The sequence below is a fragment of the Nuphar pumila genome, chromosome 17 (genome assembly GCF_984573655.1).
Source record: "Nuphar pumila chromosome 17, dmNupPumi1.hap1.1, whole genome shotgun sequence".
NCBI classification, from domain to species: domain Eukaryota; kingdom Viridiplantae; phylum Streptophyta; class Magnoliopsida; order Nymphaeales; family Nymphaeaceae; genus Nuphar; species Nuphar pumila.
In genome coordinates, this window is record NC_143265.1 from 68291034 (window position 1) to 68363122 (window position 72089).

The 72089-nt window shown below is 38.0% G+C and overlaps 1 protein-coding gene across 1 annotated transcript; it reads right to left on the reverse strand.

Annotated features, from left to right (window-relative positions):
• Positions 1-14979: 14979 nt before the first annotated feature.
• On the reverse strand, positions 14980-57499 carry LOC149812115 (serine/threonine-protein kinase GRIK2-like). The gene is made up of 12 exons (XM_089993682.1): positions 57476-57499; positions 56919-57137; positions 54459-54533; positions 54339-54383; positions 49728-49802; positions 33252-33339; positions 32951-33075; positions 30546-30641; positions 15982-16048; positions 15734-15849; positions 15550-15628; positions 14980-15443 (listed from the first exon to the last, which is right to left on the reverse strand). The coding sequence occupies exons 2-12, from the start codon at positions 57120-57122 to the stop codon at positions 15328-15330; spliced, it is 1086 nt and encodes a 361-aa protein (XP_089849808.1). The 5' UTR covers positions 57123-57137; positions 57476-57499; the 3' UTR covers positions 14980-15327.
• Positions 57500-72089: the final 14590 nt, after the last annotated feature.

A 72089-nucleotide genomic window follows, 5' to 3' on the forward strand; every position in this document is an offset into this window, starting at 1 on the left:
TTTTGTATCTATCATCATCATCAGAGCCGATTCTTTCATACCTAGGCAAACTCTTCTAACTGGGGCATTTTTATAGCCCAAATTTGGTGTGTTTTTCTTTGCCACTAAGCTCAGCTTTCAATCGGCTTAGTAGCAAAGAGGGGCATATGTAAATACCCCAAAATTTTCAGGTCCATTCTGGACACCCCTTCTCACAGATGCCAACCTCTCTGTAGATCAGTGTAGGAGTCTAACCCAAGGTCCATTCCAGTTTAGGTGTCATTTTACCCACCTTTTTATCAGTAAAATTACCATTTTACCCCTAGGTTACCTTAGACCCTCGTCAATTAGACCTAACCAAGCTCATTTTAGGTTTAGAACAGTTAGAATGTCAGTCATTTCTAGCTCCTCTGAGCTCATGATGAGTAAATCTATTCATTTCTGCTCATTTCAGCTCATTTCAATTGAATTTGGTTCATTTCTAGCAAAATGAGCTCATATCTGGCTCCAATCTCAGCCAATTATTCCAGAATCAGTCAATTCTAGTCAATCATGTTCCCGTGAGTCTAACTTGAGCTCACCAAAAGTTCAAGTAGCCTGGTTTCAGTTCAAATCTGCTTTCCACAGTCTTGGAGTTTATTTCAGCATATTTCAGCTGAAATTGAGCTAAGTCTTGTCAATTTAGCTAGTGTTTAAGCTTCATATTTAGTTCATCTTAGTATTTCTGACCTTTATTTCAGCTCAAACCCAATACATTTTTGTGATTCATCACACTCCAGTGTTTATTTCTCACCATTTCTCTCAGAATGATATCATTTCTTGATCATCCAGTCTAGGAGTTTAGTTGAGTCAATGTCTTTTTAGTTCATCTGAGTTTAGAAACCCTAAAACTCAGTTCAATCCAGTTTAAATCAGTTCAATCCTCATTTTTTCAGTGTTGCTCTTTGCCCTGCAGGGAAAAAATCAATTCTCAGGTTATTTTATCCAAAGCATCAATTCTATCATTTTTCCAAGCTAGTACAAGTACTAATTTGGACTCGAATCAATTCTTTTTCTGAAATTTTAGCTATATTCGAGATTCAATTCATATTTGAATCAGACCCAATATCGGATCTGATATCCAATACCCAATTTCTATCCTCAGACAGGAATTTTCAATTCCTTGTCTCTGCCAGGGGTCTGGAACTTCAAATTCCTCATCCAGGGTTTGCATTTTGCATGTTATCGCATGTTATTTCATGTCATTTTATAGCATTTCATGTCATTGCATATCATTTTCGAGATCCAACACACTTATTTTCAAAATATCAAATCCGGACTCGCTTTTAAGCCTTTATTTCAAAAACCTGGGTTTTAAAACCAATTTTCGCCATTTGGCCAACCTTAAGGGCTTTATATCCCCTTATTTTAAAGTATTTTCCTTAGAAAAATGATCTAAATTCATTTTAAACTTGATTTTAAAATCAATTTCCAGTTTTCAATAATTTTCTTTAAGTGGGGCCCACCCTACAAGGGCGCCAACCCTAATTTCTCCACCTTTATTTAATTTCATTTTATTCCATGTTTTATTTATTTCAAAAATACAAAGATTTTTACAAATCTAGGTGTCTTTTAAAGCATCTTGAAATTCTTGTTTTTAACCCCTTTATTTTACCTTTTTAAAATTGCTTTTGAAAAACCAAATGGGGCCCACATGGGTGGCGCCACATTTGAGGTTGTTTGAGTTCATTTAGGTTTGGTTAGTGTTTTAATTATGTTAAAGTTTAAAAAGTCAAAACCAAGCCCATTAGGAGTTCTTTAGAAACCCCTCGCTTTTATTGTTTATCTCTTTTAAATAAGAGAGTTCTGACTAGATCTGAACTCTCTAAACCTAAGCCAATTTTTTTTATAAATATAGACCTATAGGGTGGTCGACCCACATGCTCTCTCCCTCAAGTCCTCATTGCCCCAGCAACTCCTCCTCTTCCTCCATTGCAGCCCCAAGGTGAGCTTCCTCTTCTTCTTTTGTAATTTTATTTATTTTTCATTATTTTCCATTGAATCTTCCATTGTCGCCCCCTTGTTGCAAGCTTTTTCTTCATTGTTACTTCAAAAAATCGTGTGAGAGCTTCAAGAAGATGATCAGGTCAGCCTTGATCAACCTTTAATAATTTTATTTCATAGATCATGCTTATATTTTGTTAATGCCCGGATAAAGGAGGTGATTCGACCCCTATATGGATAGAATCCCTCTTTTAATAGCAAAATTAAATTTCAATCCATGCTTCCCGATATTTTGTTGTATTCATATTTATTTTTAGTTATTTATGCATTCAATCATGATTAATAGCCTTAGTTACGCATTTTATAGCTTTATCATGCTTAATTAGATTTATTTTGTTCTAGGATTTTAGATTCCATAGTTTTGAATTTTGACTGTTTGTTTATGCTATTATTTTACCAGTTTATATTCGTTGTTTAAATCTTAATTTTTTTATGGTAGAATCATGTATTTTTCTATGGTTTCCAAAAAAACTCAGATTTTTTTGAGTTCTATAACCCTGTTTTCAAAAATCCAAATCGGAACCTGTTTTCTGCACCGTTAAAACGTTATCCAGAATCAGGTGATACTTGTTGGGGTCATATCTCCCTCACCAGAGATCGTATTTTAAATACGTAAAAAGCGGTGTGAGCATCTGCATATCTACTTTGTTATGTGAAATTTTTATAATTTTATATGATCGTTTACTATTCTATTTTTATCTGACACCCGAACTTATGTTTCTTAAACCAATAGGCACGGTTCAGAGCCAGGTTCATCTTGCCGGAACAATATCTCCCTAATTGAAAATTGTATTGCCAATCCGTGAAAAATAACTAATCCATATGTGTGTCAACTTTCTGTGGTATGATTTTTATAAATTTTAGCTGTAGTTTCCTATTTTCTTGAAGTCTGAAATCGGAGTTTGTGTTTCTTGAATTGTCAGGCATGATTAAAACTCTGGGTCATCTTGCCAGAACGATTTCTCTCTCACCGAAGATCGTATTTCTGATCCGTAAATAGGGTTTTTCTCATCATTATATCTAGTTTATCTCTGAAAAAATTATGAATTTTGATGACTATTTTCTATTTTTCCTTAAACCCGAAACTAGATCTATCTTTCTTGCATCGTTATGCATGGGCCAAAATCAAAGGCATTTTGTCAGAGTTGTATCTCTCTAACCGAAGATTGTATTTATGATCTGTAAAAAGGGTTATTTTCATTGATTTATCTAGTTTTTTCTTGTTAAATTTTATAAATTTTTATATCTATTTGATATGTCATTCTGGTCTAACACCATGATAGGCACGAAACCATAGGTAAAATAACATATTTTCCCCTTTTTTATTTAATACTTATTGCTTAAATTAGCATACATTTTTTTCAGTTGCATATTATTTTTAGGGTTATTAGCAATGTCCATGTAGATTTTTGTGATTTTTGGAAATCATTTGATGTGTTATTTAGTTACTTCATAAAAATAGGATGTCCGCGGAGTTCTGATTCAGCTGAAGCACGGACAAAAATCAATCTTTTTCTATTATTTCATCTTTTTTATAAAAAGTTTTATATTTTTAAAATGTTATCATGTTAATAATCATATCAGGGTGGTCTCCACCCGATTTGGCATTGTTTTGAATCTGTTTGGTCTTCCAATTAAGCGTATTATAAAGATCTTTTCTGAAAAACCTTGTTTTTAACCCTATTTTATAAATAATATCAAATTTTAAGGGTATTTTGGTTATTTTTCACTTAATTCCAAATTTATAATTTATTTATTTTTATTATTCATTTAGTCATGCATCATCCTTTATTTGATTTATTTTATAGAAGCATGGGAAAAATATTCCTCAATTTCCAGATATTGTTGGATAAATCCTGAAAAGCCTATATATTTCTACTAACATGTTTGCTAATTTTGCAGGAAAGCTCAAGATTAGATTTTCTTTTATTCTCCCTTGTATTTTTCTTATTTTATTTTAGTTATTGATGTAAATTATAATTGTAATATTGGAATAAGAAATTTTCCTTTCTACATAGATTAGGGTTGCATTTGCATATAGTTTATTTTTAAGAATTAACTATTATGGATGATGATTCATATGCATATTTTAAATTCTACAATGGTCAACATGAATGACATGTGCACCTGCTTTTAAGGAGTTGATAAACTCAGTGGATTTCGTATTTATGGCCATAGTCGGAATACAAATAAAACTCAGATTTATCATCTTCTTTTAAGTCACAAACAACCTACACTCTTAGGCAATCTTTAAAAAATCATTGCATATTTTCAAAAGCTCTTCTCTTTTAGAATCAAATGAGATATATTCAATACATATTCATGGTCATAGTCAAGGAATGTGGTGAATCTATCTTATTTAAATTCTATAAGGCACATAAAACCCTTTTATACAAAATCGATTTCTCAAAGATTTTTCGAGTTTCCTTTTTCCAAATATGATTTCATAAAACCATAGTTTATTCATCATATAGGTTAGTCAACATCATTTTCTAAGCCTTTTTTTCCTCAAAATTTCTTTTCTAAGTTTTCCTTTCTTCAAAAGTGTTTTCCAAGTTTGGCTCATAATTTTCAAATCAAATATTCGAAGCACATATCATGTTTTCAATCTGCATTTTTCTAAGTCATAGCACATGCCTGCTTCTTTGTGCATCTAGGAAATAGAATAACGATTTAGACAGTTGAGCAAAATAAAGCACATGATTGATCCTTGGTTCGATTACCCCTTGGTTATGGCGCCAGGAACGGTTGAACCTCGTACCGACAAGCGAGTCTCATTCTATGGAATTTGTCCGCATTTCAAAAATAGAGGTGAGTTTTTTTTAAATCCTTTTCAAAGGTCAGTTTAAATACGAAAGTAAAATTTTGCAATGGTAACAGGTGCTTGGGTGAACAAGGGGAAACCAAGAGGTAGGGAGAAGAGAGGGTGGCGATGGTGGTCGGCATCGTCCGACGGGTGGGGTGTGGCTTCGGGTAGTGGCCGGTGGAACGTGGTACATCGAGTGAAGGGGAAGAGAGGGTTCAAGAGAAATAAGTGTGAAGAAAGAAAGAGAGACATAAAAAAGGGGAAAAAGAGTCAGTGAGAGAGATAGGAAAGATAGAGGGGGGGTATGGGAAGAGAGGAGAGAGAAAATAAGAGATAAGGGAGACAGGGAGAGGTTGCCACATGGTGCCTCCCCTTAGGGTAACGGTAATTTTGTTGGGAAATAACCCTTTTACTCCTCCTTATCCTCATATATCCTTCCCTCTTTGCATTTCTTTTCCAAGACTATTCCTGACCTTGCACCTTTCCTTCATAAATGCCTCTCATGGCTCAGGTCATTTGAATCTCGATCCAAATCCCTTATATGTGCCAGACCCGCTTTGATCAAACGGGTCTTTTGGATTTTTGGTCGACCTGAATCCTGCACGAATTGATCCTATGGAGTCTATATTGCTCCATCTTCGGTTCAGATCGGATATCAGATTTTGTTTGTTTCAACCTGCATCGAACCTGAACTCAACAAGTTTGGGTCACTCTCATATCCGAACTTACGTAATCTTATGAAAAAATCTCAAATTTATCATTAAAAATTTTAGAGTATTACACATTTGAACGTTGAGGGCTCAACGAATGTGAACCTTGAGGTTAGTCTCCAGATGGCGCAAGTGGAGAAACAATTTATGCTTCTATTGTTGGGGAATATGGATCGGTCACAAGAGAGGAGGGAAGTAGTCGAACAAGAACAAGTGTATGATAGAGCTCATGATAAAGAGATGGTGGGGGTCACTAGAGAAATCTGTGGAGCTTCTGAGATTGAAAAAACATTGATTAGTGTCTCTATTCAACAAGAGAAAACTTCAATGTGCACAAGTGCACAAAAAGTTAGAAAAATTGAAAAAAAGCCTTCTGGTTCAAAGAAGAGTGTTCATGGAGAGGAACCATAAGCATTGATACATTTGTTCTATTGGACTAGTGTCCATAATTGGTACCAAAATCTGACTGAGAATCAAAAAATTTGATTAGATGTCATGTTGTTCGGATAATTTTTAAAAGTTAAGCCATGGAGGATCGCCAATCCTCTTGTAGATGTCATTGCACTTCTCTGAAATCCAGCCATGAACACCTTCAGTTTTCCTAGATTTAATCTCACCCTTATTTTGGAGGATGTTGCACATATAACAGGATTAAAGTGTCACGAGAAGCCTATGAATACATCAAGGTTTGGTAATTTTTAACATTTATGTCATATTATGTTGAAAACAACCGATGTTGCATTTGAGGGTGATAGGATCAAGTTGGCGTGGTTGAGAGAGAAATATGACATTTTGAGAAGTGAAGAAAAGGGTACAGCCACAATGAAGAAACCAGTAATTGAATGTGGTATAAGCGAAGAAATTGAGTTGAGGGCATTCTTGCTCTATTTTTGGGAAAATTGTATGTTCATATGGCAAGATGATTAATATGTCATATATCAGATTTTTGGTTAATTTGAACATAGTTGGTGACTATTCTTGGGATGCAGTTGGGCTTGTATACTTATATATAAGCCTCTCCCAATTAAAGACTAAAGGCAAGAAGATTGACAGAGTTGTTGGTGTTGCAAGTATGATAGGTATGATTGAATTTTTGTTTTGTTTATATGGTCCTTAAACTTTTTGTTAACTTCTATGAGTAAGTGATAGCCTATGTTGGCAATTCATCGACTTAACAGGTTTGGATATGGAAGTACCTTCTCATCATGAGACCATGCAAATGTCATAAAATGCATAGATTTTCATGCATGGCAACGTGGGTAATATCACCTATGGAGGAGGAGGTGGTAGAGGAGGAGGAGAAAGGTACATCCTATCACAAGAAAGGTAAATGGCAAGCTGTGTGGTCCGATAGTTGGGGATGGGTCGGCTAGCACCCTCCATGTGTGAGCTGAACATGTAGCTATATTATAAAAGACCAATCAAAGGGTTTTTCCATTGCTTTTAAGAAATAATTATAAAATTGGAGGCATGGTGAAGATAAGATCAAATACAGCAAATGAATTGGGTTCGCATCGGAGAACAAAGAAGATATCAAGCAATAGTTCACTATTAATTTCAAAAGGCAATAGAGAGTGAAATGATAATGCATCATATTCACTTTGTAAAGTCATTGAAAATGTGGTTTTCTTCATATGAAATTTGGATTGAACATGTTACATTATAAGAGACGGACCAATAGAGAACTGACTTGGGAGTTGCATCAATTGACTTGCAAGTACAGCTGGCAATTGCTAAAGCAGAGATCCGAGAGGTTAAAGCATAGTGCTAAGAGTTGAGAGCAGCTCTAGAGGCAAAAGTGAAAGTACTCATAAAGAACAAAGATGTGTTGTCTACCTAGAAGTGCCTCATAGATGTGCTTATATGAGTCACAACAATGCATGTGATTTTTTTTCAGTCACTTTCCATTTTTTAAACAATGTCATCAACATGAGATGAAGTCTTTCTATCACAAAAATTAGTGGTTTGTCATGCAAGGGTAGAATCCATGCATTGAAGGGCTCTAATGCATTGGATGTTAAGCAATCATATCTTTCTTTTTCTTGAGAAATATGAGTTCACTCAATACTTTGGTTCCACGTCTATGGCAATGTAATCATATGCGGCTTGATCTTGTTCCCGTACCTTCTTAAGAAAGTATTTGCATTATTCTTTTGTCACTTCTAGTAGCTCTAACATAGTGTAGTTATAGGTGAACAAAACTTTTTACTGAAGTTATCTCTCAGGTGATTCATGCAATTTCCAATGTGATATGTACCTTGCCACATAGCGAGAACAACATATGATAGCTTTGGATGTCTGTCTAAGATCATTGTCAGCTATTTTTTTTCCTGAAAAGAATCAAAGTGGTAAGTTCTTTCACACCAGTCAGAAACAATTTTCATGAATCTTTTGACTCCTTATCTACCACTGCAAAGGCTATGAAAAAAACTCACCACAAGGATGTTTAGCAATCATAGAATGCTCCCATGTATTTTGCTTTTGGGAACGTTCCATTTACCATAAGAATAGGACACCCTTATAAAAAATCATTAATGCATGGACAGAAATATAAGAAAAGGTACTTAAATTTTTTGTGTTTGTCCCTCTCAATGGCCCCTATAGTTCCATAGTTCACTCTCATCAAGTGATCTAAATAAGCATAAAACTTCATGAAGGATTCTTCGAATATAACATACAATGCTTCATTTGCACGTTTCTTTCATGTTGTGTCTGTTTGTAAGTAACATGTACACCTTTATCACGATTGATGTCATTAATGATTTGTCTCAGAGTCATGTCTAGATTATCATGCAACTTATCGCGAATGACACTTGAGATCCACATGAAAGGGTTGTTCTTTGCTCAAAGGTTGTCTAGCGAACTATCGTAAGTATGATCGCTTATATATGTTTTTATTTGAAAGAAAGAAGATTTGTGAACCTTGGTGTAATGGATCATCCATGTGCAATCGTCACTTTGTTGTTTTTTTCTTGTGCATATAACAATCATTCTCTTGTTTGCTCTTCATGTATTTTGTTTTGTAGTTATTTTTTACCATGTGTTTTTTTTAATTCACGATAATGATGCACATCATTAAACCTTTGACCAACATTGATGTCTGCATCATTAGAGTGTGTTGTTAATCATTCGTTCTCAATTCTTCGTTCATTTAGTTTGCAATCATTTAAACAATTTGCAAGCTTTTGCATCTATGATTTTCAACTCCTCTTTATTGTAGGAAAAGTTGGTGAAGAACTTATGCAAACAAATGCATAAAATAATGTTAGAAGTCAAGTTTCATGTCACATAACTACTCATAGACCTTAACATACCATGGACCCGACTTTTCAACTACTAGAGTTGAGTTATCTTCTTCTAACACTATAAAAAAATAATCATCCATGCCTTCTAAATGTCTTGTTGTTTCATAGTCTTCCTCATCCTCGACTACATAGTCACCATCATTTTTATCCTTATTTTATGAATCACAACTACATTAGGTGGTTGTTACATGCCCAAATCATATTATTCAACATAGTGTTTAACTTGTTTGGTTGCAGGATTCTCATTATACATGTGTTTTCATTGTAGAACACTAATAGATTAAGAATTCAACTCATGGTTCAAACAAGTATACCTCATGCTTTATGCATCTACAACTGAATCACAGGTTGTACTATGAATGTTCTCCATGATTTGCACATGATTGCACCTAATATCTATGCCACTAAAATTTTGAGACAATTGTGCATTCTCCTCTTGCTTGAGCTAATTATCTACAATAGTGATTGACTAAAAACTAAAAAATATGCACATCATGGGCATTTCTCAGCCCTACATCACTAAAATCTTGAGAAAAATGCATGTTATCTACATTCGTGTTGTCTACAGCACTAACATTCTGAGAGATATGAACATTTGCATGAGGACTACTCCTATGTGCGATATTCTTTATTGTTTGAGATAACTTCACATTATGTGGATGAATACAATGATAATCTATTGGAAGTACATCTGCTCTTCATAGTACCCAGTTTTGTGAGACATTATTGTCACAAATTCACTAAACTTGGTGTTTGGGGGTATCATTATAGACCTTCATGCAAGTGCATTCTCAAAACGGTAGTATACTTTAACCCTTTCAGAGCCCATCATTAATTTCCTACACCGGCCACACAAACACTTCACACACTCACTTCTGAAATCTTTCATAACCCCCTTCATCCAAATGATTTATAATTTATTGCACTCATTTAGCACAAAAGAAAACAAAACAAAAAAATAAAGAACATGTCATACATGTCCAAATAATCAAAAGAACCAACAAATAAAGAATCAACTACGCACAAAAAATCAAAAGAGTCAATAAATAAATAAATGCAACATAACAGAAGGACTCACCTTTTATATTGAATTTCTAGGGACAAAGTAATGGTAGTAGGGTTGTTGTAGAGCAAAGTAATGGCCACTAGGGTATCAAAGCATAGGCAAATTTTGGCCTAATGTTTTATGCATCCAAAGTTCTTGCATTGTCACCTGAAAAAGGAATACTCACCCGTGAAGGGCTGCAGGATACAAGGGAGCACAACGTTAGTTAGAATTAGGGTTTTGGGTTTTTTTAGCTAGACACATAAAGAAAGAACCACCAATATAGATTCTTTTAGGATATGGTTTCTTTTAGTAAAATCTTAATGTGGATTCATATCCGAGTTTGACTTATTTTTTCAAATATGGTTTCTTTATGTAAACTCTGTATGTGGATTCAAATATGTTTAATCATATCAGTTTCAGATTCAAGATAGATTCAGTCTATCATTTTAATTCATATCTAGGATTGATCTGAATAAATATCCAACCTGAATGCATTTTTTACATGTAAATAACTTCTTTTGTTCTCATTTTTTCTTTATCCAATATTACCACATCCTCGAATATGATTCAGATTTGACTCCAAATTCAGATCTATTTGAATTTGGGGTTCGGATTTAAATTAAAATGAAAGTTTTATTTTGGGAGTCAGCCTATTAAATACTATCACATCTGAGACAAATAGATGCAGATCTCCTCAAGTGTGTGTTTAATAGTTGTTAAATACCTATGAACTAGTAAGTGAATTTAGAATGATCCAATGATTCCGCTAACCTCCTATGCAAAAACTATCACATTCAAGATTAATAGATGTGCATCTCCTCAGCTACGCGTTTAATAGTTGCTAACCTCGTATGAATGAGTGAGTGAATTCAGAATGATCTAATGTTTCTCCTAACCTACTATGCAAAAATAATTACATCTGAGACTAATATATGCACAACTCCTCAGACACGCGTTTAATAGCTACTAATCTCGTATGAATAAGTTAGTGAATTCAAAACGATCCATTGATTCTGCTAACCTTCTACGAGAAAACAAGCACATTCGAGAGCCGAGACTAATGAGTGTGCATCTCCTCAGCTACATGTTTAATTGTTGCTAACTTCCTATGAATGAGTGAATGAATTCAAAATGATCCAATGATTTTGTTAACCTCCTATTAAATACCATTACATCTTAGACTAATAGATGAAAATCTGCTAATGTATGTGTTTATTAGCTACTAGCCTCTTGTTCAATCATATTACTTTCAGATTCAGGATAGAAACACTTGAAGATTTCTTTTCATTAAGACAATTTTTTACTTTGCATAACATAATTTAAAACTTTATAAAATAGATTTAAACATATAAAAAGCTAAAATTAAAACACCTAAAAAACACAAACTTTACAAATTAAAAACTTATACACCTAAGAAACACAAAATGAAACTTTACAAATTTTTTTTTTAGTAGAGGGTGTCGGCTACTAACAACTGTAACCTGAACTGGTGTTAGGGGAGGTGGTTTGGGAACTGGTCTTCCCAAACTTGTAACGTTTGTTCAATAACAGGTGATGCAATGAAGATTGTTAATCTACATCCATACAACTACTTATGTATTCCTTATCTTCTTCCTCTTTCTCTTCATCTTTCCTCTTCTTTCTCATCCTCCTCATCATTCTCATCCTCCTCGTTATTATCCTCCTCTCTATAACCTCCCCTTGGTCAGGCTAGCTGCTAGCTTCTAAATCGTGGTTAGGGAGAGGAGGAGGCAAGTTTTCGTGGGCAAGCCTCCTTGAAATGGTTGTCGAGTTCCCCTACGTTGTTGAAACTTTAACACATTTTCTGCAATTCATAATGGGAGAAACTGAGAGGGAGCTTAAGGTTGAAAGATATCGTAGCATTATTCTTGTCAATACAGTTGCCATCAAGAATGAGATATTTTTCACCAATGACATGTTCAAGTTGCTTAAAAATATCATCTTCCCAAAATTTACTGTTGAGACCAACCCAAACCCACATAGAATAGGAAAAAGTGATAATTTTTTCTACTTGGTTCCTGAATAGGAACACAATATTGTTGACCATGTACACTAAGTCCACTTTCTCCATGTTGTCCATGTACTCAAGCGAGACATGGATAACACTAATGATGGGGTTGTCCTCCCCCATATCAAAGTTCACTATCCCCCGACAGTTGAATCCTTTCCTCCATCCTTTAAGGCCATTCTGGTCCAGGAATGTGGATGACAAATGACCAACCAATCAGAATTGGAAACTCCTCTCGCAATCAGAATGACACCAAGAGGAGATATTAATCATTGCACAATCCTTGAGCATAAGACAACCTTGGTGGTTGGAAGGATCTTTGGGACAAGTTGTCGGTCTTGACCTTGAGCCAGAGGGGATTGAAATGCAATTTATTGTTGAAGGAACATAAATTGGCAGAGGAGAGTCGATGAGAGCAATGTAGGAAGGAGAACCAGGGAGAGCTTGAGTGAATGGAGAACTCCATACTCAATTTTGCCTCTTGATAAAGTGTCTTTCCGAAACACGAAGTTGAGTGTCTTTCACTTAAACACGAAGAGACATGTGATGAGACGTGTGACCCTATCACTGCACCACTTTCTGACGTTGCAGAATACTTGAAACTCAAACGATGGTGAGCAATTCATGAAAAAGGAACTGAGGGAGGGAGGGAGGGGAGATGAAGGGATAGAATAAAATCTTCAGTAGATTTGCATGAAACCCTAGTCATTCGCTATATCATGTGAATGACCGGCATACTCGAAGTAAAGAATGAGAGCTGTCAAAAAAGGAGATTCACAATTATTTTTCGTGCACCTACTGACATTCTCACTAAAACCTTACGAAGAAGAGGCTCGCAAGTACTAAAACATTATTTATGCAACATTTAACATCAGCTGAAACAAACTGTGAATCTCTTTATTGAGGTCACGCCAAATATACACTAACCAACATACTCGAATTAAAAAATGAGATACGCCCAAAAAAGAGATTCACATTTATTTTGCACCTACTTACTAACATTCTCACTAAAACCTTAAGAAGAGACTCACAAGTACTAAAACATTATTTGTGCAACATCTAACATCAACTAAAACAAGTTATAAATTTCTTTGGAGAGATGTGCACTAAATATACATTGATCGACATAACATATCTGAATTAAAGAATGAGATTCACCCAAAAAGAAAGAGATTCTCAATTATTTTGTGTGTACCTACTGACATATGCACTAAAATCTTACAGCTCGCAAGTACTAAAACATTATTTTTGCAACATCTAACATCAGTTATAAAACAAGCTATGAATCTCACAGGAGAGATGCCTACTTAAGATACACCAACTTCCAAACATCCATTGATATTCCTCGTAAAAGTGTGAATGCACTTGGGTAGGAGATTTGCAACATCCTGACGTGAATGTGTTAAGTTTGCACAAAACACCTGTGAATGTTAAAATGGTCTTCGGCATTTTTTGATAGGCAGAGAAATTTGGTGAATTAGTAAGTATTTGCATGAATGCCACAAATTGTGGATAGTACGGTCATTTTTGGAAACTTTAAAATCTATAGGTAATGTTATAATGTGTCACAGGAGTGCCTATGTTTCATTTGTGTCCGATTTGGTTTTTACATCCAAGATTGGATCTGGCTTCAGTTTTTTTTATATATGAAGAAAAATTCCGAACTCAATGGATGCCATACGCAGATTCATAATGTATCTTTTTTTTCCAAAAAAGTCATGATGAACACATACATGAGTTGAGAGAGAAGGGGGGGGGGAGGGAGGAGAGAGAGAGAGATGATGATGATGGGTGCACGCCATTGTTCATAGATGACCTTATAAAAAGTGAGAAGGTAGCTTGACGCGCGCATGCACACACACATCAGATCCAAACTGGACCTAATGTAACAAGGTCGGGACCAAAGTTTAGGTTCAACAGTATGCTCAGGCCCTGTCCGTAGGGATGGCAGTGGGGCGGGGCGGGGCGGGGGACAAGGTTTCCACCCCCGCCCCGCCTCAAAATTTTATCCTCCACCCCCGCCCCGCCTCCGCGGCGGGGATGGATTTTATCCTCCACCCCCGCCTTCATCCCCGTTTCATGTCCTCCACCCCCGCCCCGTCCCCGTCCCCGTCCCCGTCCCCGTCCCCGCCCCGCCCCCGCCCCGTCCCCGTCCCGACCCCGCCCCCGTCCCCGACCCCGCGGGATGAGCGTGCTCGTCACCGGCGCCGCTGGCTTTGTCGGCACCCACGTCTCGCTCGCCCTCCGGAAGCGCGGTGACGGTGTCGTCGGCCTCGACAACTTCAACGACTACTACGACCCCTCGCTCAAGAAGGCCCGCCGTCGAATCCTCGGCGACCACGGCGTCTTCGTCATCGCCGGCGACATCAACGACGCCCGGCTCCTGGCCAAGCTCTTCGACCTCGTCGCCTTCACCCACGTGATGCACCTCGCCGCCCAGGCCGGAGTCCGGTACGCTATCGAGAACCCGGCGTCCTACGTGCACAGTAACGTCGCCCGGCTCCAGGGTTAGGAAATTAGGGAAGGGAGTTAGGGTTAGTAAACAGTTCATCTGAGTTGGGGGCGGGGATGGGGCGGGGCCGGGACGGGGATGGGCCGGGGGCGGGGCGGGGATGGGCCGGGGCGGGGTCGGGGCGGGGATGGGGCGGGGCGGGGGAACGTGCCAGTCCATCCCCGCCTCCACCCCCGGACGGGGATGGATTTTAACCTTCATCCCCGCCTCCATCCCCGTTTCATACCCTTCATCCCCGGTCCAAACGGGGCGAGGCGGGGCGGGGCCCCGCTTTCCCCCGGTCCACTGCCATCCCTACCTGTCCGACGCTGTAATCGGTTTTTACGAGGATATTTAATAGTTACAACTAAACAATACAGGAAAGATGATGTAATCACGAACTTTGTCCAATGTATCATGAAAATCAGCTACTGTTTCACATGATTCATGAATCCAAACACTATAACAAACATATCGTGAATGACCATGAATAATTTGGTGTCTTTTCTCTTGGAAGGATATAAATCTGAAAATATCTCTTCCATTGCAGCGAAACGAGCTAAGAGAAGAAATAGAAATTTTTGCCGTTTCAAATAATTGAGAAATTCCAAGGAAAAGAGTGACTTTCATTCAAGTGTTAACCAAACCTACACTTTAAAAAAACAAACCAAAAAAAAATATCATGACTGATTGCTTTAAATATGGAAGTGTCCCTTGTCATTAGAAAAAATCCCTATGGCTATATATAGCAGCTCCACTTTTGGTGTTAGCGCACATTCTTACTAGCTCGCTGTATGTCACCTTTGATCACCGGTACGAACTGGAAACAATCATCAGTTCTCCCAAGGAATTTATGAGGACAACCGTCACTTGTCAAATATTATGCCTTTGGCGGCCGGCTAGTCATGGCCGTGCTTCATAATCTGCAAACTTCTAGCTTGCACCTGCACGTTCCCTGTAGAATTGATCCATAACCCTTCACAACCCAGGGGTGGTCTTTAACAGAGCTTAACGTAAATCTCTGCTTCGGATCTGAAACAAATTTTAAACATTACAAAACCTACATCAGTATGAATTACCAAAGCCTGGGATTTCAGCAAAAGCTGGTGCACCAGTGTTGGAAGTCAAAGAAACTTGCCTTTGCAGAGAAGTCCTTCGAGTAAATCCTTCAGTTCAGGGTCCAGTTCATCAGGAATAGGCAATGGATCGTTAACAATCTGATGGATGGACAGTATAAAATGTCAGTGAGCTAGTATAAAAAGATGAAACAAATACACAAATAAGATGTTCAGATTCAAGAATCTTGAGAACAAAATTAACACCTTGTCAAATGTTTCTTGGAGTGTGTCGCCAATAAATGGACAACGACCTAGGAGCATACAGTATAGCGTGACACCAAGAGCCCATGTATCAGCAGCTTTACCCTGGTATGTTAAGCCTATTAATGCACCAAGGTAAATACTTAGATGATTAAAATATTAGCATTTTTAATTGATTGAAATATTAAAATTTTAAGCAGTTGATAGCATGCGATACCAGGAAATTTTACTGTTCAGTGATAGCCCCATACCTGAGCAGCATTCTGGTGCTGTGAAGACGGGTGTTCCTGGTGACCTCCGGAGTTCATCATTATCATCCTAAAGGCAGTAAAAGTCAAAATTAAAACACTTCTAAAATGCTTATGGTAGTTTTACCTAACAGTAGCATACAGTGATCAAATAAATAAGCTAAATATTTATAAATTTAAATCACAAACGGTAAGTTTCATTGACAGCAAGTAATAAGTACAAACCACATCTAGAAAAATTGGTTAGTTGTGCCTGGGAAAAGAGCAGATGTCTAAAAAACATAAGAGCAGATGTACAACCCTTAGGGGGCATTTGATAGCAAGGATAAACAGTCCCCACGGACCTTTTTCCCGATTTCGGGCTGGGGCCCATGAGCATGTCAAATGCGCAATAAATTCTCCACCAAATTTGCTGAAACTGGCTTGCAGTATGGATTGCATGAGAGATATCTGGTCTGGTGATACTCAGATACATCAATGAACCAACAAGCTGTCTGTAGGGAGTAGGATCAGAAAAGAGAACATCATCATCAATTTTCATTTTAACTCCTACTATAGCAGGAGTTTCACAAACCTTTTCATCTGTAATACCTGATATATCAATGATCTTAGAAGCAAGCTTAGTTTGAGATAAGAAATACCCTCTATGAGAGTATGCTACTTCAATACCCAAAAATAAGTCAGAAAACCCAGATCAGACATTTCAAACTTATCTTTCAACATTGATTTTATGCTCTTAACCCCTTTAGAATCACTACCAGTTATGAGCATGTGACAATATCTGCATTGGATGTTCTAACAAACAAAGCAGTATCAGTAAAACAGGATGAAAAATCATTTTCTATCATTACGAAATTAAACCTATCATACCAAGCCTTGAGGGCTTGTTTCAAACCATAAAGTGTTTTTCGAAGGCGAAGCACCTTTCCTTTAAGAGTCTTCATTCCAGGAGGAGCATCCATATACACTTATTCAGTTAGATCTCCGTTTAGAAAGACATTCTTAACATTCATTTGATAGATGTTCCATTTGTTAATTGAGGCAACAGTTATAAGACATCGGACAGTAACCATCCGAGCTACTGGAGCAAAGGTCTCCTCATAATCAATCTCATATTCTTGACTATACCCCTTTACAACCAGTCGAGCCTTATATCTTTCGAGGGATCCATCACTCTTACTCTTAACCTTAAATACCCATCTACACCCTATTGTTTTCTTACTTCTAGAAAGTTCTTGAAATTCTCATGTCTTGGCTCTTCTCAGAGCTCCAAGTTCATTATCCATGACGGATATCCATTCAGGACATTTTCGTGCTTCCTCAAAGTTTCTAGGTTCTATGTAAGAATGAATGGCGCTTAGACAAGCTCTATATTTAGGTGAGAAGGATTCATATGAGATGAACCTAGAAGGAGTTTTTCTATGTCTTTCGGTCCTACGAAGGTTTTCACTTTGAGGAGCAGTCCTACTAGCATCATCATATCTTTCAAGGGAACTTCTGAAGGTGTCTCTATCTCTATGAGTATAGATGATGGGATCCCTAGGAGGTTCCTCATCAACATGTTGAGGAAATGGAGAGGACACAGGACTGGTTTCCCTGGTTTCATTATCACTTGAGTCATTCTGATTTGACTCATCATCACTAGTATCATCACTTTCAGTTAACAAATCAAATAAAAAAAAATAATCTATGTTTTCGTCATTAGATTCAAAATTTTCGAAACCACTAAGATTTTCCAAAAAACTTACATTTCTAAAAACATATAATTTGTCATTTTTAACATCATAACATTGAAAACGTTTTTGGGTTTCGAAATAACCAAGAAAGGCGCAAGGAATGGCCTTTAGAGAAAGTATATCGTTTTTATCAGTAAGAACAAAACATTTACATCCAAAAACCCTTAACCTGCTATAATCAGGTTTTTTCTCATACAATTTTTCAAATGAAGAAATCTTGTTCAAATTTTTTGATGGAAGTCTATTTATGAGATAGACGGATGCGAGGGCTGCCTCAGCCCAGACTTTTTTTGGAATATTTTGCGAAAAGAGCAAGGTTCTAGTTGTTTCAATGATATGACTATGCTTTCGTTCAGCTAACCCATTTAGTTATGGGGTTTTAGGACAGGATTTTTGATGGAGGATACCATAACTTTCAAGATAACTCTTGAATTCGTTTGAAAGGTATTCGCCACCAGAGTCAGATCTAAGAATTTTTAAACTTCCATTGAATTGGTTAAAAACCATGATATGAAAAGTTTTAAAAGTTGAAAACACTTCGTGTTTATGTTTAAGAAAATATATCCAACAAAATCTAGTGTAATCGTCCACAAAAATCACATAGTACGAGAATCCTCCTTTAGATATCACAGGAGTCGGACCCCATACATCGAAATGAACAATTTCAAAGGGGTTTGTTGTAAACATGGATCTTTGTGAAAAATGTATACTTTTTATTTTCCTAAGAATACATTCATTACATACAAAATCCTCTTTACAAAGATGTTTAATAAAAGGCAAATAAAAGATTTTAACAATGTTGGGATGTCTCAGTCTCTCATGCCATACATGAATATCTTTGTTTTGAGCAACATTACAAGGTTGATTCTTGGGAACTTGAAGAAAATCAATATAGTAGAGGTCTCCTCTCCTAGAGCCTTCCCCACTCAATCTCCCGGACCGGCGATTCTGTTTCCAACATTTGTTAGAAGGAAATTTTATATTGCAACCATGGTCTGAGAGTTAAGAAACCGAAAGTAAATTTAAATTTAGTTTTGGTATAAGACGAATTTTTGGAATAAAGAAATCTTGTTTTTCAAAATTACTTGTTCCTTTAATTTCAAGAGGTGTTCCATCCGTCGTCGAGACAAAAGATGGAAGAGAATTTTTAGAAAACTCAGAAAGAGAACAAGCACTCGGGGTCATGTGAAAGATGCACCGGAATCTAGAAGCCAAGATGTCTTACCGGGTGGTGAGGAAGTAGACATAGCGGCTTCGGAAATCCCTCCTTTGAGAAGAGGTTGTAAAGCTTCTACAATTTGTTGAAGGGAAAGAGACTCATTTAGCGATGAAGGTCGTTCCTTCGGTTGAGATGTCATAGTCGTTGCAAGCAATTTCTTCCATTTTGGACAAATAGGTTTAATGTGCCCTAGCTCTTTACAAAAATGACATGTAAGCTTGCTATAGTCTCTCTTTGCTCCTTGACCACTTGAGTTTTGATTCTTGAAGTGAGGGGGCTTGTAGGTCCTTAAATTGCTCCCGGTCTTGAGAAAGCATTAACATCTTCGTTTTCTTCATTGTTTGAAGGTGTAGCTAGAACACTTGGGTTGCTCTTGCTTATACCCATCTGAGTCTCTTTCGCACTAAGTTTAGTAATTACATCTTCAAGAGAGGGGGAAGTGAAAGCGGATAAAAGAGAAGATCGGATTTGTTCAAATTTGGGCCTAAGCCCATTCAAAAAGTTGAAAAATCTATCTTCTTCCAATTGTTTATGGCGGAGCTCTATGCCTTCTCCACTCCACTTAAGTTCGAGCATAGCAAGCTTGTCCCAAATAGAAGAAAGCTCGGCAAAATACTCTCTTATAGTCATCTCCCCTTGTTGAAGTGTTAGCGCCCTTTTTTGGAGACAGTACTTATGGGACAAATCCCTAGAGGTGTACATCTTCTCAAGATATTCTCATTCTTGAAAAGCCTTTTTGAACTTGATGATATTTGCATTAATTCTCGTTTCTACGGACGAAAACATCCAAGAGAGAATTTTAAAATTCCTCATTTTCCATTCTTCATGCTTTTTCGTATATTCTTTCATCACCTTCAAAAAAATTTATCTCTCCTTTTTCTAGCGAGGTTATCTTGGGTTCCGGTTCAGGAATCGAGCCTTGGACATTGCCCCAAAGCCCTTTTCCTTTGATGTGAGCTTCCATATTTCTGGCCCAAACATGATAGTTGGACCCATTGAGTTTGAACCCAAGAGAAAAATGGGAGTCTTTTTCACCCATTAGAGAGGAGAGATGATTAAAAACAATACGTACCTCAAGGGTTTCTCAAGTCTTTCTTGATAAAGGAGGCTTCTAAAATATTGCCCGAAGAGGATGATCCACTCCAAAAAATAATAGCTTGAAGGCACGTTTTTTGAGGCACTCAAAAATGAAAAAACGCACGATCCTTCTTCAAACGAGGCTATGATACCATGTGAAAGTATCTTCAACAAGATACTAAGATCAAGACCTTAATATTCTTGATAACAAATATGTGCACGCATGAACAATTAGAACACTTGTGCATAAAAGCACAAAATCACAAACTCTCACAAATGCACCAAAGGCATAAAAATAAATATTCGAACTTTATTAAAGGCTTGGGCTTTGACTCAAAGCCATAAGAATACAAGAGGGGAGAAGCCCTTATTTATAACCAAACAAGGAGCCACATAGGGGGCTCCCAAGAGAGACGTTGGGAGCCCCCAACGGTCACATATGTGACCGTTGGAGGCTCCCCAACGACTCTTTGGGGAGCCTCCCTATGTAGCACAAAATACAAAAAATAAAAAGAAAGAAAAAGAAGAAAAATAAAAGAATTAAAAAAGTTACAATCATATTCCACTATGGAATATGCGTAAAATAAGTATTTACAGAAATACCCTTTTCGGGTGAACAATGAGACAAAAGATATATATATATATATCACACACACGAGATTACAAGGTTGATACATACTTTAACAATCATGTCAACATGGGATATGCATGATAAGTGAAGTGTCTGCGTGACATAGCTAGAAACAAATTGTTAAAAAGTTAAAACTACCAAATTTGGTCTATAATGCAAATGAAAGGCAAGCTAATCACATGCATAAGAAATATGTTCTATTCTGTATCACACAATTACAAGTACCCTAAGGGCGTGTTTGACTGTGCGTCCTGCAAGGCGCCGGGGCTGCACCACTGTTTTGACCAATGCCCCCCCCCCTCCCCAGAATGGAGTGGACAGGAATAGGGGGACGGTTTTCAAAAAAAAACATCATCGGGACAGTGTGTCCTGGGCAAGGACAATGTGTTCTGTCCAAGCTTGGACAATCAGTCAAACGCACCCTAATATTAAAGTTTTGAAACAAGACAATAATAATGAGAACAGTAAATAATGAGCATTACACATAAATAAATATGTGAAGGTAATCTTGAAGCACAAATTGGGCTTCATTAACTTGACATTAATTATGCTATGCTAATTCACATGCAAAATTGTTCAGCCACCCGCGCAGATAGAAACCAAAAAAGCAGCCAATATGGAGACCTCATGATTTCAGAAACTCAAACTCCGCTCCATCTAGACTTGGAGCTGTATAAACAAAAACAAGGATTATTAATCAACTTCAACAATGAAGAATCCCAGGAAAGCAATGTCAATTCTCTGACATTCCCCTTCATTAAAGTTAAACCATAGCAAAATTGACCCATAATGTTAATATAAGCTACATGATCAAATAATTTAATAAAACAAAGTGACACCAAGAAAATTGTTCACGAAGAAAAACCATAGAGTACTACATTATGGATTATACCTTTAAAAACCATACACATTACACAAATAAAAGAGGTCACTGGACCTACTTGGGCTATTTGATGCCTGCTTATTGGTGGGCTAGGTCAACTCATTGTGTTGACAAACTTGTATTCCAATCTATGCCTGTAACAACAACACCAAAGCTCCTCTCCTCCCCTATAAATAGAGGGTCTTCACTCCCCCTTAACCTCATTCCAGCCTTCTTCCCTCTCCTAGCTGCACCACCATTTTGGTGGTTGCCACCCCCTCTAGCCTAACCCGGTTCGGTCCCCTCTAGCCTAGCCCAGTTCAGCCCCTTAGTTGACCCGTTTGGCTAAGCCTTGGTTCATGTAAATCGACTCCACCTCCGTCGACATACTTACGCATATGTAAGGATCGCCAGAAATGTGCATTTTGAGAAAAAATCTCCCAAGATATTTTGAAAATTTCCCGTCTCTTGTCGATACGCTCTACAAAGTAGGCTCCTATACCAAATGCTCATAGTTCGATGTTAAAATTCTTATTCTTGTTGCACTTGCACTTGCGTATGATTTGTTTATATTTCGATAATCTCACATGTTTTCGATATGCAATATAAAATAATATATAATTCAATATATAAAATACATAATATATATATATATATGGGAATATATATATATGGATTTTATTGAAAAATACTGTGTATATTCGTATTTCCCAATAAAATATGTTATCATTCATTTTTGGAGAAATATATTGGACGTGTGCTCGTGTTCTTTCGCTACACATAAAATAATAAGTTTATTCGTGTGCCTAGGTTTACGTGTATTATCACATGTGCTTCACAACACTTATTACGAACTTCCGACCTGTATTACGGGCTTCTAACTTGTATTACAAGCTTTTAAACTGTATTACGAGTTTCAAACCTATATTACGGGATTTCAACCTGTATTATAAGCTTTCAAAATGTATTACGAGTTTATGACTTGTGTTTCGAGCTTTCAACCTGTGTTACGAGCTTTCAACATGTATTATGAGTTTTTAATATATACTACAAGTTTTTGATATGTATTACGAGCTTTTACCCGTGTGTACGAGCTTTTACATATGCTTACGAGCTTTCTGATAATACATGTATGAATTACTCCAAATGTGTAGGAATTACGAATGCTCAAGGTTTAGATGATTTATATTATGGAATATGTACGTTTTGAATTATGTGATAATTATGCTTTTCTGTTAAAATGGTGCATCATATGCAATGAATGATTTTGTTCAATAGAACGATGGGTCACGACACCCTACTGACTGTGTTAGCATGTTGAAATGCCATAACATGCATGCATGAATTGGTATGACTCATGTAGGAGCCTGGAGGTTTAAAGAACCTTGTTGGTGCCATTGGGCCCATTTGTGTCTATGTCATATGAAAGACTGATATTGTAGTGTAAGTCATTGAGAAATGCTTGTACAATGAGTGGGAGTTCGATGAGAACCTCAAGTTGCTCGAATGGGTTGAAGGCACCGAAACAATACCGAATGGGTTGGGTACATACGAGTGGAACAAAATAGAGTGGTTACCCTAAACGGGTACTTGGGTTACTGAACCTTGATATTTGCCTATTTGTTTTAAAGCACATGAAATAATCTCGCAAAAAAAACTCTTATATCCATTTAGAGTAGGCCTACCTTGGAGAGGGTAGATGGTACAAGCCTTGAGTAATTTTGATATATTTCTGGGAACACGACGTCCCAGTGGTCTTCATTCACTTGTAGGTATAAGAGACTAGGGCTATCAACGTATCTTAGGTGATAGATCCCCAACTACTGTAGTAGTCTGAGATGCATGCATATTGAGTGGGAGTGACCTTTGGAGAATTCTCTCTCGGTTACAAACTGTTCCCCTTAGGATCCGTTCAGCAAGCCATTCGGGATAATTGAAAATACATGGCATACTAAACCCCCGAATGGTCTCGACTGATACGACGATAAGTGGCTCTGCGAGTACCTCCAGAGAGAATAAATATCGAAACAAAGACCTTTTGAATCACATTTTGAGATAAAAATATACCTTGATAATACAATGCTTAAGTGGGCATTCGTATTATGTTGAATATATGAGTAGAAACTTGCAATAATAGTTGCACAACTCAATAGTAGAGCTTAGAGCGATGACTTAGTCCGCCAAAGAATAATGTTATGCATAAAACGAAAATATATTTGATAATGCAATCGGTTAAATATATTTATTTTTGTATTTATTAGTGTGATTATTGTAAAGCATGCACTTTCCTATGGAATAAATCTATGTGAAATTGTTAACGTATTGTGACATCTAAGTTGCACAAATAGATATAAATTATGACACTTGAATGTGATTTTAATATCCTGAGTTACATGGAATTGGTATATACCTACTAGACCGTCACAAGTCTGACCATTTTTATGGGCAGATGATTGCAGATGAAGAAATACGATATAGCTGCAAAGCGGGTGCGGGATGCTGCGTTGTTGTTGACGAGCCAATCATTTTCCTTTCCCGAGCACTGAATTCAAACATGACATTGTATTGATTTTATACTATGTCACATGGGTGCGGGTGTGGGTGAGGGTGTGGGGGTGCGGCACTTTCAAAAAACTTGGGTGCAGGGGTGCGGCAAAAATATAAAAAATTATATATATATATATAAAGTCCAAAAGTTGGACATAAATGACCCTGGGTGCGTTGACTGCACCTAGGGTCAAGTTGACCGCATCGGGTGCGGCACCTAGTTGAAGAGTCCTTGTGACATAGATTTTATAATATTTTAAATGATACATTGTTCTTTTGAATTAAAGTACTTTAATTGTCATGTTATCCCCTTTTGAATTAAATGTAATCGTTTTTTAGTATAACGTAACCCGCCTGGGGTTTCGAACCCTGTTTGAAAATGTTTCCGCTGACGATTTTAACAAAAAAATAAAGTTTTAAATTTTCACGTATTTTCACGGGTTAAAAATCTCAAGGCATTACAATGCCACATGGATGCACATGCAAGTACAGGATACGATGTGGATTCGCTTGGTATACGATACAACAATTTTAAAAAATTAGGACTAAAGGATACGATTGTACACCCCCAAAGGGGTTTGGCATAGTGGTATGGGGGCCTATGCCGCTAGGCAGACGGTCTAGGTTCAAATCTCATGGGCATTAATCCTTACGCAAGTCGAAGCATGGCGACTCTTTCGGGCAAGGGGTAAGCCCACAGAGTTTCACGTTAACAAGACAGTGATCGTAAGTATGGCAGGCAGAGGCAGTGCGGCTAGGTCTTTGTTCCTGGGAGCGGTTTCTTTGTGTAAATATAAAAAAAAAAGATATGATCGTACATATATTATCAATATATATATATAAGTGTGTCAACGGGTCGGGTTTGGTTCAGACCCAGGTGGAACCAGACTTGGACCAGATTTTCGGGTATGGTATCGGGTCCAGACCCAGGTCTAATCAAGTTCCCTATAAGAAAAAACATACCCGGATCCGATAAGAACTACATGAACCATACTCGTTAAAACCATATTTTTTATCATTTTTAAATTGAAAATTTGTGAGTCTTAATCGAAACTCGATCGGGTCTAGGTCTGGTATAAAATTTCACAAACTATACTCTATCCATGTATTAGTCGGACCTTCAGGTCCGGACCCGAGTCTTAATTAGGTCTTCTTATTTATCACCATACCAAGACCCTATAGGGTTTGATTCGGGTGAAGTCCGGGTAAACAAAGCCCGTAGACACCCTTAATTGTGTCATATGCGTCGGACACTACATTGAGTGTGTCGAACATTGTGTCAGGCATCATGTTTAGTGTGTCGAATATGTGTCAATGTGTCATATATTGTGTTAACGTGTCAAGTACAATATTGATCAGTGCCTTAAGCGAATCGCACATAATGCCGTGTCAAGATCCATGTCGTGTCGTACCGACACACGATTCACCCCTTGAGGGGGCATGTCCTTATGACAGATTTCAATGCTATACAGGATTGGATCTTCACCTACTCTAGACCAGGGTTACCAAAAATGCTATAGCACTTGGGGAAGCGCTTCTCCGAAACGTGTTTATCGCTTTCAAAACGTGCAAGGAAGTAACCCTTTGAAATGGGACTTTCCATTTTGCTTCTCACTCGCTTCCCAATATTAGGAAGTGGATTTTCTTTTTTTTCTTTTTTTTTTTTTTGGGGGGGGGGGGGGGGGGGGGCTTGGAGCCTTTAACAAATTTTTTTTGCCTAATATCGAGAAAACTCGATTCCTATTCGCTTCCCACTTGAATCCTAGGTTGCTTCCTTCTTTGTTTCCTCTTCGCTCCCAGTTTGCTTCCATTCGCGCTTCTGAGACGAGTCTTGGTTCACTTCTAAGTCGTTTCACGCTTCTCGCTTCCTAAAATTTTAGAAGTGCCTTGCTTCCCGCTCCCGCTTCCTCGACTGACAACTCTGCTCTAAACCAAAACTATTAATCAAGAAATTCTTCCATTTAGAAGACATTAAACCAACATATACGTAGTTTGACTTAGCATTTCAACAAGCTTATTTTAATAAAATGCCATGAGAAATAGTGAAACTTATGCACATAACAACAACAACAACAACTACGCCTTCATCCCAAAACAATTGGGGTCAGCGATATGAACCAAAAAAGAAATTCATTTTGGGTCTTCCACATGAATCCTTTTCCTCCAATCATTTCTATCCAATGCCATGTCCTCGGTGAGGTTCAAAGCATTCATATCATTTCCTATCATCTCCATCCAAGTCTTCCTAGGACTACCCCGACCTCTTTTAACTAATATATTTTCCCATTTCTCCAACCTTCTACTGGAGCATCATTAGGCCTTCGCCGAATATGTCCAAACCACCGTAAACGATTCTCTCGCATCTTATTTTCAATGGGTGCAACACCTACCTTCTTACGTATCTCCTCGTTCCGAATCTTATCTTTTATTATATTTCCACACATCCATCTAAGCATCCTCATCTCAGCTACACTCATTTTTTGAATATGATGTCTCTTGGCAGCCCAACATTCTGTACCATATAGTAAAGCGAGTCTAATAGTCGTCCTATAAAACTTTCCCTTCAACCGCAATGGCATTCTACGATCGCACAGCACTCCAGTTGCACTTTTCCATTTCATCCACTCAATCTTTATCCTATGATTGACATCTCCATCAATTTCTCCATACTTTTGAATGATGGATCCCAAATATTTGAAATAATCATTCACCGGTATTTCTTGCTCACCAAGCTTCACTACACTCCCATCACTACTTCGTTGCTTACTAAACCGACATTCCATATATTCAGTCTTACTCTTACTCAACTTAAAACCTCTAGCTTCCAATGTTTGTCTCCATAATTCTAACTTAGCATTAACCCCAGCTCTAGACTCATCAATCAAAACAATATCATCAGCAAACAACATACACCACGGTACATTTTCTTGAATTGATCTCGTAAGCTCATCCATCACTATCGCAAATAGGAAAGGGCTTAAAGCAGATCCTTGATATAACCCAACGATTATCGAAAAATTGGTTGTCACCCCTCCACAAGTGCGGACATTGGTTACTACTCCTTCATACCTATCTTTAATTATACTAATGTACTTGAGAGAAACACCTTTCTTCATCATTGTCCACCAGAGAACTTCCCTAGGTACTCTATCGTATGCCTTCTCTAAATCAATAAAAACCATATGCAAATCTTTGTTCCTCTCTCTATATCTTTCAATAAGTTGTCTAAGAAGATGTATAGCTTCCATAGTTGATCTTCCAGGCATAAAACCAAATTGATTCTCCGATATCATGACAACCTTCCTCAACCTAGACTCAATCACCCTCTCCCAAAAGTTTCATAGCATGACTCATGAGTTTTATACCACGATAGTTTGTGTAATCTTGTATATCACCCTTATTCTTATATAAAGGCACCAAAGTACTCTTCCTCCACTCATTAGGCATCTTATTTGTTAGCCAAATCAAGTTAAAAAGATTTGTCAACCATTCTAAACCTTTCTCTCCCAAGCATTTCCAAGCCTCGATAGGTATACCATCTGGGCCAACTGCCCTTCTTGATTTCATTTTCTTCAAAGCCTCTGCAATTTCTTTCTTTTGAATCTTGCGCATGAAGTCACGATTTATCTCATGAAAAGGAATGGAGAAATCTCCAAGATCTTGAGCATGACTATTATTAAATAGCTTATCAAAATAATCTTTCCATCTCTCCTTAATCTCCTCATCTTTGACTAAAACCTTTTGCGTTTCATCTTTGATACATCTAACCATACCCAAATCCCTCGATTTTCTATCTCTCATCTTTGCAAGCCTATAAATATCCTTCTCGCCTTCTTTGGTATCCAATTTGTCATAAACCTCCTTATATACCTTAGCCCTCGCGTTTCGAACTACTTTTTTAGCTTCCTTCTTTGCTATCATATACTTCTCCAAATTCTCATTATCACGACTCTTACTTAGATTTCTATAACACTCTCTTTTAACCTTAATAGCTAATTTGACATCCTCGTTCCACCATGATGTATCCTTACCTATTGGTGCACCGCCTTTAGACTCACCCAATACCTCCTTAGCCACTTTTCTCATGCCACCCGCTATCTTATTCCACATTGATTATGAATCCTCCTCGAGACACCAATCAGCTTCCTGAACTACCTGCTCTACAAACATTCCTTGTTTAGCTCCTTTCAGTGCCCACCACTTAATTCTAGGATCCATCCTATGTGAAACTTATGCACATAAATATTAAAAAACAAGCACAATCCTTTGGACAAACTTGGAGGTTAGCTTGGTTTCTTAACTTCCTCTTATGAGTTTAGGACAAGGCAAATTCCAGCATCGCTTACCCAGCATCACACATAGCAGCACATTATAGATCTATTCCACTGCCAAGGAGCAAAGTTTGATAAACACAGACAACTTGACATGAGAAAGACAATTTTGGCTACATAACCAACTCTACAAAGGCATGTCTGGCATGTGTTAGGAACCAATGGTGGTCCATTGTGCATATATAAGTGATACAAAGATACAACCTAGATCCTAAGTAGTCTTTGAGTGGGTTTCTTCAACCTATTTTCTTCTATAGTCAATTCTTTTAGAGTTCCAACTATTGAAGGGACTCCTGCTCTATAAAGGTAAGGCGGACTTAGTTCTCTTAAATTAAGGTCTAAGTCCATTAACAAATTGATAAAAATATTTTGTTTTGATTTGTTTTACACAAAGCTCAATGTCCATAGGACAATGTCATTCAAGCTCTAACAGAGCCAACTCATCCCAAAGGAGACAGAGAGCATTATAATATTCACTTATGCTCATGTCTCCTTGGGTCATAGACTCATGGTCTTAACTTTATTTTGGAGGTTACATACTTGAGAAATATCCTTTAGGGCATACATATTTTGGACATATTTTCAAGCATCACTAGCAAAATCAAACTTTGTCAAACTAGTACACTTTTTATATCAACAGTATTAATGAGCCAATCTATAATCTTGGAATGACCCATTTTTCATTTCTTTCACATCTTCTCATTACCTTGAAGTGCCACTTCTTTTCCGTTGTCATTCCTTATAAGCACAAGTTTTGGCTCCTCAATGTCATCCACCAAACCCCATAAACTCTCGCTCCAAATTTGATGTTTAACTATTGATGCCCACATAACATAATTGGAATCATTGAGTCTCACGGGAATGGAGACGATGGTCTCTCGTTCCTCTTTCGAGATAATAACTAAGATGAAGAGGGAGAGAGAGAGAAGAAGAAGAAGATAGGGGAAGTGAAGTTCAATTGGACATCACAAGCTCATGATCACATGCTCCACAAACTCACGTCCATACGAACAACACGTCCTCAAGAATCAAAGCTCCAAAAGCTCTAATACCATGCAATGAAGTAAAAAGAGCACTCAAACCTCACACAAGAGGTACAAATCACACTCAAAATGTGTTCACTCACATAAGCCACTAAGAGCGAACAAAAACACACTTAAAAAATTATATATTATTGAGAAAGGAATGCACAAAGAATCCATTAGGAAAAAGCATAATATTTAAAGAGACAAGAGGTCCTTATTTATATACAAACAAGAGGGCCAAAAGGACTGATATAACTGTTGGGAAAGGCCCCAACAGCTAGAAATATAGCTGTTAGAGATTCTCAACGGTTATAATGACTAAAATACAAAACTGAATATAGTTGTTGTCTATGTCACAGGGACTCGGCAAACTGGGTGCCGCACCCACGTCGACACCACGCGATGCAGGTGCACGTGTGGGTGCGGCACCCGGTGCGGTCAACCTGACCCTGGGTGTATTGACCGCACCCAGGGTCATTTATGTCCAACTTTTGGACTTTATATATATATATATATTTTTTTATATTTTTGCTGCACCCCCGCACCCAAGTTTTTTGAAAGTGCCGCACCCCCGCACCCGCAGCCATGTGACATAGGCTGTTGTAGATTCCCAACAGCTATACTGACTAAAAGATAAAATTGAATATAACTGTTGGAGATTCCTAATAGCTCTATTGACTAAAAAGACAAAAAAATGTCAGTTCTGCCCCTAATGGGCAGAACCTATTACATGTACAGAATTACCTACAGGACAGACCCTATTACATGGTGAAATTACCAAAATACCCATAGTGGGTAAAAATATTATATATATATATATATATATATATATACACACACACACATGAACATAAAAATATGTACATAACAATATGTATATATATATATATATATATATTACTATATATACATGAACATATTTTAACACTTATTGTTTGCACTTTAGCATATGACAAGGTAGATAAGAGTTTCAAAGCTTCACTCGATATGATTACCACATAAAACGAGAATGAACTTAATAATGTAATTAGAGAACAAAAAAATAAACAATCAAGGTAACATTTACTGCAGAAGAAAGGTCTTTCAGTTAAAGTTCATGTGCTTTAAGGCCCATCAAATATACAGAGTGTTAATGTTACCTCAACGACATGACTAACACCAAAATCAGCAATCTTCACCCTGCCATTGCTTGTGACCAACAGATTTTCAGGTTTTATGTCCCCATGTACAACGTTCTGTCAAATCATAAAAATCCCTTAGCTAGCACCAACATGGCATGGCATATAAACCAAAGCAGATAAACCAAAAGAGATTCATTTCCACAAGGATCTTAAATTTAAAGTTTATCATACGTATTTCAGTTTGTGAAATTATCTTGCCTTTATGAAGTCACTATAATAAAGCCATATTTCTCCTTGTTATATTGCAATGGAATTCTTTTGCAATGATATTCAAATCAGATATATAGCCAGAGAATTAGTACATAGATTATCAGTCACACAATTATGCTTCAAAATTTTATTTGCATTTATTTTTTAAAAAATGTGGCCCTTGAATTTCTGATGCAATTGATCATTTCCCATAATTTAAAGATTAGCAATCTTTAAACATTTAACTTGAATCATTTCACTGACTCCTTTTTCTACATAAGTACAATAGAAATAATTTTCAGTTTTTTGTCTGGTTGAATCCGGAAAAGATTCATCAACACTTGTAGTGATAACCCTCTCCTACACTTCCTTCTCAAATCTTTAAACAATTTTTTTATTTCTTTTTCTTCATTGTTTCTTTATCTCTCTACCCCTTATATATAGAGAGGCTAGGTCTTTGGTGTGGATGTGCATACAATATCAATGAGTTGAAACAGGCAACATCTTATTGCTAATGTTTTGTTAAGTGAATCTAACCTTACAGATAGGATCTACATGGGTGGGGAACGACTTTGAAATCACCGGAATCTGGTGTTCATATTGGATTTTTTGGTGATTCAAAAATCAACAGTTAGAAATGCACCAAATTTTCACAACTTAAAAAAAAGATATTTTTATGTCGAAATAACACAATCCAAGGGTCGATCTATAACAAATTGACTATGCTGACCACATTCGCAGGGTTAGATCAGAGTTGCCAAGCGGGAGCAGGAAGCGCACTTCCAAAATTTTATGAAGCGGGACGACTTAGAAGGGAATCAGGAATAGTCTCGGAAGCGACCAAGGAAGCAAACCGGAAGCAACCTAGGAAGCGAACTGGAAGCAAAAAAAGAAAAAAAAAGAAAAAATAAAAATGAAAACACAAAAAAATGAAAAAAGAAAGGGAAGCACGCTTCCCAACATGTTTTGGAAGGGCCACGTTTCGCGCTTCGGGAAAACGTGCTTCCCCATGCCCTATGGTGCTTCCGGTAACCCTAGGTTAGATTGAGTCAAAACAACTTGCCTATACAAGTTTCAACTCATTGATCACTATATATATATATATATATATATATATATATATATATATATATTGGGAGTAGATGCTATCAAAAATTAGGTGTGGTGCGAGCAAATGGGGATTTCCTGAAAAATATAATTTTTTATTTCCAATGCAAAAAGAAAGGGAAACATCAAATGTATGCTAAAAATATCGGAAAGCCGAGGTTGAGAATTTTATTTGCAAATTCATGGCAAGAGCATGGAATCTCAAACACTTACCATGACATTTTCAGCATTAGATTTTGCAAAATGTGTAATCACTCAAAAGACATGCTGCCTCACTAAACAGAGGCCAGCTTAGCGAAATCATATATACTGCAATTGCTCCTAACACTTAGTGACCATATTTAAGTTTGATCCACATAAACAGGTGTAATTGTCAATATCTTTCAATGCAAATGAATGAATGAGAATAATTCCTTCAGTGTCTCCTTCGCACTCCTTGGGTGACTACTTGTCACACATTGTCTTTAATGAAAGTTTTTCCTTCTCTCAAAAGAAAAATATATGAGAAAAAATATCTATCATCAGTTTCGCGAGTAACCACATAAAGGCCAGAAGTATCTTCATTATGTACACTTGACACTGCTAATATTAAACCACAATTTTTTTTGTGACATTTGAAATATCACCGAGGACATGGCATTGGATAGAAATGAATGGAGGAGAAGGATTCATGTGGAAGACCCAGAATGATTTTCTTTGTTGGTTCATATCGCCGACCCCAATTGTTTTGCGATGAAGGCGTAGTTGTTGTTGTTTGTTGTTGTTGAAATAGTATGACAAACAATATCTAATCAAGCTTTATATACACATCATTGCAGACAATTGCAACCAATACAGCAGCTCATTAGTTCATGACCATGAAAGTAGTAATTTATGTGTCTGACGCAATCACATGAGAGATATATCTAAAAGTTCTCTAGGTTCTACGACACAAAGCCTTAGGCTGTTGACAGGATTCAACTTTCAGAAGAAAAAAAGTTCTCCGGAACAAAAAGCAGCAGCAATTATCACAATTTTATCCTAGTACATTAATGAAATAAAAGCCCAAAGTAAATAAGATAACTCACATGAGCATGGAGATACATCAGCCCTGCAACAATATCTCTAAAGTATTCCCTGGCAGTATCCTCCCCAATTCCACCAGGTGGACCAGATCCCTCACAAATACAATCTCCTTCCACGTACTCAAGAACTACATTGGAAACAAAAAGCACCTTTCTTGGATACAAATAAAGTAGCAGAACAATTTCCTCAAACCATCATGAGGAGAAAAGGATTCTTAAATATAGCAAAAGAAAGAACAGGAGTTAAAAACCAAGGAAATTATGGGAGAAAACCCTCTAAAAGAGATATCATGCTAATTGGTACCCATATAGAAGTGATCTTGGTCTGGGTCATCAATCACCTCAATAAGATTAACTATATTGGGATGTTCCACCATTTTCATGATTGAAACCTGAAAAAAGGAAGAACAAACTGATGAGTACCTGTCACCAACATCATTCAACAATTGCATAAAGAATGGATGAAGAGGTCATCATCCCTTTTGATCCTTCTCATTTATCACTTATGTTTAGTATACTTCCTAAGCGTTAAGAAAACAAATTATGTTTCATCAATTCAATTAAAGCAAAGAGTCACATTAGGTGCTCTAAGTAACTGTTTAATCAAGGCTATTGATACCAGGCAACAGAAAGATTCAGCATTGGAAATATCATGAATATAACTCCAACTCATCCAACCCACCACTCCCTGAAATTTTTTGTACTTTCTAAAGAATTTTTTTACTTCTTTCAATAAGAAAAGACAAAGGAAATACTTTTGTGACCAAGATCCAAAAGCAACATGGGCTGACTGATGTTCATAGTTATTAGGATGGAGAAAAAGCTTGCTGCATTATTTTCTCATGCGGAATAACCGAAAAATCTTGAAGAGGGCATTAGCTGTTGAGAGTCACATTATTCGATTGCACAGTTGCCCAAGGTTTTAGGATTATTTTTATTTTAAAAAGTGTAGGGTAGGACACAAGGCATGGAACTCTTGGGATCATGGGTCAACCAAGACGCATCAATCATCCATACATGTACCTCTCTCTCTCTCTCTCTCTCTCTCTCTCTCTCTCTCTCTCTCTCTCTCTCTCTCAGGAAGGAAGGAAGGAAGGAACACATAGGTCAAGGATATTCACTTAGGGCTCGTTAGTTTCATTCCCACCTATGTCACATAGGTGCTGGTGCAGGTGCAGGTGTGGGAGCGACGATGCGGCAGTTTAAAAAAACTTGGGTGCAGAGGAGCGGGAGGGCACATATATATATATTTTATTTATTTATTTATTTATTTATTTATTTATTTATTTATTTATTTATTTATTTTTAAAAATAAATGGGGATGGGGTTGACAGGCCCAGATATTAATCATTTTAATCCCTTGAATTTTCAGATTTATTCAAACCAGTTTGGCATTATCTTAATGGATGGTGGGCCCCGGTTATGACAGGCCCAGATTTATCCAAACCAGTTTGGTAGTATTGTTAGAAGGTTGCATGGACTCCTAAAGGCAGGTCTCGTCAAAATCGGACCTTATCTGCAGAAGACTGGATTTTACCCATAACCAACCTGCTACCGACACTATAAGAAGCGAGAAGGCGTAGAGAGAGAGAGAGGGATTCAGCATTGCGTTATCATCCACAAGTATAACTGAAAGCCCAAATTCTGCAAGGGGGGGTCGTCTCGGCACCATTTCTCTCTCTCTCTCTCTCTAAGCATGCCCTAACCCTAATCAGGTTGTAGAACACACCGATCGCGTGATCTAAGGTACCCTCAATATCTCTCTGAGAATGCCCTAACCCTAATCAGGTTGTAGAACATGTGTCTCTCTCTCTACATGTGCTAACCCTAAATCCCTAATCGGGTTGTAGGACACACGGATCTTTCTCTCTCTGATGTGTTTGTCGCACCGGGTGCGGCCCGCGTCGCATAGCATCGACGTGGGTGCATCGGCCCTTTTGCAGAGTCCTTGTGACATAGATTCCCACCAATAAGAAAAGACTCCATTGGAAAGGCATCCCATGATGAGAAGGCCATCCCATATGTGAAAAAATGCATATGTAAATCCATTCAGGGGGGGGGAGGGGGGTATGAATTTACGTGGTCAACGTGCAAAGAAACCCATGATGATTGTGGGCCCCACGGGAAAATGGAGTTGGGATGTTTGTTTCACCTGCATACGAAAATGGAGGAATTCATAAGTAAACCCACATTTTAGCAGATTGGAAGCATTCTTGGTGGTTGTAAACTCATAAAGACAGATGGTGGGTGCTGTTGCTAAAGGTAAATATGGATTGGCTCATTTTCCATGAGTTTGGTGTCAAGAAATCTACATGTAACAATGATCCAAATATTTTTAAAGGATGGTGTAAATACTTCAAGATTTAAAAGTCCAGATTAAGTTAATACCAGGATGGAAATTGGAGGTCATTCATTCCATGCTTTATCAAGAAATTAGAGGGTGAATGGTTTGAATTGGTAAGGTTGGTTCCTCATAGGTCTGGCTAGGAAAGGAACTATCTCAACTCAGCTCGGTTGAAGCTCGTCCAAGCTCATAACCTGCTCGGCAAGTCAAGTCATAAGCAACTTGCTTGACATATTGAGCCAAGCATGAACAAAATGTGCTCGGGGGGCATTCAACTCAGAAAAATTGTATCATATTGTACAATACGAGAGGGAGTGCCATTATATCAGTCCATGAACTAATGATTCACCCAGAAAAATCATACAAACAAGATTATCGGGCGTATCAACCTGTATTGTACGATATGGGTCGATATTGTATTGTATTGTATTGTACAATATAGCTCATATCTTATGAGTCAATGACCTCTAGTGACATACTCTCCCACAGTCAGAAAATGGCATCCGGCAACTTTTTTGGAGGGAGGGGTGCATTAAGCTAAAAGAGGTCGTTTTGAGTCTTTTGACCCCATTTTCAACATGTAAAACTCGAAAAATACCTCATCCCTACATTTTATCAAATAACCCTAAAAAATCAAGGTTTTATTTGAAATTGAGCCCTAGAAGGTGTTTCTTTGAGGGATCTACCGAAAACCAACCCTAAGAAGGTGTTTTTGATAAGTATATCCCCAAACCAAGCCCTAGAAAAGTGTTTTGTGAGAGATCAACCATGGTGCACGCCCTAAAGAGGTGTTTTGCACAAGAATCTTCACGGATAGGATGATGCTTAGGGATGCAATGGGATCAGGTTTGGTCTGCTTCTTAAAATAAGATCTGAAAGGGTATCAAGATCATGTTTGGATTTATCGATTTGGATTATTTGTGGATTTGGATTGGATTCCAATCTATGTCACAGGGACTCGTCCAACTGGGTGCCGCATCCGCGTCGATGTGACGCGACGCGGGTGCAGCACCCGGTGCGGTCAACCTGACCCTGGGTGTGTTGACTGCACCCAGGGTCATTTATGTCCAACTTTTGGACTTTATATATATATATATAGATTTTTGCCACACCCCCACACCCAAGTTTTTTGAAAGTGCCGCACCCATGTGATAGATTCCAGTCAAAGTTTTAGATGGATCTATGTTTGGATTCAGATCTGATCCAATCAGTTTGTGAATTTTAGATGTAAAAAACTTGATTTTGGTCTTCCTTTACCAGATCCAATATTACCATACCTATTTCAGATCCAGATTAAACTTTACATTATCATATCTTCTTCGAACCCAAACTCCGATACTGAGCTGCTGTACAAAACTTTGACTCTGGTTTGAATCATGCAAAATCCATCCCATATCTGATCCATTTGCAGCCCTACAGTCGCTTAGGTTTCTAGATTGATGAAAGAAATTTACTATCTTAAGTGAGCTTCTTGCACATGGTTTGAAAGCTTGTATATTTGTGAGTTCCTCAATTAGAAAAGGAAGTGGAGTAGTGAGTTCCTCATCTTTCGGAGAGAATTCCATGTAATTTAGTATAAAGCCAAGATATAAGAGAAATCCGCTATAGCTAAAGAAAAATCTAGATTTGGGCACTTTCAAATCCTCCGCTTCCAATTCTAATGCAATTAGATGCTCGACTTAAATGATACCAGTAATACTAGATAAACTACTAGTCTACTACCTACCAGGGATAACCACTACAAAGGGTAGTGATCATGCATAATTTTATACACTTTGTATGCATGATTTTGTGTGAAATGAGCATTAAAAACCCATGTTTAACTAATGTTTGGCATGGTCCTGCAGGGTACTCATTGATTTCAATTAAATAGAAAAATGAACAAGTTTTGACCCACTTGAGTATTTTAGAAAAAATCAGTTTTTACTAACAAGTCTTTAGAAAATAGTTTTAAAAAAGGAGGTTGTCAATTTGTTGAAAATTTGGAAAGTGTTTTAGAAAAAATTCTTAAACACTTCTAAAACCTAATTTGAGCTTATAAATAATAAGGATTAGAGAGAGGGGAGGCGTCTTTCCCTCTTTGAGAAAAACGTCTCTCTCTCTCTCTCTCTCTCTCTCTCTCTCTCTCTCTCTCTCTCTCTCTCTCTCTCTCTCTCCTTTTTTCTCGCATGCTTCTTCTTTTCCTCGGAGGTGCTGCGTGAAGTGTGGTGATCGTTGAAGACCGCTCCGTTCTCCCCACTCCGTCGAAGGCGACCCCAGGTATGTCTCTTCTCCCTCTTCTCTTTATAGATTGTTGCATATAGGTAGTCTCATTCATTGCTTAGTTAGCTGCATAATATAGGTTTGGGCTAATTTATTGTCCAACATAGATTAGTTTCTTTTTATCCTGTTCAATTAGGAATCAGAAAAGAAATCAGGCCATTCTTTTTTTTGTATTTAAATCGGTCAATCTGATCTTCTGACCAGATATGATTTTTTTTTTTCGCAAGCCCGGCCATCGGCTGAACTGGCCGAGCAGGTCTACTGGTGCAAATATGGTCTGCCAGAATAAACCAATCCAAGTCAAACCTGAATCAGCAAGCATGCAGATCAGTCTGCTAGCGCAAACTTGATCAGCATAATTTTATATATACCTGATTTGATTCACCGAGCATCGTCGGGCTCAATCTAAGATCGAGCAAGCTCTAATCTGCCAGATCTGATTGGTTAAGCCTGGTTTATATTTATCTGATCTGCAGATCTGCTCTGCTATTGATCTGCTTGCGTTTTGGTTTAGCCAATTCAGTTCAGCAGATTCAATCTGCGTTTTTGTTATAAATCAGGTTAGCTTACTATCCTTATTTTTAGATCAGGTCTGCTGCCCACAGCAGCACAGACCCAATTTGATCAGACTCGGCTGACGTTGATCATGACCAGACCTGGCCTGATCAACGCGACAGCAGGCAGATTGGGCCCAGATCACATCTAATCTGAGGCCACCGTGAACAAGCTATTGGATTAACAGATCTGCCAGCAGATTCACCAATCGAACAGCCTTTACAATCATTGCATATTGTTATATATAGAGAGAGAGATTGCTGAACTGAATAAAAATTGGGAGAGTGATGATCGGATTCGACCTGCATGTCAGGCCTGCACCGAATTGATAAAGCTGTTCGGATTCGAAAAAGAAAAAAAATTGAAGCATGGTTGGTTTTCATTTCTGCTTGCTAGTTGTTCCTCTTTAGTTCGTTTTGTTTTCTTTTTATTTTAGATTAAGGCTTCATTGCATTTTAGTCTAGAATTTGATTTCTTTTAGAATTAGATATAATTTGGGTTCTTGTATTGTTTTTTTTTTATTTAACCTTAATTTCCTGCATCCAACATTAGCTAGAATAGGGAGTCTAGTATTTTGTTTGTTTTGTGGTTTTGTGTTTTGCAAGTGGGTTCATGCTGGTTGACTAGAACGTGATAGCGAGGGCTGTGATCGTGCAAACAATGGAAGCTAGCTAGATCGCAAGCGAAAAGAGCCCTGCAGATTTTTTTTTGTCTTTATTTTTATTTTTAGGGTCACAGGCTATTTAATTTATTTGGGGTTGTAATAATTTTTACACTAGGGTAGCACGTTTTATTTACATTTCACTTAAGGCAATAAAATTTGTTCTTGTGTGGAGTACAAAAGTTATAAACATGTTCCCTGAGTTCGGCCCGGACTTTACCACTAGTGTGAACAGGTTAATTTAAGATTTGATACACGGTTTGCATTGACAATTTTTAATGGAAAATCCATTTTAAAATACTTTCAAGAAAAGTTGCATCAAATTTTTGGCGTCGTTGCCGGGAACAGCGATTTAAAACTAAGTACTCACTTTATTGCCTTTTTCACATATATTTAGGATTGTTAGTTTGCTTTTGCATTTTTATTAGGATTGCTTAGTTTAATTTCCTGTTGATATCTAGGATTGCTTAGTTTGCTTTTGTTTATTATTTAGGATTGCCTTCAAGACTTTGATTAGCATGTCCCTCCACAGTTGGTATTCGGAAAACCATGCCACCTCTCTGTTGAATTGGAGCACAAGGCCTATTAGGCGATAAAGAAATTCAATTTTGACATAGCCCAAGCCGGCACAGAACGGAAGCTTTAGTTGAGCGAGCTCGAGAAGTTGTGAAATGACGTGTATGAAAGTGCCAATATTTACAAAGCTCGGACTAAGAACTTTCTAAATAAGCATATCTTGAGAAAGCAGTTTGAGCCTGGTCAGAAGGTTTGGCTCTTTAACTCACTACTCTAACTGTTTCCAGGGAAGCTGAAGTCTAGATGGGATGGCCCATTTGTAGTCCAGGAAGTATTTCCACACGGTGTAGTTGATGTTTTGGACCCGAGAACAGGCGAGAAATTCAAGGTCAATGGGCAAAGGTTGAAGCCCAGCATTTCTGATGTCGTTCTGAATCGGGATATCGAGGTCATTAAGCTCGTGGATGTATAAAGAAGCGTGTTGTATATTATGTTAGGATTAGGATGCATTCTTTTCGGTAGCGAAGTAGTTTTTATTGCATATTTCTTTCTTTTTTAGCATGAATGATAGATCATATATACAGTTCACTTCTATGATAGTGTTTATGAGTTACAGGCGATAGGACTGAAGCCTCTCTAGGAGCAACTATAAAGCCAATTCGACAGAACATCATGCATCCACGTGTGTGTGGTGGTGGTGTACGGTTGAGGCATAAATCAGCATGCAGGGTTTCATTAAATACATCAGGTGATCTCTATCCTTTCTCTCGTATTTCTTTTATTCCCTAATGTGCATTCATTTAGTTGCATATAAGCATGGGAGAGTACCACTGAGGACAGTGTCATTCAAGCAAGGGGGAGGGTATAGTTTGCACACCCAAAAAAAATTTTTGTCCATGTATCTGTTCTTATAAAAAATCATAAAAAATAAGATTTTAAGAAATAAGTTTTAAGCATATGTGAATACTTTCCAGAATCTGACATTTTAGAGAATTTTTAAGCCCCACGAAAAAAAAATCTGAAACTAATATAGAAAGAGTGGTTATTTATGGGGATTTTAAAGAAAAGATTGTATATGAATGTTAGCGTTTGTTTTGAATCACAAATATGAATATGCACAACTCTATTTTTTCTAAAAAAACTAAGCAAATGAAAAACATAAAGAAATAAGAGCTTCAAAAGAAATAAAGCATACGTTTATTTATTTGATTTTTTTGTTGTTCACTAATAGTGGGGCTCAAACACAAGTTGAAGTGTTTGCTTCCCATGTTGAAAAGGACAACGAAGGAGATCACTTTTTTGTCTAGTCAGCATCTATGGCCTATTTGGTTCGAGCAAATAGAGCTTGAGGGGTGTTTTATACCTGGTGCCCTAAAGCCATCTGGGTTTGAGAGCCACTAACTCGAAAGCTCGTTACATGGACTTTATAAAGAGCCTAAAAGATGTCGACATTGCACATGACAGGAAGAAAACTATAAGTAAAACTATAAAATTTAAGGTCTAGTGACTCGAGCAATTAAGTCCGAAGGATACACTGTATCTGGTGCCCTAACGTCGTCTGGTTTGAGAGTCACTGAACAAAGCTCGTTACATGGGTCACGAAAACCTGAAAATTGACACAGTGATCAACTGGAAAAAAAAAGTAAAAGTGTGAAAAATTGAAAAAGAAAAAGAAAGAAAAAGTATAACAAGAGCTTAATAAAAAATTCATTGCATAGAAATAATTAAGAAAAACTGTTCAGAAAACATACAAGTGAGGATAAATGAGCAATAGCACGAGTGTACTCAATTTTCTGAGGAAAAAAAAAGTATAGATAATTGTAATTTTTAGAAAAGTAAAGGAAAACGTTTTTCGTCTGTGATGGCATGTTAAAACTCTAAATAAATTGTGAAAATGTAATTGCATGAAATATTTGTTTAGAAGAATTTATTAACTGCCTAATACTTTTTTAATTAGAATTTTTATGTATACATAACAAAGATGTTTGTGGGTAGCATCACTGCAAACCCCCACGAAACCTTACTCGTCCACTGAGGTAACCCAGGGGTTTAAAGGGCTTATTGCACATGCCAAATGCAATCGTGATTCCTAAGAAAGTGAGTTAGGTTATTGATTTGCATGTTTTATTCAGTTTTTGTCATGGGTAATTTTGCTCGAGGACTAGCAAACAATAAGCATGGAGGAATTTGATCATGCATGATTTTATACACTTTGTATGCATGATTTTGTGTGAAATGAGCATTAAAAACCCATGTTTAACTAATGTTTGGTATGGTCCTGCAAGGTACTCACTGATTTCAATTAAATAGAAAAATGAACAAGTTTTGACCCACTTGAGTGTTTTAGAAAAATTCAGTTTTTACTAACAAGTTTTTAGAAAATAGTTTTAAAAAAGGAGGTTGTGTGAATTTGTTGAAAATTTGGAAAGTGTTTTAGAAAAGTTTCTTAAACACTTCTAAAACCTAATTTGAGCTTATAAATAATAAGGATTAGAGAGAGGGGGGCGTGTTTCCCTCTTTGAGAAAAATCTCTCTCTCTCTCTCTCTCTCTCTCTCTCTCTCTCTCTCTCTCTCTCTCTCTCTCTCGGCGGCTTCTTCTTTTCCTCGGAGGTGCTGCGTGAAGTGTGATCATCATGGAAGACCGCTCTGTTCTCCCCACTCCGTCAGAGGCGACCCCAAGTACGTCTCTTCTCCCCCATCTCTTTACAGATTGTTGCATATAGGTGGTCTCATTCATTGCATTAGTTAGCTGCATAATATAGGTTTAGGCAATGTTATTAAAAACGCGCCTCAAGGCGCAAAAAGCGCGCCTCGCCTCAAGGCAAGGGCCTTTGTGCCTTGAGGCGCAGGTAACAAAGCGCAATACCCTTGAGGTGCACGCCTTGAGGCGAGGCGCGACTGAGGCGCACACCGCCTCTGTCATCGCTGGCTTGAACGTGATGTGTATCATCAACGAGCCCACCACCACTGCTATCGCCTACGGTCTAGACAAGAAGGCCACGAGCGCGGGCGAGAAGAACGTCCTCATCTTCGATCTCGGCAACGGTACCTTCGATGTCTCTCTTCTCACCATTGAAGAGGGTATCTTCGAGGTCAAGTCCACGGCGGGAGACACCCATCTTGGTGGGGAGGACTTCGACAACCGGATGGTGAACCACTTTGTTCAGGAGTTCAAGAGGAAGCATAAGAAAGATATTACCGGCAACCCCTGACCCAGCAGCGCCTTCTCCCGCCGGAACTTGGCCACCCACGAGTTGGATGCCTACCGGAGGTCAGCCACCGCCGACGGCACGTTCCGATCCGACCTGTCCATCGTCAGCGTCGCCCTCACCTTCCCTATCACCTCCGTCGTCTCCCTCGTGTATTCCTCGTCCGCTGCCACCACCGCTGGTGGTTGCCCTAGCAGCAGCAACAGGGTTGTCGCCGCCGCTGTTGTTGTCGTGAAGAGGGTTCGCCGGGTTAGGCGGTTGGGCTAGGGAGGGCGCGGTGGAGGTTGGTTGTCCACTTCCCCTGTTATGGTTGGGCGCGAGTGTTCCTTGAGCTGTGAGCAGGGCTCAACGGGTCAGGCTTGTATCGAGTACCCGACCCGATCTGAATTTGAACCTGAATTCTGGGATATGGCATGAAAAGTACCAAGTACCCTAATAATATTCAGGTAGTGCAAGACGGGTTTGGGTTTTGATTTATGCCCGGGTATGAATCCAAGTATTTTATGTGTTTTGAGTAAAAATAAATTTATGAAATTATGCAAGTCTGAGTTTGATATTCCATTATCGTGACCGGGCAAAAACTGAACCCAACAATTTATTATATGGGCTGGTTTGGGTATACTCTGGGTCGAGTACCCAACCCGTTGATAGCCCTAATTGTGAGCGAAGTTGTCAGTAGATCGGGTTCAGGTTGAATCCATTTTGTAATTGAAATTGAAAGAGGAATTGAGGAAGTGCATGGGCTGTCAATATTATGTCAGATATCCAATCCATGCTGGGTGTATCTGAATTAAACCAAACAAAGTATAGTTGGCTCCTAGTAGGGCTGGGACTCAGCTCGTCGTTCAATGTAAGAAGTAGTGTCACAAATCTCATAATTTTCTTGGCAAAGAAAACACAATAATTTTTTACAAAAAATTGTTTTATGAAAATTCATTTGTTTTTCTGCAGTTCATGCGCAGAATAATACATTTGTTTTTCTCATATTTTTTCAGTATTTATTTGAGATTTTTTATTTCCTGTTGGTTGTTGCTTCATCAATAAAGAATTTTTTTATTTATTTATAATTTTAGATATTTTTTTATAGTTTTTTTTTTTAACTTTGAGGCTTACGCTTCACGCCTCGCCTCAGATTTTGGTAGAGCGCCTCGCTACGCCTCAACGCTTTTCACAACACTGGGTTTAGGTTAATTTATTGTCCAACATAGATTAGTTTCTTTTTATCCTGTTCAATTAGGAATCAGAAAAGAAATCAGGCCATTCTTTTTTTTGTATTTAAATCGGTCAATCTGATCTTCAGATCAGATCTGACCAGATATGATTTTTTTTCGCAAGCCCGGCCATCGGCTGAACTGGCCGAGCAGGTCTACTGGTGCAAATCTGGTCTGCCAGAACAAACTGATCCAAGTAAGACCTGAATCAGCAAGCATGCAGACCAGTCTGCTAGCGCAGACTTGATCCGCGTAATTTTATATATACCTGATTTGATTCACCGAGCAGCGTCGGGCTCAATCTAAGCTCGAGCAAGCTCTAATCTACCAGATCTGATTGGTTAAGCCTGGTTTATATTTATTTGATCTGTAAATCTGCTCCGCTATTGATCTGCTTGCGTTTTGGTTTATCCAATTCAGTTCAGCAGATTCAGTCTGCGTTTTTATTATAAATCAGGTTAGCTTACTATCCTTATTTTTAGATCAGGTCTGCTGCCCACAGCAGCACAGACCCAATCTGATCAGACTCGGCTGACGTTGATCATGACCAGACCTGGCCTGATCTGCAGCCCAACCAGGGTGACAGCAGGCAGATTGGGCTCAGATCACATCTAATCTGAGGCCACCGTGAACAAGCTATTGGATTAACAGATCTGCCAGCAGATTCGCCAATCGAACAGCCTTTACAATCATTGCATACTGTTCTCTCTCCATATATATATATATATATATATATATATATTGTTGAACTGAATAAAAATTGGGGCGAGTGATAATTGGATTCGACCTACGTGTCGGGCCTGCACTGAATTGATAAAGCTGTTCGGATTTGAAAAAGAAAAAAAAAATTGAAGCATGGCTGGTTTTCATTTCTGCTTGCTAGTTGTTCCTCTTTAGTTCGTTTTGTTTTCTTTTTATTTTAGATTAAGGCTTCATTGCATTTTAGTTTAGAATTTGATTTCCTTTAGAATTAGATATAATTTAGGTTCTTCTATTGTTTTTTTTATTTAACCTTAATTTCCTGCAACTAACATTAACTAGAATAGAGAGTCTAGTATTTCGTTTGTTTTGTGGTTTTGTGTTTCGCAGGTGGGTTCATGCTTGTTGACTAGAACGTGATAGCGAGGGTCGTGCCCGCGCGAACAATGGAAGCTAGATCGCGAGCGAAAAGAGCTTTGCAGATTTTTTGTTTTTCTTTATTTTTATTTTTAGGGCCACAGGCCATTTAATTTATTTAGGGTTGTAATAATTTTTATTTCTGCTCGAACCTCTTTAATAGGGTAGCACATTTTATTTACATTTCACTTAAGGCAATAAAATTTGTTCTTGTGTTGAGTACAAAAGTTATAAACCCGTTTCCTGAGTTCAACTCGGACTTCACCACTAGTGTGAACCGGTTAATTTAAGATTTGATGCATGGTTTACACTAACAAATTTTAATGAAAAATCCCTTTTAAAATACTTTCAAGAAAAGATGCATCAGGTAACTTTCTCTACCTATAGACTCAACACTAGCCTACAATGCGAACCCAAACTTTTTTTCATATCACCATCCTTTTCATGCTTTTGCTTCCTCGCTGCCACTTACTCTTACACACTTCACAAGCCTTTTTGCCATATGAATTTCTTATTCATTTTTTAAGACTGCACATATTCTTGTCTTGCTTTAAGAAAAATGCATAAAAATTTTCCAGATGTGTTTTGAGCCCCGATGTGGGTCACTCCATAATAATGGAATACTTGCGGTCATGTAACTCTCACATAACAAACTCCTCACTCTCTGTTATCATCTTAGCCAAAAAATCTATAGTAGAAAATATATGATTAACACATGAAAGTCAAAATGTTGTTTTTAGAGAACTAGACAGAAGAGGCTCCTAACTTTACAAAGGTAGCTTGACTCGCTCCTAATGTAGAGAGAATGACTATTTCCCTCCCCTTCTAACCAACCTATTCGAACCATTGGGAAGTGCCTAGTACTTCTCCTGGACCTAACAAAGGGGTGTGTGCAGATTGTGAAGAGAGATGAGCCAAAACGATGTGTGTAACAAGGTATAGATCCTTCTTCCTTGTGGCGAACAACTTATTAAAGAGTCACTCTGTCGAGTTGTTTCTCTGTTTTTTTTTTCTTAAACTTTCCTATGCAGGCTACTTAGGAAAGGGTTTTGATCAGGTAGCCTTAGGATATATTATTGGTTCCTAATGTAGGGCGGATATGTAATATATCATTGCATGTACATGAACTGATGAGCATAAATTATATAATATACATACATATACACATGTATATTATGACTCAAAATCAGCCAAGCATCATCTATAGATATGGCTTTTATGTTAAAGAGGGAAGGGGGAACTGCCTTCCGAATTATGTAACATCGACACTTCTAAAAGGGCAATGCACCTGTGTCGCACCCGCATAACAGTTGGACTATGCTTCCTTTATGTCAAGTGAAGTCAACCACACCGAGGTCCATTTTTGTCCAGAAGTGGATTCGGTTAACCCTAACCAAGTCCAGTTTTATCTATATTACACACAAATTTTTTGAAAATTTCCATGTCGAACCCTCTGCACCCCAGGGTTACCAGAAGCACCATAGGACATGGGGAAGCACGCTTCCCTGAAGCACGTTTCAGAAGCGTAAAATGTGGCATTTCTGAAACGTGTTGGGAAGCGCCAAAAAAATTGGAAACCGAGCTTCCCATTCAGGGGAAGCTCGCGGTGGATGTGAAGTAGGCCATTGTCTTGGCAATAATGAGTCAAGCTAGTATTTGTGGTGAATCCCCTTGTTAAGGAGTCATGCATTACGATAGGAACTCCCAAACTCTCAGGCACATGCCGCCCTTTGGAGCATTTCTTCGAATATACTTGCAGTAGCATTCAAGTAATGTCCTTTAATTTCACCTGTTTCGGCCTGCGCTTTATAAATAGCTTCGGTGCAAAATAAGAAATAGTCTCTCCAATGCATAAACGGTTGGGAGTTCACGTTCTCATCATCCTTGGTAAATCAAGTCCACCACGGAGACACTCATAAACCGCTCCCCTATAGTTCTTTGTGGATAACCCTAATTTTGGTTTAATAGTACATCCCAATAAGGGACAACCATACTTGTTCAATTTATCTCTCTCAACTTGAGTCATGAGGTGGGCCCTAGAAAGTTTTAAAATAAGCAGGAGGAATTCTCAGATCCTTCAGACGTAGAGCTCATAGGGCTTTGAACCCAAATACATTGCCCACAATGGAAGTAAACATGTTAGTAACAGAACGTTCTTTAAAAAGGTCCAAAGGGTAAGCTACATAAGCAATAAATTGATTTTCCTCTCCAAGAACCGGCACGATGTGGTAGCATCGTTCTTTGTAACGATCAAGGCTAGTAAGTCCATCAGTCCACACAATTGTCCATGTACCAGTGGAAGATTCGGCAGCCACTACAACTACTGCTTCCTCAGGCAGAACTCCAGGTTGAGGAGTTACTTGAAATGTTGTCTGCCAAGATATCAGTAGCAAGGATTTCATAATCAAGAGTGTAATAAGTCAATCTATAATCTTTAACACCAGCTTTGAATCCAACACTTACTTTAGTTTCCGCTTTTCGGTGACATAAGTTCCTCCCCACAACTCATGAATTAAGAATTCTCACAACACTTGCTTCCCATTATTTTCCATTTTTTTGTGTTTTCATTTTTGTTTCTTTCTTTTTTCTCTTTTTTTCGCTTCCCCTTGCTTCCTAGGTCTCTTTTGGTTCGCTTCTCTTCTCGCTTCTGAAACGATTCCTGGTTCACTTATAAGTTGTCCCGTGCTTCTCACTTCCTAAAATTTTGGAAGTGCCTCGCTTTCCGCTTCCTTGACTGGCAACTCTGCTCCACCAACACTCGTATTCGCATATGCACCCGCACCTATGTGATTGCTTCCAAACCTGTGAATTCCTAGTCAAACACCAGTGAATGGTTGATTTCAATTTACTAGATTGAGACACTAAGTCAATCCAACGAGTTTTTAAGCGATAGTGTCTAGGGGTGGCAATTGGGTCGGGCTGGCGGGTCGTGTCGGCGGGTTGGCGGGTTAGCATACCTCAACACGAACCCGACCCGTTTATTAAACGGATCGGTTGTGGCGAACACGAACCCGACCCATTTATTAAACGGGTAACCCGACACAACACGGTTAACCCGTTTAATAAACGGGTCGGGTCGGGTAAACAGGTTGGCGGGCGGGTTGGTGGGTCGGGTTCGGGTAAACGGGTTGGCGAGGACGAGGTCGAAGCCAGAGAGTTGGCCGCCGAAGAGGGCGTTCAAGGCGGCGGCGGCGCTGGCCGCGCTCTAGCCGAGGTCGCTGCCGAGAGGGAGCCCCTTCTCCAGCGAGACCGAGATGCCGACGGACCGGACACCGAGGGCGCGGAGGGCTGCGATTGCCGCGCAGTTGTGGAGCAGGTCGAGGGTGAGCCTGGGGTGTCGTGGATAGCGGCGATCACGATGCGGCCGGGATAGACGACGACAGTGACAGTGACGTGGTCACCGAGCCCCGAGACGGTGCAGCCTAGAAAGTCGAAGCCTGGACCGAGGTTAGCAATGGTGGCAGGAGCGAAGGATCGAACGGTGGAGAAGACGGGGGCTGGCTCGGCCTTGAGTGTCTCCGACTCGAGCCACCGCGACCTGCATAAGACGACGGTGGAGGGTCTGCGATGGTTGGGGTTAGGGTTAGGGGTGCAGTTGGGGAAGGGCAAGGGGGAGAGACGAGAGAGGGCATCTGGCGGAGGTGATCATTCTGTGAGAAAGAGTGAGAGAGAACTGCAAAAGGGGGCAGTTTGTGCACAGGGTTTAGGGTAGGATGACGTTGAGGTGTTTTTTTTGGGTTTTGGATCAATGACATGACCTGCCCGCCTAATCCGTTTATTAAACGGGTTGGCGGGTTGGCATACCCCTAACACAAACTCGACCCGTTTAATAAACGGGTTAAGCGGGTCGACCCGTTTACGACACGAACCCGTTTAAGCCAAACCCGAACCCGCCTAAGAAGCGGGTCGACCCGTTTACGACACGAACCCGTTTAAGCCAAACCCGAACCCGCCTAAGAAGTGGGTTGGCGGGTCGTGTCAGAAATTGTCACCCCTAATAGTGTCATAGGGGGAGAAGATTAAGATTTATCTAGAAAAGGTGGTTTTCTATTCATAGAGGCTAGAAAGAAATAAAAGTGCCTTGGAAAAAATAGAGGATCAATCTTTGATCTGTTTCAGCATTCAAATGGATATTTGGCTCTTTGATCAAGGAGCCTAACATTGGTCTATGTTCCATTGGATAGCTTAGGGTAGGGTAGTTAGATTCAGTTATGTGTTGTTCTCTATATGTGATTTGAGTGATGAAAGTATGATTTACTTTCCCAAAATAAAATAATACACCTATCCTGATTTAGATAGACAAAATACCAAGTTGTTTCTAAAATATTCCTGAAAATTGATTATTTACAATTTAATATTAATAAATAGAGGTACGCATGTCCCAATGCATACATGGACATGTAGTAGCAAATGTAACCAATATTTTCAAAATATTGCTCTATTAAATGGTAAAGAACTCTTCCTAATGTTATGTGCAATAGCAATATTCAATATTTTGTGATACTGTAGCAAAACTCCCAATTCAAACTAAATCATTTTTATTGATCCTCTATATTGTCTAGTCCTTTCTCTTCTACATTTTTATATTGTTGTAAAAAAATGAAATAGTATTTTCCCTTCATGCTTTCTAAGATATTAATAAGATTTTATTGAAAGAGAAATGATTATCTTGAGAGCTAGTTAAACCAAAAACATGGAACTTCTCATTTTCATGAACAAGTTTGTACCAGTTATGCCCTATTCCAAAGTTCCAAATGCATGCAGAGGAAATTCCTCCAACAGGCTACTTAGAAGAGCTGTATTAAGGCAAATTTGTTTACTAGCTTTAATCATTGAAACTTAAAAGGAATAATCATGTGAAATACTCCATGAACTAGTGATGAAAACAATCAATGAACATACGGACCTCCCTCAACACATCAGTCATAGCAGTTTCAGAAGGTGCCACTCGCAACTTCAATAACCGGAACTTGTAGAAGGCCTGCCATAACAAACAAATTTCAATTTCAATACAGGCACAGCAAGCACCAATAAGAAAGCTTACCATCTTGCTATAAAATTGCACTAAATAAATAATCATATATGAGAGGATATTCCATGTGTCATACTTGGATAACCCAAGGATAGTTTAGTTACCTTATGGAAACATACTTTATACTCTCAACTTTTTATTGTCAAACTTAAACCACAAATACTTAGTTTCGACACAACCAGACAAATACACATTTTACTTGACACACACACACACACACACACACACACACATATATATATATATATATATATATATATATATATATAACTTTTTTTTTGCTACAATCGATTGCACCCACAATCGAGTTGGAATGTTATGATGTGAGTTGTTTTGACCAAGGTTGCCAGACTAGGAAGCAGAAGCGCGAAACGATACAGGAAGCGGAAGTGAGAAGTGATACATTTTAAAATGTATAGGAAGTAGGAAGCGAGGAATAAAAAATATATATACATAAGAATTGGATGGGAATCAAAATGAAACACAAATGAAAACTAAATTAAAAATGACTAATATTAAATTTCATGATTTTTTCTGTAAGAATTAAATTTTTAACAAAATCTAAAAATACTAGACATTTCTTTTTACAAGAAAAAGTAAGCAGAACCAAGCAAGGGGATATGAATATTAGAGACTATTATAGTACTTTATCCCCTCTAATGGAATGAACTTGTTCTCCTTAAACTACAATGGAAAGGAAGCGTTATAGCCATGAAACAAGAGCAAACGAAGAGAAAGATTTTTCAATTTATTCATGGACTTCGTCCCGCATTTGAATAATTAAGAGGATCCCTTCCTCATATGGCTTCTACTCCTCTTAGTGAAATCTTTGCCGATTTATGCCAAGACAAAACTTGCTTAGCTCTTAAGAAAAACTTTGATGAGGTCCATGCAGTATCTAGACCGGTAAATAACATGCGGACATATAAACCTCCATGTTTTTAGAAAAAAAACAATGGTGGAGGAAGAAAAATTGTTTGTCACTATTGTAATGAATCGGGTCATCTTAGACCTGATTGTCCTAAGCTTAAAAAGAAGGTGGCTTTCGTTGGAGATAGTCCAAGCAATTCAAGTGAAGAATCAAAAAGAGATGGAGGCACAAAGGACTCCATTACTCAACTTACAGAAACTCTCCAACAATTCATAAGAATCAACTCTTTCACACCTTCCACCTCTGGTGCCGCGGTCTTATCAACTTCCGGTATGTCCTCTTGGATCTTTGATTCGGGTGTCTCATTTCATATGACCTCAAATGCATCTCTTTTATCCAAACCAAGTCTTAACCTTTTTAAAGCATTCATTTTCACAACCGATGGAACATCATTAGATCTTAAAGGGATGGAAAACCTTGAAAATTTTTTAAGGCAAAGAATATTATATTCCAAAAATTAGGATATTCCAAAAATTAACTTAAATCTTTTTTCCAGTTCTCAAATAACTGATTTTGGATACAGTGTCTCTTTTTAACCAACCAATTGCTATGTGCAGGATCTCCGGTCCGAGAACCGGATTGGATAAGGCTATAGAAAAAAAGACCTATATTACATAGATTTTTTGTCTTTGCCATCCAAATCATTTTGTAATCATGTCCAATCTAAAGATATTGTCACTTGGCACAAAATGCTTGGTCACCTAGTGTTTCTAAATTGTATCTTTTTTCTTTTTTTAAAAAAAATTATAATGAAAAAGAATTTAGATGCAATGATTGTATCCTTGGAAAAATGCATTCTCCTTCTTATCCACATAGCAACTTTATTTCAAATAGACCATTTGAATTAGTACATTCGGATGTATGGGGACCGGCACCCGTTATGTCTAAAGGAGGATATTCACATTATGTTGTCTTTATTGATAATTTTACTAAATACACTTGGGTTTACTTTATTAAAAACAAATTCAATGTTTTTTCTATTTTTAAAGAATTTCATATCCTTATTCAAAATTAATTTCAAAACAATATAGTCATTTTGAGATCAAATTCCCGAGGTGAATACATGTCAAACGAATTTCAAAACTACCATAAACAAAATGACATTATTCATCAAAGATCTTGTCCTAAAACTCCTCAACAAAATGGTCTTGCCGAAAGAAAACATAGGCATCTTATTGAAACAACAAGAACTTTTTTTGTTTCTAAAAATGTTCCAAAGAACTTTAGTCCAAAGCCGCTCTGTTTTGCAATTTATCTTATAAATCGGATGCCATCATCATCTTTAAAAAATGTTTCTTCCTTTGAAAAATTGTTCAAAATGCCTCCGGATTTTAAAAGATTAAGAATTTTTTATTGTAAATGCTTTGTTCTTTTTCAAGGACAAGATAAACTTTCACCAAAATCTCTTGAATGCGCTTTTATTGGCTATGTTGAAAATCAAAAGGGATATAGGTGTCATGATATTAAAAATAACAAACTTTATATTTCAAGAAATGTGATTTTTCTTTAAGAACAAAATGGATTTGAATCTCAAAAACCTAAGGTAGAGGTTGATTATTCTTTTCTCTTTGACTTATTGCCTAGAAATAAGTCTAAAGATTTTATTGATACTATTTGTGATAATGTTTGTGAAGACAATTCTCATCAAAATGATGTTTTGTTTCATCAAAATGATGATTTTCACAATGAGAATCTCAATGTATGCATGTGTATACTCGACGAGAGGAAAATGAACATCAAAATGCTTGCGACATATATCCTCAAAATATTTCCTTAGAAGACCAAGTTGAAGAATCCCTACCTAGGCGATCTTCTAAGAATAGTAGACCTCCTCAAAATTTTGTGTCACATGATTCCTTTTCCTCAAATTATAGAATTTGTCTAATGATATTCATTTTTGTCACGAGCCTTCCAACTTTAAAGAAACCAAGCAACATTCACATTGGATTGATGCTATGAGACTTGAATTAGAAGCACTCAACAAAGCACATCGAGATGTACTGCCATTATCTTTTGTAATGCCCACTAGGGGCAATATGATCTTTTCATCATTTTGTAAATAGACATGTCCATTAAGGACATTTTTGTATTTTTATATTTTTTATTTTTATTTTTATTTTTGGTTAATTAAAGGGGTACAAAGGGGATCCCTTAAGAATAGTTGGGATTCTCCCTAGCGGTCACAAATGTGACCGTTGGGGAGCTCCCCTTGGCCCCTCTTGTGGTGTATATAAAAGGGACTTCTCCACTATTCTTCTCAATGCTTTTTCAAGCATTTCAAGTTTTCTTCTTTCTTGTGTGTTTTTGGTGTTTGCCCTTTGTGGCATATTGTATCTTGTCCATTAGAGACATTGTGCTTATGTGATTGTGCCTATTGTTTTTGGCACTTGAATTTCCTTACCCCCCCAAGTAGGCTGATTGCTCATACCTGTTTTGCAAAAACTGGTGGTGGTGGGGGGGGGGGGGGGGGGGGGGGGTTGCTTCAATGGGTCAATGGATTAGCAATTATTTGGACCTATGTCCAGTCCAATCTCCAGACCAAAGATTTGAACATCTAACCAGACCAGACAAGTTTAAATAAAATCCCAATGGGTAAAAACAAACCTGAACTAATAAAATAAAACCCATTTCCTAGAGAGAGAAAAAAAGTATGAAGGGTCTAGAGTTATGCCACATGGATACGACTGTGGATGCAGGGGTATGGCCATTTTTATGAAGTTTTCAATATGACTAGTATATAAGGGAGGGGACACAACACGGTGGGCCGGTGGCCAAAATGGAGTGTCTGTGTGATATAGGTATAGATCTCAACCAAAACTTGTCAGGTCTATATTTGGCTTGACGCTCAAACCAAGTTTAAATGCGCTAAGTAGGTGTCAGGATGGTCATACCATCTATTATGGGTATAAGTCATGATACTACAAGTACAAGCATCTGGACACACAACAGAGAAGGAGCAACAGACCTATCTGTTAAGTGGTAGCCTATGTCACATAGGTATGGATGAGGGTATGGGTATGGAGGATACAGCTCTATGTGTGTAATGTGTATCTACAGGTTTGGATTGAATTAAGATCCAAACCCATATGCATATAAAATATAAAATATGGGATTGGACTGGGTTATAATCCAGTTAAACCAAACGAAAAAAAGAGGGAAAAAGTGGGTTTGGGGTCGACCTGACCCAGACCCACAAAGTACCAGGTATGTACCTAGCACCCAGACCTGTGTTGATCAGTGTCAACAAGGGTAAGGGGCCCCTGGACACATACCCATGTGATGTAGGTGGAAGCTGAATGCCAAACCAGAATTTTTATATACATTTAGTCTATGAAGCTTCTCTTCTAGTATCCATGATTAGTATGAACAGCAGATTCGACACACTTGCTTCTTAAGAAAGGATCAAAAGAAATATGTTCTAGTCATTTAGCACTTGTAAAAGAAAAACCACAAGCAAAACATCACAACAACATAAGCTGAAGCACGAACTAAAAGCATCAATAGCAGACAAGGTCATTGAGAAATATAACATCATATCAAGGTAGGAAAATCACCTTAACTGCATATTGCTTCCCATCTTTAGTGCTTTGGTATAAAACCTACTAACAGCATGATATATGTTAGGAAAACACTTCTTGAACTGAATTAAAAAAGAACATTAAGCATGCAATTACCACTTTGCACAAGCTTCCTATACGTAATGTACGCTCTCGAACATACTCGTTGATCATTTTTCTACCATTCTCATCCTACAAACACAAAAAAAATCATCATATGAATTAGCGCATGGAATTTGAAAAAAAAAAAGGAAAATTTGCAGATGTGCTCTTCCATAGTCCATAAATGAAGAGAATGAAAAAGGATGGCTCCTCAATTTTTCCAATGGTACCAGCAACTGAAACATTTAGGGACTGTTATATGAGTCAGATAGCATTGTAATGCTTTGACTTCTCATCACACCAGGTTTGGAAAATAGAACCCAGCTCTCCCCAAAGATGAATCCAAGAAATGTCATTTTTGTGCTGCCAAATTTGGAGGTTTTGAAGCTCATAAGGGTGGCATCGAGATTGATCCTACTAAGATGGAAGTCATCCACAATATTCAACCTCAAAAACATCTTAAGCAATTGTACGCATTGCATGCTCATCTCAAAAGGAGAAAAACTTGAGACCTTGATTTCTTCAAATACCATGCAGACATTGATACATAAGATTGCCCAGACACCTAAATTATTCAACAAGCAATTTTCCATATGAAAATTCCCAACAAATGGAGGAAGAGCACCTTGATTCCCATGTTAGAAGTGAGGGGGATAAGCAGGATTGTGCTAACTATCCAGGTGCATCATTATCAAGCTTTAGGAGAGGGGGGCAAAGCCACATCTATAAAGAGAATCAAGTATTTCTGATAAAGTGGAACATCAAGGGCTTGATGCATGCTTTGTTGGGTCAAATCATTTTGTTAACATTCTCTCCAAAGCAATCACCAAACATCAACATGCTGTCTTGACAGGAAAAAAAAAAGAGGCCAAGCATTTAAATCAAGCATCAATAGCTACACAAGACGGTGATGAAAAACTTGATGACTACTAATGTCAAAACATCAATAACCATCACCATGCTGACATTATTTTCAAGAAACCTTGACTTGACATTCTTAATAAACATACTTCTTAACAATCTCCAGTAAGTGATTGGGGTAGATATTTGTGTCATACATGTATGTCTTTGCTGTCAGTATTTGATATAGGGTTACCAGAAGCGCCATACATTCCTCAAAGTGTGTTTCGAAAGCATGAAACGTGGTGCTTCTGAAACGTGCTGGGAAGCGCCCAAAAAATTGGGAAGCTCGCTTCCCAATTTAGGGAAAGCACGCTTCCCATTTAGGGGAAGTGAGCTTTCCCTTTTTTTCATTTTTTTTTTGTGTTTTCATTTTTTTTTTCGCTTCCCCCATCGCTTCCTAGGTCACTTCCGGTTCACTTCCTCTGTCGCTTCCAGTTCGCTTCCAGTTCGCTTCCGAGACGATTCTTGGTTCGCTTTTAAGTCATCCCGCGCTTCCCGCTTCCTAAAATTTTGGAAGTACCTTGCTTTCCGCTTCCTGAATCGCTTCCCGCTCTCGCTTCCCTGACTGGCAACTCTGATTTGATATTTTCCCTATGCACTCATCAAACAATGACATGATTTTCTAATAAAAAGTAATCATTTTTCTGATAGGCAATAGAGACTACAGAGAAATCCCTACTTAATATTCATCTTAAGGCTGAAGATGCGTGAAAAACCTATTTTGGTTAAACATTCTTTATAGTTGGTTCGGAAACCCATGTGAGACACATTCTTTAGTAAGAATAATTGGATATATCTACACATGGGTGCACACACACACCCACACACGCATGCAGGTGCGCACCCACCCACCCACCCACAGAAGGAAATCCTTTACACACTTTCAGATATTGCAAATGATGTATTGCTTATTACTTCGTGCAGTGCAGACTTTCCACAGACTGACAGAATTTTGGCTCCGACTAGTTGGCTATTAGAAATTATAGTACAGAATTCAACTAGAATACAAGAGTAACAAACAAACTGAAAAAGAAAAGAAAAACTAGTCGTTCTAGGGTGGCATCAAGTTCTGTTGGAATGAACAAATTAAAAAAGAAAAGAATAACTAGCGGTTCTATGGTGCCATTGGTTATAGTAGCAAGTGGTTACATGCAGGAAGGCGGTAGGATAAAGGTAGATAATATAAATGCTAGTAGTGGTAAAGAAGCACAGTGACAACAGCACAAAGATTGTCCACAAGCTCTGCAATCTCCATACCATCACGTCTGTGGTGTTTCTTCCTCCATATATCCCCAAAATTTTAACCCCACAAAGTAGGAGAATCTGAAGATATAGGTTCATCCAGAAAGGGAGAATGCGCGATCAAATAGCAATTATTGAAATTGTAGTCATAATTGCATTCGATGCCAATTAAACGTGCGACTATGATTAGATTTTCCATTCTACGCAGATCAAACGTGTAACTATCGGAATTTCTGTTCGAGGCCAATCAAATGAACCAATCCAATCCAATGAACATAAATACACTGAGTTCTAAGGAATCCTCCGCCTGTAACCACAAGGTCTTCTTACCTTGTCCAAAATGAGAAGGCGGGTTTCCTTGACAGGGGTCACCCTGCAAATCGGTCGAGATTTGATCGCCCTCTGGTGGAGTTCAAGGGCGTCCCCGGCGTCTTCAGGGCCATCCGTCAGGAGGAACTCATCGGGAGCACCATGAAACGACCTCACCAACTTTATCGGCTCCAAAAGAAACCTCAAACAACTGCAGCAGCCCATCCCTCTATCCGCAACCTAAATTCAATCAATTTCCTATTCAGTCACCTTCCATACAGTAATCCAAAAAAAAAACACCAAGAAGAGAGGAAAAAGCAAGAGAAGGCGGTACAAGCAACGCAACAAACCTTTTGTCCTGTTAGTTAAGAAAACAAAAGGCAAAAAAAAAAAAATCCTCCCTAAAAGCCAAAACAGACAACCAGAAAGTGCGCCAAGAGGTCGAACGAAGATGATCAAGAAAACCACCAAATAAAACCCTAAAAGAAATAGGACAGGAAGTTCGAAGTGACCAGCGGACAGAAAGATCGAAGAAGAAAGCAGGAGAGAAAGAGAGAGAGAGGAATATTCCCGCGAACCTTCCGCTGTATCAGATTCGGGGCGTACGGGCGACAGCGAGAGAGAGAGAGATGGGGTTTTCAGGCCGGCACACGATGGCGCGTCGGGCGGTGCGAAAGGAACACAAGTCGGTCACAAGAGAGAGAGAGAGAGAGAGAAGGCCGATGTATACTCGTGCTGGCATTCGTTTCTTAATGCCTAAAAAGGGAGAGAGGAGAGGTAGTCTCACGTTCATGTGCTCTTGTCCACATTAGGGATGTCTGTGGACGTGGGCGGGGTCTTGGGACAAGGTCTCCACCCCGATCTCGTCTCAAAAAACTGCCTTTTTCTCCCCGTCACCATAGGGTTTACTTTATATTTTCATTTTTTATAAAACATTATTCAAAATATACTTGATAATATATTAAAACATTATAAGTAAATAAAAACATAAATATATATGAATGCATAAAATGATTTATATATATATATGGATTAGCACACAGGAAATAGTGGCATATCATTGAAGACAAGGGCCCCCTCACGTCTCTATTAAGAGACTGTGTCTTCCTTTAGTATTCACTTTTGAGTACAGTATAATTTGATCTGGAGAGGCATGTAAACACTACTTTTAAATATTACTTTATTATTTTTATGGTTTGAGTGAGTTTTGGTTAGAGTGCAAAATATATTTTTTTTAAAATAATTTAGTTTATTTCATCACATGATAAAGACCTTGCCTTATCTTAAAAGTCAATTCAAGGCACGGACTTTTTTTTAAGGCAAGTTGGTACCAGTTATACAACAATACCATTGGGATTTGAACTTGCAAGGTCCCAACACAAGGAGACGTGCACTGCGGCAGAGCCCCAATGGTACTACCAGTGTATTCCTTTCCAAAAAAAATGGCACATTTTAGGATGCATTTGATTTTTTTTAATTTATAACTCAAAGAAACCGCACTCAACAGGAAGAGGTGGTAGCACTGGCCCAGCCTGCCATACTTACAGTCGTCGTGCCTGCAGCGTAAAACTCCAAGGCTAGGACCCCTGTCCTAGAGCCTATGCTACGCATTGGCTTGCGCCCAGGGGTAATGCCCATGAGAATCGAACCTTGACTGCCCATCTAGCAGCCAAGGCCCCACCCCACTAGGCCAACCTCCTTGGGGCTTTAGGTTGCATTTGATTGCTGTAGATCTTTGAGGAGATCCAAGGACAATGATCCGACCTTAATTCAAAGAGAGCATCTCAATACCTAGGATTTGAGGTTCTCCGTTTTGGCTAAAAACACCCCCAAAATTCACTGATTCGGAGGCTAATGAAGAGAGATTATACTAGAAATTATTGTATCTGATATGAGGATTTCTAGTCAAAATCCCTCAAACACACACTCTATGTTTCTCTTTTAAAGGATGTCAATCCAATGATCGATCATTCCAATTACATTCTAATGACAAAACCCCCAATCTGGCTAAAAATGTGGCGTCGTAGAGCAAGTAAGCATTTTGAAGCTGTACAATAAAGACAAATCAGTAGATGACTGTGCTCCATCACTACTGATAATCAGTTGGGGGAATTGCCCTCTATGATTGTGATGCCATAGATGTGGGCTTTAGCATCCGTGGGGCCTGTTTGTTTCATTCTCATAGAATGAAAGCACTTTCATGAGAAAGTACTACTTTTTTTCAAAAAAAACTCTTGCCAGCTCAACTTTCTTGTGAAAATCCTTTTACATTGAGAGGGGTGTATAGGGATTTTCACATAAAATAACAAAGGTGGTGAGAAAATGTTGGGACATGACAAGCTAACACTTTCCCATTTGCGTGCTTGTTTGTTTGTTTCACTGCTGATTGGAAAAGGATGCTAGCTCAGCACTTTCATATGAAATATCTATGAATAAAAACTGGCCTTGATGTCAATTGTGGAGCAACAGCATTATGCGCTATGCCACAGGGACACGCCATTTTGGTGGCATATCCCTGCTGACAAGAAAATAATTTATATTATTATCATATTTTATTTCAATATTTTTTATGATGCATTTTAACATTAAAATATCAAACAATAGTTTTTATTGTTCAAAGAAAAATCTGTGTCCTCATGTCCTTTTTTCCAAAAAAAAAAAAATGAACTTGCACTTCGGACCTGCGTGACCGCGTCATGCATCCTCGTGTCCACATGTCTTTGTGACATAGGTTAATGTTTGATGGTACTTTTTATCAAAAACTTTGTTTTTTTTTTAAGGCAAGCTGGGGTTAGGCAGACTCATACCCGTTATTATTCAATCGTACTACCGGGTTTTGAACCTACAACGTCCCATCACAGGGAGACGTGTATTGACAGCTCCTAAGAAAGTTTAGCAAAGAATCTATCGCAAATGGGAAATTCGATCCTTATAATGTCACAGGGGCCCGTTTGTGACAAAAAAATGTGGGTCTCGTACAAGGAGGAATAACTTTTCATAGGTCACGAAACAAACCGGTCCCTCCATTAAGGTGGCAGCGCACATGACACCATGGTGGGCCCTGTTTTTTTCTTATGGGAAACACATTTCATGTAAAAATCCATCTCCACCAAGGGGGTTAGGGAAGTTTTTCCCACTAGAAAGAGATGCCGGTTCTTTTTTAAACCATGTGTCTTTTCCTATAAGATGGAGTTCTCGCTAGGGCCGGTAAATGAGCCAAACGAACCAAATAGGGCATGTTTGGTCTCAGCCCATTTACTAGTGGATTAAGCTCGTGTTAGTGTGTAGCCAAGCCAAGTTTGAGCTTGGCACTTGCATGAATGTGATGAGTCAAACACGAGATGGCTCGAGTAAAAACATTTCATGTTATTTATACATAGTATATATATTTTATATATTAAACTTGAAAATATATATAACTTTTTATAAATTACACTTAATAGTCTATATTTTATGTATATATTTTTAATTCATCCTTCATTTTTATATATATTTTATGCATTCTTCCTTTTATATATTAAACAAAAATATCACATTAAATTGATGATGTTAACTGTTTAATAGTTTTCTACAAGGCATCCTTATCATTTGACCAAGTCGAAAAGAGAGAGTTTAACTTCAAACTTTTAGTTTTACAAAAGTTAAACTTTGTAATGCCACCATGGAAAGTAGACTTAGAAAGCCTAATCAAGTACCCTTTAAAAAGAAAGCAAGATTTTCTCTTTGTCGTCATTGTTATACGATAAATAAGACATTAGAACCCCCTAAACTTTTAAAGAGAAGGGAGGGCTATTCCTTTTTCTCTTAATTGATATGGGATACTCTCTCTCATAATGAAAAAGAGAATTTATCCTCTCTAACCCTCTTTTCATTGGGGACCTTTTTCTTTTACTTTTTTGATAAACTAGTTGAAGGATTAAGCTCTTCTACTTATATTGCTGAAAATCAACAATTCAGAACAACCAACAAGCCAATCATGAGACTTATCTTTTTAGTGCATATAATCCCCTGCAATTGTTCATATGATTGAACAAAATACATACAACTAGATTTAACATTTGTTTGAGATCTCCAAGAGATTACTAGAATGTTAATATCTCCCCCTTAGTGCAGCCTTCATCCAAGAAACCAACAAATTTATATATAGAATGGAATGAAAACGGTCCCAAATCTACTCAATGAAAAAATTTTGGTATTTTTATCAAAATTTTGATTGTACAGGTGTGTTCAACATGATTGATTTACTGAAAATCGACACTTGGAGCCTCAAAAATTTATGAAAATTGTACGCCGTTGATTTTTGAAACTTATAAATACCTATCCATGCATCAGAATCAAATGTTCCAAGAACCGATTCCTATAAAAACAAGCATATAGATCATGTATGGTCGGAATTTTGAAAAAAACACAAAATCCAATAAAACGTGTGATGAGTGGGTTTCTATTGGGTAGGTTTCATTCCTCTCTCACTTTATATATATATATATATATATATATATATATATATATATATATAGAGAGAGAGAGAGAGAGAGAGAGAGAGAGTAATGTGCTGGTTCTGCCCACTTTCTCCTTCTGCCCTATCAAAATCATATTTATTTTATATTTTTTCTTACATCTAACACCGTAGATGTGATCTATAGGTTTTGTTTAGTGGGAACCCGCTTTTGGATCACCAAAACATCAACTGATGATGCCCATGCCATAGGGATGGCACTGTATTAATCTAATAAGAAATTATCATTTTGGAACCCTCATTCCATACAAGTTTGTGATACTTCCTGGTACATGCTACCCAGAATTTACTTTGGATGTGCTTTAAGGAGTAGAAGATATCATGGAGAGTCAGTTTTTGTCATACATAGCTCTCACGCTATAATGTGAATTTTTGCTCATAACGCTGTAAACATTATATTAGTGCTTATTATTGAGCCACCGGCAAACTTGTTGCACCAAAGAGTTCCATGGAATTCTTTTCTTAGCAAACTTAGAAACAATATTATACCATATATTAGTTGTCAATTTACAAGGATAGAATAGTGGACCTTTTCCTTAGGTTTTTCAACATATAGGCAGTGGTTAGCCATTTGAATACCAAATTTTTACAACCTACAAACAGTTGGCAATTTAATTTTGCATGCCAAAGCAAGGTCCAAGGAACCCTAAAAAGATTACTCTTGCAATAAATGTGCTTATGCTACCCTTCTATAACTTTGTTTGTGGCAAAATTCTTCCTACAGTAGTTTCCTAGGTATTACATTAAAAACTTCTTCTTTCCAAGCAACATGATCAAGTGTGATGTATTTGGAATGTTTAAATAAACCTCAAGCTCTGAATAGGTCCCTAATTGTTTATTTTTCTACTATTTTCTTCCAATCTCTAAGGGTGCCTTTGGATCCTTTGGATTTCGATCAAATTTAGTGTGCAAGGCATGCCAAATCCGAGTGATTCAAATGCTGAGCCTTTTGAAGATACATGTCAATATTGGATCAAACAATAGGGGGGGCTCCTAAGTTATTTTCTTTATTGTCATAGAACTATGACCTTCATTTTTTTTTTAGTGTAAATTCACCTTGGAAGAGATGTACACTATTATCAAAGGAGGTTGCAATTGTTCACCTTTGCATAGCTCCAAGGAATAACAGAACCATCATAGATAAATGGACAATACCCTGAAGTGACAATCAAAATATATGCTAATTGGCAAGGATATTCTAAATGGCTGAAAGATCATTATAAAAGGAACTTGATAGAATTCAAGTATTGATACTGGGAGGGCTAACTAAAGGAGCAATGTCTATCTAAATCGGCTAATTGTTGTTGAAAATATTGTTTATGTGAAGTCGTGTATGAAATAAAGTTTGAATTTGAAGGTCCAGCCACCGGCTCCGAACCTCAAATAGCCCAGTCACCATCCCCCAACCATGACAGATGCTATGTCTTAGCCTTATTTGTGCTAGGGGTGGCAATCGGGTCGGATTGGCGGGTCGGCGTGTCAGCATACTTCAACCCGAACCCGACCCGTTTATTAAATGGGTCGGTTGTGGCAAACACGAACCCGACCTGTTTAAAAAACGGGTAACCCGACACGACCCGCCAACCCATTTAATAAATGGGTTGGGTCGGGTAAACGGGTTTTCAGGTTCGCGGGTCAGGTTGGCGGGTTGGCGGGTTGACGGATCGGGTTGGCAGGTAGGCAGGTTGGCGGGTCGGACATACGGGTTGGCATACCCCCAACCCAAACCCGACCTGTTTAATAAACGGGTTACGCGGGTTGACCTGTTTATTAAACGGGTTGGATTAAGCCCAACCCGAACCCGCCTAAGAGGCGGGTTGGCGGGTCGTGTCAGAAATTGCCACCCCTAATTTGTGCCAATTGATGTTGATGAATTCTATTGTCATGAGGCACCCAACGACTCATATTTAGATCTGAATTCTTGAGAACAATATGATGGCTTTATCTATTTTGCATCACTGGTATCAGATGAGATTTGCTTTGAAAATAGAGTTGGTTACCAAGATTGGATAGGGCAATATGATTTGGAGTGTAAGGTAAAGACAGAGTTTCACAAATGGGCGAAGATAATTCATTTAGAATTACGACTGAATCCCTCATGAAAGACTTGGGAAGAATACCTCAATGAATGTCTAGATCAGTTGACCCAAGGAACAAAAAAATGAAAATATCCTCAAGAAGAAAGGCTTAGGATCAGACCAAAAGTTAAAGTGTATGTAGACCTATGGGGCTACACCCATTGGATTGGTTACCTAGGGCGTCAAGCTTGGTTAAAGGTAGATTATGACAAATGAGAAGAAAATGTCTCATTCATTGACGATTTTTAAGATACAACCAAATCGAATTAGTTATGACTGACTAACCCAAGACTGGGTTCATCAAACTTAGGAAACCTTTTGTTATACTATCATGTCCTTTGGCCTAAAAAATGTTGGGGCAACCTACCAAGTGGGCATAATTGTTATCTTTTATAACCAAATTCATGATTGCATAGAGGTCGATGTGGATGATATCTTTGTCAAATCTAAGCTTAAGAAAGATCACCTAAAGTCATTGAGAAAGGTTTTCGAACACCTAAGAAAATATAAACTCAAGATGAACCCTTAAAAGTGCATTTTCAGTATTGAATCAAATAAGCCTCTTGGCTTCATTGTTAACAAATGTGACATTAAAATAGACCTTATAAAAGTCAAGGCCATCATGAACATGTTTTTAGCCACCAATCTCAAGAAGTTGAAGGGTCTTTAAGAAAAAATTCAGGCTATCAAAAGATTCATCTCTAACTTAGCTACTAGGTACAAACCACTTAATAAGCTCATGAAGAATGATGCTAAGTTTATTTGAAATAAAGAATGTCAAAACTCTTTTGACATCTCCTCAACCACTTGTGTTAAAGCCTCAGGAAAGTCTTTGCTCCTATACATGTTTATCAATAAGGTAGCCTTAGGATGCTTACTTGTCAAGTATGAAGATGACGAGAAGACTGAATATGTTATCTATTATATAAGTAAGACCTTTGTAGATTATGAGAAAAAAAATATAATAGATTGAAAAAGACATGCTAGCTTTTGTTAGGGCAACATCAATGTATAAAATTAGGATTTTGTCTAGACTTGATGACAAGTCTTATGAAATTTGATTTGAAATATGTATCGTAGAAATCAATTAAAGGGCAAGTTATAGCCGATCATCTAGCTGACCCACCCATAAATGAGAAAATCAAAATTAACGATGACTTTTCTGCTGAAAATATTTTTTCAACATAAGAGGATCATAAAAAAGTTGACTTGGCTGAGTCAGCCCGTGACTTGGCCGAGTTATGTTGATTTTCGGGTTAGTTTGACCCAATAAGTAATCGAATCAAACCAAGTCAATCGAGTCAGTGAGTTGACTCGAAACCTTGGCTAGATATCACTTCTGCTATTTCGTTATCCTTTTTTCATACTAAACGTTAACAATAACCTCGCCTTTTCTTTTTGATAATCAACAATAATCTTATTTGATTAGATTAATAGAAGCAGAAAGTCTTACCTTTACTGGAATTTCCTTTATTTTTTTGTGATTAGCAAACACAAGATTTTCAAGTAGAAAAATAAATGCTTGGTTCCAACATTAGCTACTCGAGTATTAGCTATACGTCAGAATTCGAAGCCGTTTACATCCTTTACTGTAGTTTGTGAATGATGCCTTTCATTGGTCCAAGGGGTGTAATGGGGATGTACAACAGAAAGAATGCATTGGGTCCAAAGAACATTGAAAACCTTCCAAAACAAACGCCCAATACATGTAAGAAATAGAGATGGCAGTGAACTGGGGCGGGGGGGGACAAGGTCTCCACTCCCGTCCCATCTCAAAATCCAAACCTCCATCCCCGCCTCCATTTTTGCACGGGTTTGCATTTTAACCTCCATCCCTGCCTCATGTCCTTCATCCATGGTCTAAACTGGGTGAGGCGGGGTAGGGCCCCGTTTCCCCTCGGTCCATTGCCATCCCTAAAAAAGGATTGGGGACGGGGATCGGGACAAAGACGGGGTGGGGGAAAGACTCCATCACCCACGGGTTTTGATTTTAACCTCCATCCCCACCTCCCCCCTGTCCATTGCCATCCTTAGTAAGAAAGAACCAACCAGGAGCAGTGAGTGCACGTTACCTTGTGTTGGGACGTTGCAAGTTGGAATCCCAATGGTATGGTATGGTTGTATAACCGATAAGGTTCTGCCCACACCAACAACCCCCCAATGTTTGAAAGTGGGCAGATCAGGTGCAATCACATTGAGTGTGCCGGTGCACCTGACTGCACTCCATCTCTGGGATACAACTGTCAGCTGTGGGGCCCAACAGAAGATGGAGGGCAGATCAGGTGCAGGGTCACACTAAAGTGTGCTTGCACCTGATCTGTCTTCTGTTAAGAATGAGCTGCATTTTCTTGACCTACTCTGGCCACTCACCTACCCAATTTGGGGGTTTACAAGCTTAGGAGGGAGGGCCATCTTAGATAATATTATTATACCATAATAGGCACTTGAGATCTGTGTGTCCACCTGCCACTCCATAAAAAAAAGCTCACCAACCAAATTAAAGGCAAGCTGGGGTTAGGCAGGCCCCTACCAGTTATACAACGATACCATTGGAATTTGAACTTCCAACTTTCCAACACAAGGTGACCTGCATTAGCTGCTCCTACCACACAAGCAAACAGGTTTAGTTAGCAGAGTTACAAAACCAAGTTAGGAAAGTCAATAATAGAACGTTTGAGAGTCTCTGATCTCAGACTCGACGGTCTGATATGTCAAGTGGGTTTGCTGGTGTGGCATTGGCCTCAAGTCAAGATCCAAATGAGATCTTCACTTTTCCAAGATGTTGACATCAGCGACCTGCCTAACAACCATCCATCTTGGCATTTCTCAGTATGGGTTGTGTATGGTTTCCACCTTCAAAAATAATGAGATAGATGGAGCTGCATAAAAAATGAACTCTTGGAAGATGTCAGATACACAAACGGTTCCTTAATTTGGTGGGGGATAAGGTTAGAGACCCGAGGCTCTTAAATACGTCCTAAATGGTTTTAGGGGATTTCACTGAATCAATCAAGTTTGTCGATTCATTGCTTCTACTGCCTCCCCATTCTCAACACATCTATCTTACGAGAGATGACTGGGCACGTTTGGAAGCGGGAAAGATGTAGGAAAAATGATAAAAGTGAAAATTTTCATATAATTTTTTTGACATTTTCAAATAAGAGAAAATATCTCTCGGAGGATTTTTTTTTTTTTTAAGTCTCTTTTTTAATAGGAAAGATTCCTCCACCCGGGGGAGAGGAAGTAACCAGCTTTCGATAGAGTAAGCAGTGCAGGAATCTTTTATATCAAAACTTTTACGGGCGCTTGACCTTCGTTCATTTTTCTGTAGCCAGCCTCTTCTCTCACCTCTCTTTTATATTTGTATAGGAGCTAGGGAGAGATGCCCTCTCTCTCGCCTCTTTTTAGTTTGTTTTTCTGCAGCAAGAGTGACATGCCCTCTCAATCTCTTTTATTTTTCTGCAGTCAAGGAGATGCTCCTCTTTAGTTTTTCACGCCTATCTTTCATTTTTTTGCAACTAGAGAGAGACTCTGATGCAATAACACGATATGGACTTGGTATGCACCAATCCATAACCTAAGATCCAAACGGATCTTGACACGCGCGGAAGCTTATACAATAATGAGTCTGAATAGGACTTTGAGAAACAGAATTTCAGGACTTGTGCACTTTGCTTCGACAGATGCAGTCCAAATAAAACTTGTGTGCGACTCGCACAACTTTCCAACGAATCTAAAAACACTCGATTCAGATCAGCGGTGTCTATTCCACGGACTCGAATCTGGGACTGACGAACAAGGTTATGACAGACTTCTGGATTCTGCAGATAGTCTGTTCGACAGGGTTTTTGACCCTACAAACAGTGGAGTTTGAGAAAACTCCCAATTGAAAAATCGAAGGTCAGATCCAAACCTTTTCAACAAACTAAAATTTAGAATTTTTTGAGTTTTCGACAAGGCTCTATAAATTTTTGAATTCTGGAAAATGGTATGAGTTATTGATAAAAGAACTAAATTTTCCACTATTCGACAGCAACAAAGAATGATATTTTTGAGGTACTTAAACGAAGATTCAATTAAAACTCAAAACATAAAAATTGTAGATCTAGGTTCTAGCTTTCCACATAATCAAATAAAATGAAATTTTATATAGGAAATCTCCAGATAACAAAAAAATACCGAACACCACTAGGAGTGTTCTGAACCAAACTAGTGACAGTGGATTCCTTTCAGTTTGAGACTTTGACAACACTTTTCAGGGACTCAAATGATCGATTCACGTAATGGCCTCAAATACAAAGTTGTAGAAAAATGTTTTATATTTTCGAGAAGCTAAAAAACGCAAGAATTTGACCAGTATCGAGGCTGATACAAGCGATTCTTTAGAGTCATTCAAGACAACTCGGGATTCGGGAATCCCGGTTTTGACAAAAAAATCTGAGTTAAATATTAACCAATAAAACTGGATATTTGTGAACAATAAAATTACTCCGTATCATAAAAGACTTCTATTCATTTACTAGAAAAACAACACATAACCTATTGCAACTTTCAATCAATCTTCAACGAGAAACACAATTCACATATGATCAAAATAACAAAAATGAAAACACATGAACCAGTGAATAATATCCAGATGAAGATGGTAATAGGTGTCGTTGAGAAGCAATCGACACCAATGGGGATTCATGAACAGTAGATCAAACAAATAGCAACCACGAACCTAAGTGCCAACACACCAATGGTGATCTTCAAAGAGCACCTTCCACGCCAAAAATGAAGTTTGGTTCTTCTTTCACAAAAAATGTCTTTTCTCTAGAACCAACCACACCAAAATACATTTTTTTCTCTCTCTAGAACCAGCCACACAGCCAATTTTGAAAATGAAGAAGCCTCCCCCCACCTTGGTCGACCTCCTCTTCATAAAAGCCTTGGAGCTTGGGGAAGAGCCACCATAAAGGAGGTGTAGCATTCCTAAGCCTTGCCTCAAAATTAGAATTTGACTAGCCTATTTTTGGCCATGAGCATTAAAAAGGTCCAACAGGTATTTTTGACTTAGAATAGTCAAAACTGAATTTGAACCAGACCCAAATTGGTCTACCCCAAAGTGGCTTCAACTAGGTCTCCACTGAGACGGACCGAGATCCAGATCCAGATCGTGCAGCGAATTGGATCCTGCACCAAAAACACATTAGAAAATATAAATGCGAAAAATAAAAACTACCCACGTTCCCCATACACCCTTTAGCACTACAAAACAATCCTACAGGAAACCAGAACTATCCGGATCAGTAGAATCCGGCTCCTAAAAAAAATTAAAAAAAAGATTACATGAAATAAATATTGCCGATATAATATCCAAAAATATGATTCTACGAAGATGCAATGGAATCAAAACAACAAAAGAAGGAGCACGTTGAGCATCGTCTAAATGGAAGATCCACTAGGACAAGGAACGTCCTGCAAGTGTGTGGATCGCCTTGGGTAGTGATGCCTGGATCGGGTCTGGAGAGTTGGATTGGGATCCAACTCCGCTTCTGAACTCTAAATCTCTGAATGCTCTGCATCATCCCCCCCAGGTTGAAAAGGCTTCATCCTCGAAGCCGACTCCTCTCCTTCAGCATCACCACGGTATTGCTCCAAGTGTTTGACGTTGAACACGTTCGAAGTTGTGAATTGAGGCGGTAACTGAACCCTGTAAGCATTAGAATTAATGATGTCAGAAATTGCACAAGGACCATACGCTTAGGCGCCAACTTACCATGTAATTCAGGCGGTAAATGTTCTTTAGTAAGAGTAACCCATACCCGATCTCCAAGTTCAAACAATACATGTCGATGCTTCTTATCATAGCTTGTTTTATGCTTACTGATGTTGTCTTGAAGATTTAGATGTACCTGTTTATGAATATCTTGCAACAAAGAAACACGATCTTGAACAGAATTTAAAACAGGACCAACAACTAGAGTAGGAGCTAAGTCAATATGAGAACAAGGATTAAATCCATACAAAACAGTAAAAGGGCTAAATCCAGTAGAATGATTCACAGATTTATTAAAAGCAAATTTAGCGTGTGCCATTATTTGAGACTATGACATTGGTTTATCATTAATTAAAGCTTGCAACAAGTTTCTTAAAGACCGATTAACAACTTCAATTTGACCGTCGGTCTGAGGATAATGCAAATGCTAAATTGTAGATTGGTTTCTAACTTCTTCCATAATTGTTGCCAAAAATGTCCTACAAATTTAGCATCTCTATCTGGAGTGATAGTTTTCGGAATGCCATGCAATTTATAAATCTCCTTGAAAAACAAATCCGCAATATGAGATACATCCATGGTTTTTCTACACAGAATAAATCAGACCATTTTATGTATCGATCGATGACCACAAAGATAGAATCAAGACCATGAGAGGTCTTAAAAAACCCTAAAATGAAATCCATAGTTATATCTTGCCACAGTTTCTCAGGAATGGGCAAAGGCAAGTACAACCCTGTATTTGTGACATTTCCTTTCGCGATATAACACGTATGACATTTCTCCACGAATCTATTCACATCCTTTTGCATGTGAGGCCAGAAATATGTTGAAGACACCAAATGCATAGTCTTGTCTCGACCAAATCAACCTTTACATATCTGTTGAAAATGAAATCATGATAGCAACTACACAAATCAAATTTATCATATACTAAGAGAATCACTAGAAATGCAACTACTACTAAACGATGCTAAAACATGATCTGAACTAATGCAAAACTAAAATTATATTGCTATGAATTAATTAACTCACTAATCAGCCACTAAAACGCTACAGAATTTCTGCTATAACAAAAAGCTAAGCACCGATTGGCAACTGGGAATTATCTCAAATCGCCTAAGTTGAAATCACACCTAAACCATATGGAAACAGGATTAAACTAACATATTATTTAAACTACACTATTACAGCCTAATTAAACTCACTAATTAACTACTAAACACCTAACTAATTGTTGCTAACATATCTAACCTAACAAACTAATACAAGTATTGACTAATACTGGAAATAACCTCTTAATGCTAACACAGAAATTATTCTAATTAGCATAAAACTCAGCAACCAGCCTAACCTAATACTGAATTAATCAACTAATCAAGAATTTAGCTGGATCTAATACTAACACAGAAAATTAGCAAATTAACACACAGATACATCAACCACCTAAATTAGGTAACATGGGAACACAACTAATTGATTCTAAAACCATTCAAACTAATTATATGAATTAGACATAGTAAAGAAAACCTAGTAGCATCTAGAATTAACACTTAGGCTACTGTTAACAACTAAACATAACAGAGCTAATCAACTTATATATCAAAATGCAAAAATCGGGTAGAAACACTCTACCTGATTTTATGTGTTTGATTAACTCTAAAACAAAACATATATTCAATAACAGAAAACAAACTTACAGCCTTCAAATTGAATCCTACTGTTATCATCGCAAAATTTTTGCTTTTGCGAGTCAAACTGACCTTTGAAAAAGTTTTTGAAAATAACTCGCCTCCGTTTTAAAATGCGGGATAATTCCGAAGAATGGGGCTCGCCTATCGGTACGAGGTTCAACCGTTCCTGGCGCCTTTACCAGAGGTAATTGAACCAATGATCAATTGTATGCTTAACTTTGCTCAACTTGTCTAAATCGTGTTCTATTTCCTAAATGCACAAAGAATCAGGCATGTGCTATGAATTTTCTGAAAATGTAGTTTTGAAAACATGATGTTTGCTTCAAGATTTAAAATACTTGGAAATTTTTGGAAAAGATAACACTTGTAAAATCGTGAACCATGGTGAGAGAATATTTCTGAGGAAAATGAAAACCGATTTCTGAAGAATCCAGAGGTTTTAGGAAAATCGATTTCTGAGAAAACCCCAATAACTTTGGAAAATTTGATTTCTCTGAATTAGAACTTGGGAATTGAAAATGTAACTTGAAAAATCAGGATTTTGAATTTGGAAAATGTTTGAAATATCATTGGAAAATCAATGTGTTGAGAAAATCAATTTCTAAATAACACTTAGAAATTTTGAGAAAATCGATTTCTTTGAATTGAAATTGGAATTTGTAGATGAATGAAATGAATGAATGTGTATTTGAAAGACTTGATTTTGAGGAATTGAGAAAATCCTTTTTGTATTTTTGAGAAATGCAGTGCATTTTTGAAGTTAGCCTAAGAGTGTAGACTGAATGTGGCTAATACGAAGAGTACAAATCTGGGTATCATTCGTATTCTGACTATGGCCATAAATACAAATTCCACCGAGTTTGACAACTCCATAAGAGCTAGTGTACGTGCCATTCGTGTAGACCATAGTGAATTTGTAAAGAATGTGCATGATATGGCATACATAGCAGTTATATATCAAAGTTTAAAACTATATGCGATGCAAATCCTAATCTAAGCAGAAATTGAAATTCTTATTACAAAATTAATTACAATTTACATCACTAATTGAATTTAAATGACTGAAAATTAAAAGAAAGTAAAGTCTTCAATATCTCTACAAAACTAAAAAACTTGTTAGTGAAGATATGTAGGCGTTTCTAG

Bases quoted from the DNA above. Each gene is read 5' to 3' on its own strand.
- LOC149812115 (XM_089993682.1), bottom strand. From the start codon at position 57,122: ATGGGCTGCTGCAGTTGTTTGAGGTTTCTTTTGGAGCCGATAAAGTTG. The intron at 54,384-54,458 runs GTAATTGCATGC...TGCTGTTAGTAG, and splicing joins TAGGAAGCTTGTGCAAAGTG to GTTTTATACCAAAGCACTAA. The intron at 49,803-54,338 runs GTGATTTTCCTA...TTGTTATGGCAG, and splicing joins GGAAGCAATATGCAGTTAAG to GCCTTCTACAAGTTCCGGTT.